This window comes from Mya arenaria, chromosome 7 (genome assembly GCF_026914265.1).
Source record: "Mya arenaria isolate MELC-2E11 chromosome 7, ASM2691426v1".
In the NCBI taxonomy this organism is placed as follows: Eukaryota; Metazoa; Mollusca; class Bivalvia; order Myida; family Myidae; genus Mya; species Mya arenaria.
Genome location: NC_069128.1, coordinates 61,996,353 through 62,068,441, shown reverse-complemented (window position 1 = coordinate 62,068,441; position 72,089 = coordinate 61,996,353). Strand labels below are relative to the sequence as shown.

Below are 72,089 nucleotides of genomic sequence, written 5' to 3'. Positions count from 1 at the left end.
CTATGTTTTAACAAATAGACTTCGTGATTTTTTGTTTTGTGTTCTATGTCTTTGACGTTTACCCTGTACCATTAAACAGGGCGACTGAAAACGGTAGTCTTTAGTTAACATAATCGTAGCCTTATTGAAGACCATTTTAACCAAAGGTTTTAGTACATTTTTCTAGTAACTAAGTTTGAATTCCATTCACTCACTTTATATGACTTAAATTGTAATCACTTATGAGTTTGTAGACCGCGTTTCTTTTGCCAGGACCCTACTCTCATATTTCAATGTATGTGTAGTTACGTCGATTTAAGGTTGTCCTTAATAAAGCTTTTTAGCAATGTTCTAAAATGTTTCTATAAAAAAGATGACTTTTTCTTGTTTGTGATATTTTTGTGTTCTATGTCTTTCGCGTTTACACTGTGCCATTTAACGGGGCTTATGTTTAAACTTGAATTAATAAAAATCGAACAAATTCGATCCGATTGACAAGCACATTTATTGCGTAAACAAACTTCAATAAAATAAGATTGAAATTTTAAAAATGTTTTATTTTGTATCTTAGCGCCTGGATATTTGCTAATAATTGGGCTAACGGAAAGGTAAAAGCCTTCCGAGACGGATTATACCATAGCTTGTATCTATGACTGCAAAGGTACTTTTACTTTATGTGGGATTGCTTAGATACGAGTGGGATTTTGCACATATAGCTTATTACCCCTCCCCCACCCCTCCGTAGTAAATTTACATTTTACTGACCGTTTAAATGCAGAACCAAGCTCTCCTTATTAAATTATAGTCATGACTTATGTCTCTTTATTATTCATTAATGAAGTGGCATCTAGGTCATCACGTTTGTATAAGTTAATTAACATCCAATAACTGTCTAAGAGCATCTAGTTCATCACTTGTGGGTTTCTCCATTAACAACCAGGAACTAGCATCTTGGTCATCTCTTATGTGTCATTTCTGTATTCCATAAACCTTAAAGAACTGTATTCTGGGTCATCACATCTGGCTATCCATAAACACCCAGGAACTAGCTTCTAGATAATCACTTCTCTCAGTCCATAAACATCAATGATTTAGGGTCCGTCAAAGTATTTTGAACTATGTACCATTAAAAAACACACAATTGTTCACACCATTTACAATAACAATGCGTTCCTATAGCATTTGAAAATAAAATGCATACAATGGACTTAGTCTTAAATATTAGTTCATAGTTAAACATTACATATAAGGATAAAATTTAACGCTTTGCCTGGAAATGATTCATTAGGCCCACGTCTTGATCCTATTGTAATATTTAATATCTTCCATGTTAAAAGTTACTCCATATAAAAGGTTAAAAAAAACTCGCTCCTGTCATAATTGACCTGTTTGCCTTTCGCCCGTTGGGTACGTCATTTACCTGCTATTATTCGCAGTAACAAGAGCATACACTGAAATCAAATTACTTGTAATGCCCACACTGATCTGACGAGAATCAAAATATATAGACAAAAGAATATCTCGCAATTTTCGGGCAATTTTCGACCGTAAAAACCCAGATGCTTTCGGATCAATTGATACAAAAATTCAAGTCAGTGTTTCTATAAAAAACAACTACGTGGAACAGCTCGAACATATTCCTTTTCTGAATTTTAAAGTGACACTCGTATTTGAAACACAATACATATACAAGTATAAAATACATAATTGAACTGATAAACCATTAACTACTTACTAAATAAGCCATAATTGACTTTGTTATAAGAAACTCTCGGACAATTCACACAAGAATCATAAAAGCAGTATACCCCACCATTAATTTTCGTCAAATATAAACAAAACGAGGCGCAGTCTTAAATCGTCAGCTGGAACGCGAACCGTCTACAATCGAATTGGTAAACTGTTTTAATCAAACTTTTAATATCTATTTTGTTTCTTTTTGATCTTTCAAATAAGTTATTTAGAAAATGACGATCAGCAGTTTGATCATATGCATATAAGCGCTGTTCAGTTAATTGGTTTTGGTATATTTACTTTTACTATTTGAAATATAAATGCATGTATCAAATTCTGGTCAATGTTTATAAAATGTTTGTACTTCAACATTGCTAAATAATAAACATGAATGCTGAATTATGCCATCGACTATAAAACTGCACGAAAGTGGCGTCCCACGGATGGCCGGATAGCAAACATTTTCCAAAAGGGGGTATATTGAAAAATGAATTAAATATCGAAAATCCCCAGAACACTAACCATAAAAGAACCATATACTATGTTGATTTCAGTGTAAGATCGTATTGTAATTCACTGGTAATCATAGAAAAACTATAATTCCTGTTGTTTAATATCAGTTCATAAAGATAAATGAAAATCATACGACAACATTGGCGGTTTGTATGCGATGTATGCCGCTCAGATTCATGTTCTTAACATGAATTCTATCATGTTTAACCGATCATTTTCGTATCATAATTTTTTAACGTTAAACAGGTGTTATCCATCAGTTGCATACTTAATCGTTATCCATATAGCAGTTGGTATGCTTAGGTTTGTTAGATAGAAGAGTAATAGCTTAAATATAATATACAAAATGTAAAAATGAAAATGAATAACTCTACCTATTCAGGGCTCAAACTGTTTGTACGTGATTGTTTAAAAATAAAAACGACTCTAACTAGGTCTAAGCTCTACTTAAGTACTCATCTTAATAAAAAGAAACAAGACAAAATGCTTTCACCCAACGTGTTATTGTAATACCAGCATGGTCGAGATACAAATAGTATATATACATGTATATATGTGTTATACAGAAATATATATGATCAACAATTGAGCCAGTTACTCTGTGTCATCATGGTAGCCATCTTCTTGGACAAGTCCATAAACCGGCTATTGTCTGCCTCCCCGGAGCGAACTTCCGCCTCTATGGCTTGCTCGATCCGTAGGCCTGAAGATATCATAAACAAATCAAAATCTGCATTTTAATGCTACAAAGCCGAATTTAAGCGGCCTTCCATCAAATATGCCGTTTCTACCTCGGCCTGATGACGTCAAACCTCCGGGCTGAAAAAAACTCAACGCAAGTACGCGCGATCTCGATCACCTGCAAAAAACAAAGGCCAAAAAGGCGCACTTTTCCATATTGGAACCATCAGTGTACATTTACATTTTTCTTTCTCAATTTTTCGAATACATTTGCATATAAATACATTTGCACATTTGCGATAACCAAGCCTAACAAGCGTCTGACAAGGAGCCCAGTGTTTTTTCGTCAGCTATCAAGAAACCAAAGTTTACCAAATCCGAGTGTATATACTCACTAGCCTGCAACGCTCTTACCAACTGTTGTTCACCTCCAAGACCATCTTCTAAAAACATTATTACCTTGTAACCCATGGCTCTCCATTTGCTAACAACAGCTCGCAAACATTAGGAAAAATATACCCAGCTGTGCTCAGTCCGAAAGCTAAGACATTGTAAACAAAGTAACGATCTTTTCCTTGAAAATGCCATGAAAAACCCAGATATCTGCTATGTTCTGTAAAAAATTGGATATGGTGGTAAACCGACTTAAAATCAAAAGTGAAAATAAAATCCCCTTTCTTTTACATCGTTTTAGCAACTTCTTGATTTTCAAAGCAAAATTTGAATTTGTACAAATGCTGATTATTATGTCTACAGTCCAATACAAGACGAGCTTTACCATCTTTTGCCATATGCTACCGTAAGCGCGTTCACCACGTGCGGGACGTCTGTCACTTCACTTATACATTCCTTAGCTTAAAGCTTGCTTATTTCAGAATTAACGAAACTTACGTTGTCCCTGGCAGATTTGTTATTACCCAAAACGACCCAATCTGGAATGTCCTTGAATGGAATCTTATATCCGTTTCGGAAAACATCTAAAACATGATCATTTGCTCCTGCCTGAGCCCAATGTGATTAACAGGATTTTAATCTACCAACTGGAGTTTCAGTACCAGAACTTACTGTTTTGCCTGAGGTTGTTTCACTAATTAGCACGCTTTTACAAGCTAAATCAGTATTTAAACATATATGTTCGCCATCAGCGCTAAGAGAGCAAACCAAAGTGCTACTTATCTGTTTAGTATTATCCGGCACCGCTGCCTGGGCCGCCCCGGAACGAGCCCCGGTGTGGTCGCAACGCCAATGCCCGGGCTTGCCGCACTGGAAAAAACGCCTGGACGCCTGGGAGCCGGAAGTGACTGCGACACTAGCAGAGAAGGAGCCGTGGAATACGGGTTGAAACGCCTAGAACGAACCCGACGCTCCTCTCGGATCTTGCGGTCTGCCTAGAGCTGCGCTTTGTATATTTTCTTTTCGTCGTCAGAATCTTCGGCGAGAGGGTGCACTTCATACTCCTGAACCACTTTCCAGCCATTCTCAGAACTATCAGCCAATTTTACCAACTTTTGCCTATGTTTGAGTAAGTCTATACCTTCTAAAATCTTTTCACGCGCTTTCAGAAATGCCTCTTCCGGTTGGGCTGATGTGACATCTTGTAGACAAGAGCCCGCCTCCTGGAGTTTCTCAAGCACGTGCGCGTTAGCCTTGAACTGAGCCTCATTTCCTTTTTTCTTAAACACATAATTATTGCTGGTTGACAAAGAATTTGCGTACTTAAATCCCTCTGTGTACTATTAATTCTTTGTTCAAAAGACGAAAAATTATCGTCAATTAGTTTTTCAATGCTCGTCAAAAGCACGTTTTCAGAAGCCATGCCGATAACAGTGAAAACATTTGATGTGCACTGTAAGCAATCATCCGGTAGAATGAACAATATCCTATATCTTTCCTGCACGAAAACATCGTGCATACAACTAATCTTTATAATACTGTACCGCATAAGACAATATTTTCTTCGCTATTCTACGAAACGCTTGAAAATTCAAATATTGTCACTGCCATTGTTCGGGGAATTGCTTAACATCAATACGTAATTCAACAAGCAGGAAATTGCGTTCTGACTATATCACATTGTATAATACATAGTACATTAGTAATATTAATTACATTAGTAAACTAGTCTTAAACCATTGCTTGCCAGAAGGACAAAAGTTAAATATAACGTGATATTGTTCTAAAACAAATAAGAATTGGATTACAATTTGTTTAGTTTGTAATACAGGATTTTATTTAAAACTTAGTGTGTCGTTTTCATAAACAACATGAATGCGACAATTTGGCAAAATCTAGTTGATATCGAAAACAAAGAACGGGCCGCTAACAATGTTGGTGTAATTTCTTATATCGTAATTGTGGCTCTAATTGGTATAGTTGGAAACGCTTCGGCAATGATGTTTTACGGCTTAACGAAAACAAAAACTAAAGTTACCATTCCGATGAAACTGTTAACTGTCAATGATCTTTCGGTTTCAATAATTCAACTTGCCAGCATTGCGTTTTCTCTAAAGAGTTTGAATTTCCCCTACATCGGAATATTTCAGATGTACTTCTTCACTACACACACATGTAACATTGGCTCTTTGTTTCTTATATTATTAATAGCAATATACCGCTTTAGACTTGTACGTTTCAAGAAAAACGTTAATAAAAAGAAACTAGCTATCATTGTGACGGGAATGTACATGTATTCACTGGTGAGCGCGAGTAAATACTTCTTTCTTCTTGGCACCATTCCAGTCAACATAACTGTCAACAATATATCTTTTGAGGCCGTAGAAAGTGGATTTGTGAGAAGAAAGAAACCGTTTTGGTATTGGTTTACCTTCGGTATGGATGTACTAACGTTTGTTGTGGTAATAACAGTGTCTGCAGTGTTATATTGGAGGGTATTCAAGAAGCTGCAGGATAGCGCCTATAGGTTGAAGGCCCATTATGTTATGTCCATGCAAACCATTTCTTCCGGAAAAACTATATTTTCCATTGAAAACCCCACATCTACAGATGAAACCATGGTCAAAACCCTTCCACAAAGCGGTAAAAACATATTGGAATTGAATACCTCCACACCGAACAGGAACAAACAGACGCCGGATGAGCCACCATCTCAAAATAAAGACAACAAAGTGGAAGGAAAAACGACCAAAACAAACATGAGCAGGACCATTCAACTGGTTCTTGCAAAAATGACGTGCTGTATAACAATCGCCTCTGTTTTATCCTACCTGCCTTGCATTATTCTCTTGATTACAACAAAGGTTGGACTATCGAATGAGGTACCTGATTGGCAGAGAGTGCTATTTAGGTCGTATATGGTTAATACAAGTATCAACCCTTACATCATGGTATATTTTAATAAGGAATTTAGGCTTTTTCTTAAACAGAAGATATTCCGTTGCTTTTCAAGGTGAAATGCAAACTTTAATACAAACAGACGATACGCGTCTGTTCCTGTGGAGATGTCAGAATCAATGTATTGTTTGTGTATGTTGTAAATAACCTCATGCTTTACAGTTGTTCATAATGTTTGTTTGTTTGTTCGTAGTTTTATATATCTATACTTTGTATTGTTTATATATGTTTATAAGCTCTACTTCTCTTAACATATGGATGATAAACAGAATGAACTACAGAATAAACTATTTTTTTCTGTAACTCTGAAGTCATTTTACATTTTTTTTTGTAATTATATGTACACAATATTAAGGTACGTATTCTTGCGATGTTACATTTTTGTATCATATTCAACATAAACAAAACATCAAGACTATTTTGAACCAGTGCCGAGTTTTCATTCTTCTTTAAGCTCTGAAACCCACGTGTATTTCCTTTTTTAACTTTATGTACAATATTTTATTATGTATTTTGCAATAATTTATTTTTGTATAATATTTTAGTTAAAACAAAAAAAATCACGACAATACCGAGCCGTAACAGGTTTGCATCGTAAAGATATCTTCTTGGCTTTAAACTTGTATAATTGCATAAAATGTGTGTTTTCGGTAACGTGCATTAGTTAGGTATTGCACGTGCCGTTAATGCCCGGTTTCTTGTTTTGCATAAGCACTATCAGGGCCCGCTTCATAACAATGGAGGCTGAGCGACCTGGTTTCTGACCGGATATGGGTCAACGATACCAAACTTTTGCACAAAAACATATTTCAGCATATATAGCTGCATGCAAATATAAAAACATGAATTAAACCACATACAACTTACATATTTTCTTCTGAGTTGTCTTTTCCTGGCAAGCTGAGGTGTGTTTACTAGATAGTATTTTCTGCAGGTCTTTTGACTATTTGTTTGCTTTGAAAGCACTAAATTAAGTCTAAAACGTTTTACTCCTCCTAACTATAGTAATTTATGTCGATTTTATTCAGAACAAACGACTTATATGGACATGATTCCATTACTTCGTATGCAATGAACAAAGTTTTCAAATATTTTTTTCTCTGATGCTGAAGATGCTGTACATTTTATCCAGAACATTAAACCAATATTTTCCCGTTTATATTAGTTGCCAAAACACATACATGTTAATGTAGGAATATATCAGTAATTGTTCGATTACCCGATAGGTATTGTCTGTAAATAATCCAAGTTATCCAGTAAATTTCTAAAAAAACAACAACTTCCCATTCAACTGAACACTTAAAAAATGGCGTCGAAACAAAATTGCAACTGTCGAGTTATGTTGCGGCGCAATTCGAACTTAATGTAAAAAAATGCAATGACATCACTCGTAACGTCACACAAGTACCTGTTATTGAGGTTATTTTGAAATAACTGTTTTTGCATTTTCGTGACTTTTAACAGCTTTTTTTTTAACACAAAAGTTACTCATGGTGTGCAAGTGTGATACATACATATATGTATATACATTAGTCTTAATTACTGGCAAAATCTCAATATGTTTAAGCTGACAGGACTGTGACAAAATGAAAATAAAAATGAATTAAAAACCTTTCTTGTTATATAAAATGTGCAATTTAAATTAGAAAAACTTTGACCAATACCTAGGTAAAATACGGTATTGTTTCACATTAAATATACCTTTGTTATAGAAATATAATGGTATAAGGATAAATAGTTTATATAATAGATATAGATAACTATTTATTACGACCCTCCACATAGATATAGATAACTATTTATTACTACCCTCCACATAGATATAGATAACTATTTATTACTACCTCCACATAGATATAGATAACTATTTATTACTACCCTCCACATAGATATAGATAACTTTTTATTACTACCCTCCACATAGATATAGATAACTATTTATTACTACCCTCCACATAGATATAGATAACTATTCATTACTACCCACCACATAGATATAGATAACTATTCATTACTACCCTCCACATAGATATAGATAACTATTTATTACTACCCTCCATATAGATATAGATAACTATTTATTACTACCCTCCACATAGATATAGATAACTATTTATTACTACCCTCCACATAGATATAGATAACTATTTATTACTACCCTCCACATAGATATAGATAACTATTTATTACTACCCTCCACATAGATATAGATAACTATTTATTACTACCCTCCACATAGATATAGATAACTATTTATTACTACCCTCCACATAGATATAGATAACTATTTATTACTACCCTCCACATAGATATAGATAACTATTTATTACTACCCTCCACATAGATATAGATAACTATTTATTACTACCCTCCACATAGATATAGATAACTATTTATTACTACCCTCCACATAGATATAGATAACTATTTATTACTACCCTCCACATAGATATAGATAACTATTTATTACTACCCTCCACATAGATATAGATAACTATTCATTACTACCCTCCACATAGATATAGATAACTATTCATTACTACCCTCCACATAGATATAGATAACTATTCATTACTACCCTCCACATAGATATAGATAACTATTCATTACTACCCTCCACATAGATATAGATAACTATTCATTACTACCCTCCACATAGATATAGATAACTATTCATTACTACCCTCCACATAGATATAGATAACTATTCATTACTACCCTCCACATAGATATAGATAACTATTTATTACTACCCTCCACATAGATATAGATAACTATTTATTACTACCCTCCACATAGATATAGATAACTATTCATTATTACCCTCCACATAGATATAGATAACTATTTATTACTACCCTCCACATTGTGTTTTGTTTGTATTACTGAATGTTTTATGACTTTGTATATGTATGTGTTTATTTTTGTGTGTATGTACACTAATGTAATTGATTGTATGATGAGGGACTATGTAGTCTTAATAAAAATAAACTTCTGTTCTGTTTCGTTCTGTTCTTGATAACGCACGTTTTATTGAAACAAAATACGCAGGAGAAATACCCATGTTAACAATTGAAACTGTGTAAATAAATGATCTTTATAAAAACACAACACAATTATAAATCTTTTCGGCCAATTTTCACCAGAATGTATTAACCATGTTCTTTTTTATAATCACTGATCACTCAAAGAAGAACCTTTGTGAATTTTGTCAAATGATATATATCTGTTATGTAGCTTCAGGAAAATTGAAAAAAACAATCTCGAAAAATGTCTTCAGATGCATTACATGCACCGTGGGTAGGGAAGTGACAATTATGGTGAAAACAAATTTGTAATGGTTTATATCAATGTTCAATTGTATGAACAAATTATGGTCACATTTAAGTTGACACTCGACGTTCAATATAATATTATCGAACTTTGTTTGTTTAACATGAGCGTTGACTGTCTATGAAAAGACAAAAAGTTATTGTGTCATACTTAAGATAACGAATACCGTTGCATTGGCAAAATATTGACATACACAAATGAATCGCAGTTCTTAAATATTAAAGATGCACTCTTACATTCAAATAATATTTACCACGATTAATATGTTTAAATATACCAATATGGATGAATAAATGTCGAAAATAATGGAGTTTAATTTGAAAGAAAGTTGCAGAAAACACGGTATTTCGTAGATCGCAGTAAATCTTTGAGCACTCACCAATTATTTAATATTTTTGCGATTTCAGCTATTAAATACACGGTTACAATCTTATTATCAGTAATTAATTTTGCTCATAAATGCATTATTCAGGAAGAAGTTGAAAGTTTATCACTCAAAATATATGTTTGCTATACATGTGTATGCATTGATTTTGAATAAGAGTGTCACTTTAAATGTTTTATTTACACTCATGATTCTAATTACAATTATAAGGCTGAACCATTACGCTTCCAAGATTATTGAAAATATAATAAATTCTGCTATTTGAAAAGTATCATCGTCAATGACGTCATCGACGGCACATACATTGTACGGCAATACAACGTCAATATACAAGTCGCAAACGTTGCTTAATTCAGAAATGCCGAGTAGCGATTGTTCGTATTTTCATCTCGTTTTAGCTCCTTAGCATTGGAACATGCTTAAGTCACTGTGAACACCAAAAGAATCCTCAAAGTAAAGAAAGTTCGTATTTTTATAATTATCTAGCTCCTAAGCATAGGGACAAGTTAAAGTTACCGTAATAAATAAGGAATTGCCGACTAGCGATAGTTCGTACCTTCCTCATTATTTAGCTCCCTCACATTGAGACCTGTTTGAGTCATAGTGAACATGATGAGTGATAACCGAGTAGCGATAGTTCGTACCTCCCTCATTATTTAGCTCCCTCACATTGAGACCTGTTTGAGTTATAGTGAACATGATGAGTGATAACCGAGTAGCGATAGTTCGTACCTTCCTCATTATTTTGCTCCCTCACATTGAGACCTGTTTGAGTTATAGTGAACATGATGAGTGATAACCGCGTAGCGATAGTTCGTACCTCCCTCATTATTTAGCTCCCTCACATTGAGACCTGTTTGAGTTATAGTGAACATGATGAGTGATAACCGAGTAGCGATAGTTCGTACCTCCCTCATTATTTAGCTCCCTCACATTGAGACCTGTTTGAGTTATAGTGAACATGATGAGTGATAACCGATTAGCGATAGTTCGTACCTCCCTCATTATTTAGCTCCCTCACATTGAGACCTGTTTGAGTTATAGTGAACATGATGAGTGATAACCGAGTAGCGATAGTTCGTACCTTCCTCATTATTTTGCTCCCTCACATTGAGACCTGTTTGAGTTATAGTGAACATGATGAGTGATAACCGAGTAGCGATAGTTCGTACCTCCCTCATTATTTAGCTCCCTCACATTGAGACCTGTTTGAGTCATAGTGAACATGATGAGTGATAACCGCGTAGCGATAGTTCGTACCTCCCTCATTATTTAGCTCCCTCACATTGAGACCTGTTTGAGTTATAGTGAACATGATGAGTGATAACCGATTAGCGATAGTTCGTACCTCCCTCATTATTTAGCTCCCCAACATTGAGGCCTGTTTGAGTCATAGTGAACATGATGAGGGATAACCGAGTAGCGATAGTTCGTACCTTCCTAATTATTTAGCTCCTTTTCATTAGGTCATGTCTAAATATCGTTTAAACAAACAGTGACAATATTTAAAGTTATATATGATATCGTCTCAGCTTCTCTTGCTACAGCAAGAGTAATTTTAATAGTCATAAAAGTTATACCATTGTCTCTATTCCCAAAGATGAAGACAGGGGGCCACCTATGAACAAATACAAAACAGCATGCATCTATCACCACTAGATCAATAGCTACACATAACAAAGCAAATGTAACATTTTCAGTCATATGTAAAATCGCTTTGCTTATCCGACCACAAATGATCTGATCATATGTGTATTTTTTATCTGATCTTATCCATATTTCTTAGTTGTGCATTTGTACTCATTTACAATATCTTTGTTTGTTTGTTTTTGTTTTCATTGCATTTAAGGTGTTTTAAAAAAGGGAGGGATTAGCAAGGGTGTTTTGCTCATATCTGTAAAAATATTTATTGATATGTGTCTCAGTTGTATTATAAAATTGATACTCTCTTACAACTTTAACTAGGGGGCAATGAACTTGTAAGTATTGTTTGTTAAATGTACTTTTATTCATGAGTGTACAATGCATAGATGAGACTAAAATCAAATAAAAAGATCAACATTTCATAAAGAACAAACGATTTATGATGCGGAGATATTGAGAAATCTAAACAAAAACGAAATTCTAGATGTCGATTTGCATCTTTTTGAAGTAACGAAGAAACTCTGTAGATATTACATTAAAAGCGATTTAGTAAGTACAACTATAGGAAGAATATGTATATGAATATTATGCAATGTTGCAAAAATAAATAAAGCTAGTCGAAATCGAAATTCTAGATTCAATCCGCAATAATATATATATAATATAACAAGTAATGCAAACTGGTTCCTTTATGGTTGCATGACGTTAGTGATGAGACAAACCAAAAAGTAAAAGTTGATTAGAATATTGAAGTACATACAATGCATAACTATTGTTTTCACACAACCTGACTTTTTTAATTATGATGTTTTAATAAATAATACTAAAATATTGTATATGTTTGTCGATAATGTGTTGCAGTTACAACCGGACCGTTGACATAATACTTCTGCATAAGCTAGCAGAATATAGAATATAGTTCGCGAGTGTCAGTGATGATGAAACCGCATTCTCACAATAATACGTGTTTGCTAATTTTAGTTCACGAAACTAATCCGTCTGAAAATTAAAATTGTTCAACTAAAAACTTATAGTATAATCTCCGTCTCCGAAACCTTCAGTAGGGTCGCTGTCGCCATGGCGTCGACCGCCTCCATTCCCAGCGTATCGACGATCGCCTTTGTCGCGCCCATATTGTCGATTGTTCATCCATAAACAGTCGGGACCCCATGGCCTTGCCGGGATGTCGCGTCCAGTCGTAACGTCAAGCCCTGTGGCATCTAAACTACTAGTCAAGGGCCTACAAAAAGACGGATAAGGTTTGACATATAACAATATACTTTGAAATATATTATTTGTTCATAACAGTTTGGTTTCATTTTATTTAGCACATCTGAATAACTATCTTATGATTCCCTGAAAATATAATATGACTAAAGAAAAGCCAGTTATTCCAATTTGTGCAATAATTTAGTTTGGGCAGATTGAACGAATGGTGGATAATAATATATACGGATAAGGGTCATGTTATGTGTTTTATATGATTTCAATTGCAAAGACGAAACGCCAACAATGACGAGAACGCTGCTAAATAGAAGATTGATAAGGCAGTTCTAGGCTAGGTTTCTGAATTAATTTGTTTATTTATTGAGTTTATGAATATGAAACCCATATTGCATTTTAACTATTGTACTTTATTGTAGGAATGTCTCGACGATAGCAAACATGGAAATAATATTAGTATACATAAGTCACTGGAAATGTGAAATTGAAAATAAAATGTTCTTTATATCTGACTATAAGACTATTGTTGATGAATTCATGGTTACGTTATGGCAAACACCATTGCTGTCAAGTCAACAGATTATAAAATGTTCTTTTTCTTATGAGTTTGGGATTTTTACGCAATATTGATCGTAATAATCAGAAATAAATGACTTGAAATTGTAGGCCGTTGCTCTTTTTCTCATGAATTCGGATCTCTCGCACAAGATCTGCTGTCGTGACTGAAAGTGGAATTTTAAAAACAAATTTCAAAAATTGCTTAACAAGTATAGTCATAAAAGTGATGCTATGCATAAAACGTACTTTCGAACCAACTTGACAGGTACATCAAACATTAATATATTGTCCGTACAGGCATTTTTAAACACTAAATGGTTTAAACGGCACATCGATTTCTTTGACAAAATTTAGGAATGTTTAACCCGTGTATTGCGTTATTTATTTAATTGATACAATTATCTAATTAGTATATGGAAATAATATATTCTCCATATAGGATATAATGGTAAACGGAGAAAAGCTGATTTTTTTGTGTTAACATTGCACGTGTACCTAAATACATGTCACCATTGTTCGATTCAATATGTCTACGTAAAATATATGAACCCACATGATGGCATACTTTGACAAAACATACTTTTTTCGGTGTCTCAGTTGAACTGCACAATGGGTAACCTAATTTATCGCTGCTTCCATCATCTTCCTCCTGAAACGATTCAATACCCTTTATAATCTCTTCATGGAATGACTCTTACACTTATGCCCCTTGACGTTTTTAATCAAATGGCGGCTTTTCAAACACCAATTAATACGTATATAAATAAAATGCAATGCCAAAACCATGGATTCAAGCCCACTCACCATGATGTAGCATCAACTTCACGAACTGATTGCTTGTCTACAATTATACTGATTGTTTCTGCATCAAATACGTCCAGTTTGGCTTAAACCAATGTTTTAATGATTATTTTTTGCAAGTTTGGAATGTATAATGAGTCATTAAGTTCAAACATGATGCCATTTAAATGATCCATATACTTCACGAACAATAACATAAACTTCTTTTTTTGGTTTCAAACAATACGGTGTAAGTTAATAAACACAACCTTTAAAACTGACAAAAACAAATATTTACTCCATATAGGATATAATAGTTAACGGTGAAAAGCTGATGTATGTTTGTGTTAACATTGCATGTGTTACTAAATACTTGTCATTATTGTACAGTTCAATATATGTACGTAATATATATGAACATTCATTGTGGGTTAATTTGACGCAGCATTCTCTCTTTGGGTGTTCAGTTAAACTCCTCAGCGGGCAAGTTATTTCTTCGCTGCTTCCATGATTTTCCTCCTGAAACTATTAAATACTCTGAATAATATATAAATGGCAAGTCCAATATACCAATGCTCCCTGAAGTTTCTACTTAAATAGCGGCTTTACCAAACACATTTTAAGTACATAAATCAAACGATTAAATGTAATTCTATACCACAGTTTTAAGTCCCCTCTCCGACGATGCAACATCAACTTCACGAACTGATTCCTTATCCACAAATATACTGACTGTTTCTGTACCATAATCGTTTAGTCGGGCTTGAACGAATGCTTCAATGAGTTCTTTGCGAGTTTAGAATGTCTAATGAGTCACTAGCAGTACATATTTTAAAACATACTAACATTGAAATGATACATGTACTCTACTAACAATATCATTAACTTCCTTTTTGGTTTAAACAATACAACGGACTTTAATACATATTACATTTAAAATCGAACAAAAACACTCTTTTACTCCTTATAGAATATAATATAAACGGTGAAAAGGTGATTTTTGTGTTAACATTGCATGTGGTACTAAACACTCTTTTACTCCTTATAGAATAAAATATGAACGGTGAAAAGGTGATTTTTGTGTTAACATTGCATGTGGTACTAAATACCTGTCGCCATTGTACGATGCAATATGTCTACGCAAAATATATGAACATGCAAAGTGGCATACTTTGATGAAACATACTTCTCCTAGGTTTTCAGGTGGACTCCCAACCGTGAAAGATGAATCTTCGCTGCTTTCATCCTCTTCCTCCTGAAACGATTCAATACTCTCTATAATCTATTTATGGGTTCATGCCCATTCAACGACAATGCAACATCAACTTCACGAACTGATTCCTTATCCACAAATATACTGACAGTTTCTGCAACATATACGTCTAATCGGGCTTAAATTAATGTTTCAATGAGTTCTATGCGAGTTTGGAATGTATAATGAGTCACTAGCAGTACATATTTTAAAACATAACATTGAACTTATACATGTACTTCATTAACAATAGCATTAACTTCCCTTTTGGTTTTAAACAATACAGTGAACTTTAATACACATAACATTTAAAATCTAACAGAAACACTTTTTTTATTTCATATAGGTTATACTAGTAAACGGTGAAATGCTGGTTTTTGTATTAGCATTGCATGTGCTACTAAATACTTGTCGTCTTTGTACGATGCATATATGAATATGCATAGTGGTATTCTTTGACGAAACATACTTTTTTGGGGTTTTCCGTTAAACCCCAAAACGGGTAAGTTATTTCTTCGCTGCTTCCATCATCTTCCACCTGAAACTATTCAATACTCTGTATAACCTCTTGCAATTGGACTATGCAACATCAACTTCACGAACTTATTCCTTATTCACAGATAGAATGACTGTTTCTTCATCATATACGTCTAGTTGGGATTGCACCAATGTTATAAAAAGTTTCTTACACGTTTTCAATATAAATTGAGTCATTAGTAGTTCAGCTTCCCGACCTATCCTTTATTTTCCCTACTAGCCCTAATTTTTATATTGTCATCTGACCTTTCTTATCTGGTCGTTCGTTAACCCAATTTTCTGTAAGTGTGACACCTGTTGCGTTAATAAGACCAAAAAACGCTGGTTTAAAGTGTAGCAATGATATCTGTGATTTGTGATATCACAAATTTAACCCAAAACAAATGCAAATCAAAGGAATTTGAGCAATTTTGGAAGATAACCTTCAGTTGGTGGAACAAATACATAGTTTTGCTTAGTTGTTATCAAGAAAGGGCCTGATTTATGTTTACTATCAACTAAAGATTAAGGTGATAGGAAATTCGCCACGGATGACAGGTCATGAGTATATGAAGATCGATTTTACTTCCCATATAGCGCATATGCATATATTTGTTACATCTTTTTCGGTTTGTCTATTGAGCATGGAAAATGTTTAGAAATTCTAAGTCGGGTATTGCATTATTTAGATTATTGACAAAGAACTCTTGTAATTATCTTGAAAATAAATATTCTATATATAGAATGAAAGTAATCGGTGGAACATTTTATTTTTATGTTAACATTGCATATCTAAATACCGTCGCAATTATGTAATGCAATGTTTCTACTTAAAATATTTGAAAACAAAGTAGTTGCATTCTTTGACGAAGCATACCTTTTGCGGTTTTTGAGTTGAACTCCCCATTGAGTAAGTGGTTCCTTCATCTCTTCCATCTACTTCCTCCTGAACATCACAAACACCGCTCAAATCTTCAGTCAGGTGTTTTAAGGTAACTGAGTTTTCCTTTAAGCAAAACTGTTTAATAGTATGCTTGTATTCAGCTTCTTTCATCTGTCTTTTGACCTCTGAAATTTCTTTGTCAAACATCCGGCTCATAAGAAAAAGGCGACCTGGAAACGAGTTGTTAAAAAACTCGTCGAGTTGACTTTCATGTTCAATAGCCCATGCCATTTTCTCTTCACAAACGGAAGAAATGTATAAAAAGGCGTCTATGTTTTTATTATTAAATTTACGCACTTCCTGTCTGAAATTTCTTATTGAATATTCAACTTTCTGTTTAAGTTTCTTTTTCAAATCATCCAGTTCTCTGTTGCATTTAACCGCATGGGTATATCTTTTTTTTTCTATCAGCTTCTTCCTTCATGCGCTTACTGTCATTCTTGATATCGCTTAAAGTTGTAGACATAACATTAGTTTGGTCGTTATCAATATGACCTGCCTCTTCACTCAAATCAACAATCTCATAACCACATGGGATATGATCCGAAGGGAAACATCGACCGCAGATCACAATTTCATGAGTTTTACAAAACAATAACGTTCTTTCAGTCGGATGGTGTTTACATGTCTCCTCTATGATATCATACATAATACGCCTTGGATTGTACCGATCCTTTCCAAACGTCTTCAGAATGTGGGTTTGGAATGCCCTTCCCGTCTTGTGAATTCCGGAACACGATTCACCAATGTTTCCACATGTATTGCAGCATCCAACTGCCTCTTCCTTACAACACATTTCACACATTACTTGCTTTGATGCCATTTTAACTGTTTATATAACAACTATTTTAAAATCTAAATTTTAAATGTATATACCTATTTTTATAACTCAAATACTGTGGTTTTCAATACCGGCACAAAAATATAATATCTTAACATTCAGCGTTCATTGTATTCACCTGAAAATAACTTCCTTTTCAGGATCGTCTTACAGGTAAAAAGATACAAACCATAGTTTAAATAATAAAGTTTAACCTTAACATAATTTATCATCGTTTGTCTCAATAAATCGTTCGCTCAAAAGTTTTCCTCATTCAAGTGTTTATATAAAAATCCAACAGTTATTACTGTTGAAAAAACATTGCACAAAAGGTCCTGCAATAACGACTGATCTAATGGCAAAGGGAGCAGTCAACAGTTTTGGTAAGAGACATGTCAACTTGCAATTCAACGGGTTTTATCATTAAACGTTAGATTACTGCACTTATTCCTGCAGCTTTTCATATCAATATTCCCAGAATGCACACGATTTAAAAATGATGGAAACCGCTTGATATGAGGTTATACCGGAAAAAAGCTACTTGTCACTTTCTTATTATTGTTTATAATTGAACTTCATAACTTCTTAGTTAGAGTGTTCTTGTTTTAAATATAACCTATTCAATACTCTGTATAATATCTTTATGGAAAGTCCCTAATATCAATGCTCTCAAACATTTCTATTGAAATGGCGGCTTTTCACAAACTAATTAATATGTACATAAATAAAATGCAATTTCAAAACCACGGGTTCAAGCCCCCACCCCAACACTTCAACATCAACTTCACGAAATTTTGCGACGATCACCTGCAGTTTATAGTTAATGTTTACATATGGCGAATAATTGTCTAGCTTGTTTTAATACCGATTCAAATAGGAAACTTTTTTCTGACACCGCATGTCCAAATACCTTCATAGTTGGTGTGTAGTCTTATGTATTGTTTGTTTACATTTTCGCGAACAAAGCGCCAAAATCGCCTCAGTACAATCTGTTTTGGCACCGTGTAATTTTGAAAACTTTTTTTTGTGAACGAATCTTACAGAATTTTCTTTGACTTTAGTACGAATACAAATCGGAACCGTTTGGGCGCTTTAAAAAAAAGAGTGATAGCGTCTGTTGATAATGACTGGGCTGGGAAACGGCTGTCTGTGAGGGCTGAGCGCGCGGTATGCAAATATTTGGAAAACAAAAACAAAACCTCTTATTTTAAATTAATGGACACATTTTTAGTATCAGACAACGCAAAAACATTTTTCGTCAAATGACATTGCGACAGGGAAGCACAAAGATATACTTGTCGCAACAAATTTCAAACAGTATTCCGTAACATCAACCTATACTACCAACCAGGCGTGTTGTTTTTTTGCAAAATACGCGTTGCCACCGCGTCATCGCGGTAAATTGCGGGGACATACACATAGACTTCTCTTAATTTTCGTGCTTGCAGAATGGCTTTCATCTGATTGCAAGGGTTAACAATCTCATCTCACAAACTTGATAATTAGGTTGCTGGAATAGGGTGTGCGAGTAAAAGTATGTTTAATATGTAAATTGATACTAAAGTCTTTGGGAAGAGTTTCTACAAGTATCTCCGATCGTACAGTGTTCTTGTTCATTTTGGATTAGATATATACAATACTCGACATTTGGGTGAAGATTGAGTTATACTATGAATAGAGATGCAGTGATCAATGATAAACGGCGAACGAGTTAACACAGCACACCGCCAGTGGAGATGGTTTCTGTTCCTCGTTTTTTTGCGTGGGTTGAATGCGAATACATGAATGGGAATATTTTAATGGGAAAGCAATTGGGGAAATTATGGATTAATCTGTAAGGTAAGTTTTACTGCCTTGTTTAATAGTTAATACTACACTTTTGATTAAGTGTGTGTTATTTTGTTTTGATTATTTTAGATGTTAGGATATATTGAGATTTTTTTGTTGCATGATCTAAGAATTGTTCGAATTAACCTACATATATTTTCGAGAGTGTCTTTATCTGTTGTTGTCATTAATTGCTTATATTTCTCAACAGTATGTCGGTTATATAATGATGAAGAGATGTATTTAATATTTTGGTTTTTAAGTTGCTAGCAGAATAGTAGTGTGTGAAATTCAAATTTTTGTTTTTAATTGTAGTATTGAAGTTTGCATGCCAGAATTGTTTAAATTGGCCAATTAAAATGTGTCTGATAACATAACGATACCAATTTTAGAGAGTTTGGGACCATACTTATCGTTTTAGAGCGTATAACTATGTTTAGGGAAGTTCTTAAAAGTTCTGAGCTAAGGACAGACACTGGTGTATACCTCCAGGAGTTTTCCAAAAAAAAATCACTATGGACCTTCTCAATAATATCCATTTTTCAAAACCCCAATTTTTTTATCCATTTGTAGGTATTGGTAGACCGGTGCTTTCAAAACCTTTATTTGTATGTCTATTTGAATATCAATTATTAATGACAAAATCTCTTGACACCGATACAAGAGCCCACTCCCGCAAACTAAAACTGGGAACGTCTTAAAAGACAAATGTGAGACCTTATTTCTTATTTCTTTAAACAGGATGGAGCGTGAGGGAGACAGTAGGCCATTTTAGCGGGGTGTCTGTTTTTCAAAAACTGTATCACCGGGGCGCTTGAAAAGTGTATTGCGCTGAGATCAAACTCCCCGGGCGCTTTTATTTTCGTATGTAAACCTTTTCCTATAGCGAGAAATAGATCTGCAATGTTCAGATTCCTTGGACTCTGAGCGTCTAGTATAACTTAATTACATCAGAAACCTTTGTCCATTTATCATCACCAAATTTGGTCAAAATGTGTATCTTGGACAAATTTGATAACCAGCCATAAACATCAAGTCACGCTAGAGTTAATATGACTTTAATCATAGAAGTTTCCAAGAAATGGTCTAGTGCGCTGAATTTGTCCAATCATCACCAAATTTGGTCAGATTGTGTATTGGCAAAATATCACAGACATTTCGAATACCAGCCACATATCTGTAGACACACGATATTATAATATTTACAAAAATAGGTCTTGTCCACTCAATTACTTTAGAAGCCTTTTTCCAATCATCACACATTTGGTCGGAGTGTTCAAGGGTTGAATAGCTTGGTCATGTTTGATAACCAGCCATGTACCAACATTAACTTTAGAGTTATAATTTATAACCATTGAACTGGCAACAACTGTGTTTATAGTATCAGCTTTCTAAACATGGCTTAATGAAAAAAAAACTTATCACCAGGCTCTTTTTTATTTTACTGCTATGGTGTTATTTTTATATAAGGATTATTTTTTTAGCACAATTGCGGATTACTTTATGTCTTAAGATACAATCAACATGTACCCTGAAACTGAAAATATTGTTCATCTCAATTGATGAACCTCAACCTATCAAAGGACGCAATTACATGACAATAAAATTGTTTCTAATCAAAGTTTAAAAATCAAAAAAGCCGATGGGGGGATATAAACATTGACAAGTAAATAAGCCATAGGAATTTTAAAAATGTCGAATGGTCATGATCCAGCTATTAAATGATAAAGTTATTTGAATTGTAAATACATTTGGTGTTCAAAAGTTGACCAATGATGTTGAGCTCGACTATTCAAAAATAAGGAGAGCTATACTACTCAGCTTCGCATTTGCATCACACCTTGATTAAGGTCTTACATGCCAGCATCTTTAAGTCATTGTCTCACAGGAAAGTACATCATGTTTTGTGTTGAAACTTTAGATATGTGTTCCCAACTATCCAACCTAGGATAACGAGTCTTGGAAAATTTGCAAAATCGCGGCCGAGCGTTCATGCCGCAAAAAAATAAGAATCAATACTTATATTTACATTTTCCGTTTATTTTTGCTTTTTATTCGACCTTATAGTGTTTGAGAACAAGTCTTTAATTACAACAAAGGGAAACAAAATGTGTAGAGCGAATGTAAATAATAAGAGCACTAGTCGCCCTTGTTGTTTTAACAGGGCGTTTTTTTCTATCCTCCGCATAATAAATAGTCCATAAGTAATTTGCAGAAAAAAAGCTAAATATTCAAAGATTTTTTAATCATTTGGTAGTTTCTGTAAAAAATGTGGAGGTAGTAACGATTTTTGAGAGCTTCGATACATTTTAACTCGTGTTTTACATACGCATTCCCCGATATGAGAGGGCATAAAAAATGTGGTCACCGTGATTTTACTCTCAGTTCAAGGTAATTATAACGTTATAATTTCATTCTTAGTTGTCTTTTAACTATTGAAAAGATATTTAAGTGTTTTGATGTGCTAGTCTTCTCGAGTTGTCAATATTTAGACGTTTCTTTGAACTCGCGAAAATACATGACACGTTGACAGTCTCCAATCATTTTATGTATTCAAATGTAGTGTTGTTGTTTTTAAAATACGTTATATGATTTTAAAATGTTCTTAAATATAGGGGTACGCTTACTTACTTTTTACTCTTCAAGTCTTCTGATGATAAGGAAATGTATTTTATTCATTGTGTCAAAAGTTTAAACTGGACACATTTATTTCATTTTCATCAGTTGTTAATGTTCAAAAACTTTAATTTTTTAGACGTCAGCTACCAGCTAGTTCTGCTACTAAGGCAAGACGACTCAAGGCTAAGGCAGAACGAAGTTTCTCGTTTAAGTCCGCAGTTTTGAAATATTTTGTTTATAAGATATCATATTTATTTCGCATCTAAACTTGAAAAAAATGGTTACATTTTATTTCAATATTTTAATTTAAATCAAAACGATCATTTGTGATCAATAACATGTAACATTTAAGCTCTGTTGAGATAATTAAGCATTGATGGCCATAGCTTTGCGTCTGACAACAAATTATCAATGTAATGCACACAGTAATATATATTGTTTAGTGTTTACTTAAATTGTTTTAAAGCTGAACTCTCACAGATATTTTCAGATATATATGCCAAAATTGTTGTTTTTAAGACAGAATTTGTCAAAATGGTCAATATGTGAGAGTGCAGCCTCAATCACACTTCAATAGCACTACAGTAAATTATTTATGTTCATTTAAGTATAAGATGAAACGATAGCAAACTGTCATGAACGTATTTGTTTCAACTTTTGCAACTAATAAAGCAGAAAACTGCCTTGAAACAAACACGAACATGTGTAAATGTACATTGTAGATCAGATATTGTAAATGTACTTCTGTGATTTAATATTGATGGTGCAGTTGTGGCAGCTCTAAAAAATCGGCATGACTTATATTTTGTTCATTGCATTGTCGAATCATCTGTGAGGAAGGAGGCATCTAATCATCAACAAGACTCATGTGAGATTGCTTAAAAGGCTGCAGAGCTGTCAATTGTCCTGGAAGATTGGACTTAGATGCTCCCTCGGTGAGTGCTGCCAGAGTGTTGCTTATTGCTTTTTTTCTTGGATGTGCTACAACCGCTGTTGAACGACCTTATTGAAGCTTCATTCCTGTGGCCACTCATGAACATTATGTGCCAAGCTTCGTACCCCCGCATCATTCATGGCTTGAATGGCTGTGGCGCTTACGTTGTCATGTCCTTTTTGCCATGGGCTTCTCAGTGTACCAAATATTAAATTGAGATGGATTTGCAAGTGCATGATTGCCCATTTGGTTAAAGAGCATCTTGGCATTGATATTTCGTTTTCTGATAAACAACCTGAGAACTTTCAAAGGACATTGAGCCTCTCCTGTTGCATACATTCTCTTTTCAGAGAGGGGGCTATTTTTGTTTGTGCCACTTTGTTCTTTTATTTGGTTTCTTGGTTCAGGATCAAGAATTCCCAATCGGCATCCTCACGAACTCAATGCTGTTCTTCCGAAGCTGGTAATGGAACTCCGTGCCTCTTGTGACAAAATTGATAGCTATAACTTATAGTATAAGGAACCATGCGGCCTCTCTCAGAATGATTGAAGAGTTTTCATAGCCTTTCAAGTAATCAGAAATTTTCTTCAGATCATCACATGAGACGATTTCCTTATTCTGGGTTGGACGAGATATTCCGGATTCCATCCTACTTTTTAGATGTTCATCAAAGGTGCGATTAGATTTTGTGAACTCTGTGTCACGCACACTATCAATATTCCTGTCAATATCCTTAAGAAATCTACTCGCACTTCAAATGTTGGTCATTGTGTTGCGATGGTACTCATTGGCTTGATGGGCTGGTAGAACATTTTCACGGTGACTGTTTTGCTTCGGAGTACCTTCGCAGTAAAACCTTATTTTTTCGGCGAGATTGTCCTTAGTGACTGTGTCAAAATATAATTCGTGTTTTAAAACTTCCTTGTGCCATTCTGAAAAGAAAAGATGTTATTTAATGGTGGATATTTCTTTTTGTGTATCCCTATAAAACATATTAAACATGTTCAAAACCTATCACCAAAACTTGAAAATGACCCGGCAATTTTTCTTTAAAAATGAAAAAAACACCTACCGCCCTGTGTGTTTTTTTTAAACTACGGATGATAAGGTACATTTTTCTCTGGCTTAAATTTAAACAAGGTTTTTTTTTCAAAAGGTGCTGTATATTTTTTTTTGATAATTGGTAGAGAATTTAGCATTATAGTAATAAATAGACTATCTACTGTGTTGTTATAGTTTTGAAATATGGTGTTACAATAATTGAATATTCATTTACTAGTATATATGGTTTATTTTGTCTACTCTTTTTTATTGAGTAGAAATTTTGATTTATATATTGGTGCATAGAAACACCTCGTTTGGATTATAATATTGACTTGGGAGTGGGTACTATTTTCTGGTAAGTGATTTAGCTTTGTAAAAGAAGCTCTTTATTCAAAGCTATTTTTTGTATCATTTGATACCTTATTTTATTGGATGCGATTGATAATTTTTGTGTTTTCATGCAACATTATTGCATGGTGAAGGCTTTAAAAATTTCCCAAGAAACACTAGTGTGCTTCATGAATAAGAGTAAACACTTTTTCTCGAACACTTTTAGGTTATAAAAATAAAGGAATAAAGCGCGAAAATGTTAATATAAGTATTGAGTTGTTTTTTTCGTGCGTTCAAGCAGTATGAACGCTCGGCTGCGATTTGCAAATTCGCAGCTGAGCGTTCATACTGCATGAACGCATGAAAAATAAGAATCAATTCTTAATTGATTAATGTAAAGTAAGAGAAATTGGAAAGGACTTTTATTTTAGAAAATTGTTACCTTTTACTTCATTATTTTAAAAAGGGATTTAATAATATATTTCATATCCTGCCCCATTGGGTGCTTTTCTTTGTGGAGGTTAATTGATGTTTTCCCTAAATGTTGTTAATTTCATCATCTGTTACTGCCATAAACCGTTTTGGTTTCGGTTCTGATGTCCCTTCCATTGCCAGTGCCACTGGTGTTGTCTCACTTGAAAGTATATTATTACTGACTTTTTCAAATGACTGGACAAAGATATTGCATAATTCTATCTTTGAAAGGTATTCATTGTCTGAATCCGATAATGGACCATACATTTGTCCTAGAAAGAAATCGCCGAACTCAGAATCATCAGCCATGTTTGTTTTGACAGTTGCTGCATACAAACTGTAGTAAAAAAATGCCAAAATCAATTTTTATTTGATTTTTTTATTTGTTAAATGCATTTTCTTTGTTATCACAAGCAAAATCAAACATTGTTCAAATTGAATTTCGTAAAATTAATGTCTTTCATTTAAATTCGTTGTAAAACATCAAAAGTAACAGCTAAACAAGCATTCAACATAACATGTGTCCTGCTTTAGTGAGCCATACAGTAGATCGTATTAAGATCACTACGCGCGGTGATTCACCAGCGCCCAATCAGAGCTTTATTGCCGAACTCCGCCTACAAAGGTCACGAAAGGTCGACCGGTTCATTCAAAATGAACTCAATTTTTATCGTTCAGAAAATCAAGTACGGATGTAAATATTTATGATTGTTGGGATAAGAGTGAGGTTTGTGCACGTCAACTGGTTTAAACCCCCAGTAAATTTACATTTTACTGACCGTTCCAAGGCGGTACCTAACAATGCTCGATAAGCATACCTAGTTTTTTTATAAATAGTATGTATGCGTTGTGTTGTTTGTGGAGTTTTGTGCTGTTCTTTAATGTTTCTTGTTTGTGATTTTTTGTTCTTGTGTTCTACGTCTTTGGCGTTTACCTAGTGTCATTAAACCGAGTTTATGTTTAAACTTTTTGCTACTGTGCTTGTCACGGATAGAAATTACTTTGCGCATGCGCATAGAGCAGGGCGATCAAAAAAATAGACGCATTTACGAAGTAAATCAAATTTGCTCTATAAAAACTAACCGTCAACTCCGCTTTATATAATATGGACTTACAGTAATAGGAATAAAGCCTTAATTGTCATTGGCCCACAAATAAGTGCGAATACCAAGAATACATTCAGGATTTGTCTGATCATTGCTTCATGAATTCATAACACATATTGACCGTTTGTATTTGTCGCTGTCCATGGGATTATCGAAAACATTTTTAAGAATAAATGCATGAACACAACAGAAAGTTAAATATTTCGCAAATAACTGCCTTTGTCACGTAAGCCATATTTAAGTTTCACCGAACTGGTAGTCATTGCGATTTGAACATCGACTGAGTAATAACTATGGAAAGTGTCATATATGTTTTATGAGTGAATCCAGTTTGAAAATGGTTCAATTCGGCCGGCAGGGGAGTGTTTTCCGGTCAGTCTCGTATACATGATAGTTGTTGAAATTACCACTCCCAATGACATGGCGCTGAAATGATTTTTTTTAGCTCGTCAGATTTGTATGCTTTTCTACTTTCGAAGACAGCTTCATTGATTTGTTATTTTCAACCTTCCTATGCACTCGCTTCTGACCATGGGGGTCCAAGATCGATTCCCAGCAAATTTGTCAACATATCTAACTAAGACATCCCGGATTTGATTCCCAGAAAGTAATCACAAACTATCTACGCACTCGCTCCACACGAAGGTGTCACGGGTTTGATTCCCAGCGAGTAATCACAAACTATCTACGCACTCGCTCCACACGAAGGTGTCACGGGTTTGATTCCCAGCGGGTAATCATAAACTATCTACACACACGCTCAACACCATGGTGCCACGGGTTTGATTCCCAGCGAGTAATCATAAACTATCTATGCACTCGCTCCACACCAAAGTGTCACGGGGTTGATTCCCAGCGAGTAATCACAAATTATCTACGCACCCGCTCCACACCAAGGTGTCACGGCTTTTGCTCCCTGCTGATATTGATAATTTATCAAAGCTTGTTTTGTATTACACATGTGTACTACTACAAACTACCTGAATATTTTATTAAACCGGAGACAATGTTGTAACCCATGAATTGTAATCTTGTAATTATCACAATCTGCATAACGTATACATTGGTGTATCCCATTGTTATTACTCGTTGTGTCATAGCTTTCGTTACTGTGTTCGTGAGAAGAAAACTTCATATACTAGATTAATGATTTTATCAAAATTAGTTTCATATAGATGTTTTATATGCATATCCAAATATGGAACAAGGTTCCCCAAACAAATTATAATGTTTCTGTTATTAAATACACTTCTTCTTCTAAATAAACAATAAGACATATGTCACAATCATTAATCATTAAAGTAATAATATAATCCTTAATATATCATCATGTTGAATGTATAATCAGTGATTATATATATGGTTACAGTTCTCTGTCTAAATAAACAAAATATGCACATATGTCAAATCAATAACCATTAATATAATAATGATATCTCATCTCATATGATCAGTAAATAAACAAAAAACACTTATTTCACAATCAGTAATCATAAATATAATAATACTATATCATTAATATATCGCCATGTTGAAGGTATAATCAATGAATATGTTTATATATAAGAACACTTCTCTGTCTCAATAAACAACAAGCTAACATTTCACAATCAATAATCATTAATTTAATAATAGTATCATTATTATAGCATCATGTTAAAGGTACAATCAGGGATTTTCTTATATAATTACATTTCTCCGTTTAGATAAATAATAAGCACATATTTCACAATCAATAATCATTAATTTAATGAAAATATTACTTTTATTATATCATAATTTTAAAGGTATAATCAGTGATCTTTTTATATAAGTACACTTCTCTGTTTAAATAAACAATAAGCACATACTCCACAATCAATAATCATTAATATAATAATAGTATCATTATTATAGCATCATGTTAAAGGTATAATCAGTGATCTTCTTATATAAATACACTTCTCTGTTTAAATAAACAAAAAGCACATACTCCACAATCAATAATCATTAATATAATAATAGTATCATTAATATATCATAAAGGTGAAGATATAATCAGTGAAATTACTTTTATATTTATAAGTACAGTTCACTGTCTAAATATGTCACAATTAATAATCATTAATTATAATAATACAATCATTAGTATATCATTTCGTTGGAGGTATAATCAGTGAATATATATATATGAACATAATTTAAGAATGTTTAAGGTTTTGGAATATTTAAGCTATATACCTTACTTGGTTATATCACGTGATAGCATCGACTAGCCAATCACGCATTAGGAATGGATTCTACTAGGTAGACATACTAGTAACTTTTTTTTAATGGAAAAAATACGACAAAACTGCGAAAACAAATTAATTTAAAACTATGTGGTACTTCAGTTAGGAAGTTTCAATGCATTGTGCACATCGATACCAAGTTTATGTCAGCTTTCGACAATATTTTTTTCGCTAATTCTATATACTGAGTAAAGCCCCTTAAAAATATCTCAAAATCTTTTTAATACTTTTTCTCTGTGTTTCGGCATCTTCTAGAATTTTTGCTTAACTTATCATCGATATAAGGGATCTCAGATTGTTTAAATGCTTTTCTTGTAAAGCTTTTTCAATGAAGCTGCGGTGTTTAAACGGCGCGATTTTGACCGTGGGGGTATCCCGTGTCTACTTTCATTTGCACCTTGTCTGTAGGTGTAAATTCTAGATTTTTCACTATTATCGATTGCATATGTTTGCATGCTTAATAGTTATCAGATTATTGGTCGATTATTCTGTATGGTTTACTTTATATTACCTAAATTACATAGACATGACATTATATTTCCTCAGTTCCTCATCGTCCCTAAATCCTTATATATCTTAAAGCATTTTTACTAACTGGCAAGTAGGGCTTAGACCTGATGATAAAATGTAATCTACTGGCAGTCCTTTTTCACTTTCCTCGGCTTTCCTTCAGGTCGGCAGTTCCGTTTTGATGACAGCGTCGTGAAGAGTAATACACATAAGCATTGGTAAACAAACATATTTTATGACTTTCAACAAGTTTATAGTAATAGCTTCCTGCTACTGATCCGCGATCCGTCGTTTGGTTCTTAAGTAGGAGTGGTCAATGGCTAGTTGAATTCATATCGATGTATAGGTGTTTTCCTCTTTATTGGTCCAATTCCTGCATAAAAACAAACATATTAATGTTTTCTGGTTCTATTTTTGTTCCCTTGTTTCAGACAAATCATGGTCACTCTGCATCTGTTCACGGTCTCCAACCTTATGGAATTTCATTTGCATCTCTTTTTGCAATTTTCCTGAACTTAATATTGCAATCTGTATGTTAGCGATTTTCATAATGTATACTTAATATCCCATAGTCATTACTCGCAAGCTCGTAGATCTCATGACTGGGTTCAACACTACTCGTATACTAGATTAACGATATTATTATAGCCTTCTCCAGTATGGTGGCTTCATATGCATATCCACACATTACACTAGGTTCCAATAACTTTAAATACAAATTTGACGTTCTTGTACGAATTTTTCTAGCACACCGGCATTTCCGGTGAATTCAGCCGTGCTGGAAAACTCCATCATCCCCCCATGCCAGATGAGTCACGCGCTGTGACGTAATACTTTCAATATCTTTAATTAAACACTTAATGTAACAATAGTTATGAGATTTCAATAGATGAGTTCCATTAAAATTAATTTTACAAAAATATTCCTTAAAAACAAAACAAAATAACCCTTAAAAGACGTGATAGCGAAGGAACTTATTGACGTATGCAGTGAATACAAATTACTGCGCGTCAGGACGTCAGTAAACATCACCGCACGCGCTTTTTGGTGAAATGTACAAAAACGCGCTTTTTTATGTATTTTCCTCACAAAAAATGTAATTTAAGGTATGTTAAAAAATATCTATCATGTGTGTCCGTTCCAGATAAAAAAATCCGACCCTCGGGCACACGCTGCGTAGCCGGTAACTCGGCAAGCCTCGTTACCTGGCAACGCAGGTGCCCTCGGGTCGGATTTTTCTATCCAGAACGGGAACACATGACAGATATTATTAATCTGGCAAACAAAACACAATTTCTTTCCGAGTTTTTTTGGCAAGCCCGGCAAAATATCCAGTTATTTAAAGTTAATTGAACACTTTCGATAAGCTATCCAAAATCAGGCTGCACCGACTGCAAAAATGAAGCGGTATTTTTATTTACTAGCAAGTTACGTACGATGAAGTCGATGAAGTATAAATTTTGATTTTTTATAAATTTGTCTCTTTCTTTTTCATAAATAACCGGTAACAGCGCACCTGCATCAACTTTGCTTTCTTAATAAATCATGAGATCTCTGCCTTGGAACGGTCAATGAAATGTGAGTACATTGGAACGTAAATTTACAACATTCAACCTAGTTCATTATATCATGCACATAAACCTACACTTATCTCAACATGCATCCGTGTATAAGACAAAACATTGTCACTCTGCACCAGAGCACGGTCTGCAACCGAATGGAATTATGGATGGGAGTACAATTCAGTCATATTGTCAGTTTCACTATTGGGTTTGCACAGCCGGCATGCGATCTGCCTTATTATTCTAGTTCTTTATTGAATTGTTATCACAGAGTATTCATGTTTATGAATACTGACCATTCTGCTGGATATTTAATTTTGCTAAGATTTGCAAATCATGCACTACTGACAAGAGTTCAAGTTTAAGTCTGTATGTCTCATCTTTTTGGCTGATGTTCAAATTTAGGTTGAATAGTGTTCACATTTTACTTATAAAGGTTTACAGTGCATCAAGACAATGTATTTAGCAAAAAGGTATATAAACCGATAAAGTAAGTCTATTACATTTAATATGAAATGTAAAAACAAATACAAAAGACACACCATTGCCTCAGCCCTATACGGTTCTAGACACCATTTTCCCTCAATGATAGATATATGCATACTTGTTATAGCGATTATTAATCAAGCTTTTAAAAACAAACAAAGGTATCGGATTATCAAATAAGCTTCAATAATAACAATAAAGTGCCACCAATTAAAGCATACACATAAACTATTATACTGCTAAATATATTCCGTTGTCAATTCGTGTAATGTATACGTACATGTTTACTACGTAATTGAGTAAAGTTAACTTAAATCTAACCCGTACTGAACCTGGAAAGCAATCAAAGCATATAAATATATTTATACATATTTTATAAATATACTTTGTTCTGAGAATACAGGCATTTGTCAAACTTCAACAAACTCTGCAATTTTTCACACAATGATCCAATTGTACAAATGTAAATGTAATGTTGGGAGGTCCAGTCGACACAGAGCAAAACACACTAACGCAGTTATACCGGAAACAGAGCGTACCTGCATCCACTTTGCTTTCTTAATAAATTACGAGATTTCCGCTTTGGAATGGCCAATGAAATGCAAGTACACTGAATCATGAATTAACAAAGATTCAAACTAGTCCATATTATTATGCACATAGCCCTAGACTTATCTAAACATGCATCCGTGTATAAGACAACACATTGTCACTCTGCACCAGAGCACGGTCTGCAACCGAATGGAATTATGGATGGCAGTACAATTCAGTCATATTGTCAGTTTCACTATTGAGTTTGCACAGACGGCATGCGATCTGCCTTATTATCGTAGTTCTTTACTGAATTGTTATCACAAAGTATTCACGTTTATGAATCCTGACCATTCTGCTGGATATTTAATTTTGCTAAGATTTGCAAATCATGTACTACTGACAAGTGTTCAAGTTTAAGCCTGTGTGTCTCATCTCTTCGGCTGATGTTCAAATTTAGGTTGAATAGTGTTCACTTTTTACTTATAAAGGTTAACAGTGCATCAAGACAAGGTATTTAACAAAAGGTATATACACCGATAAAGTAAGTCTATTACATTTTATATGCAATGTAAAAACAAGTACAAAAGACACACCATTGCCTCAGCCCTATACGGTTCTAGACACCTTTTACCCTCAATGATAGACATATGCATACTTGTTATAACGATTAATAATCAAGCTTTTAAAAACAAACAAAGGTATCGGATTATCAAATAAGCTTCAATAATAACAATAAAGTGCCACCAATTAAAGCATACACATAAACTATTATACTGCTAAATATATTCCGTTGTCAATTCGTGTAATGTATACGTACATGTTTACTACGTAATTGAGTAAAGTTAACTTAAATCTAACCCGTACTGAACCTGGAAAGCAATCAAAGCATATAAATATATTTATACATATTTTATAAATATACTTTGTTCTGAGAATACAGGCATTTGTCAAACTTCAACAAACTCTGCAATTTTTCACACAATGATCCAATTGTACAAATGTAAATGTAATGTTGGGAGGTCCAGTCGACACAGAGCAAAACACACTAACGCAGTTATACCGGAAACAGAGCGTACCTGCATCCACTTTGCTTTCTTAATAAATTACGAGATTTCCGCTTTGGAATGGCCAATGAAATGCAAGTACACTGAATCATGAATTAACAAAGATTCAAACTAGTCCATATTATTATGCACATAGCCCTAGACTTATCTAAACATGCATCCGTGTATAAGACAACACATTGTCACTCTGCACCAGAGCACGGTCTGCAACCGAATGGAATTATGGATGGCAGTACAATTCAGTCATATTGTCAGTTTCACTATTGAGTTTGCACAGACGGCATGCGATCTGCCTTATTATCGTAGTTCTTTACTGAATTGTTATCACAAAGTATTCACGTTTATGAATCCTGACCATTCTGCTGGATATTTAATTTTGCTAAGATTTGCAAATCATGTACTACTGACAAGTGTTCAAGTTTAAGCCTGTGTGTCTCATCTCTTCGGCTGATGTTCAAATTTAGGTTGAATAGTGTTCACTTTTTACTTATAAAGGTTAACAGTGCATCAAGACAAGGTATTTAACAAAAGGTATATACACCGATAAAGTAAGTCTATTACATTTTATATGCAATGTAAAAACAAGTACAAAAGACACACCATTGCCTCAGCCCTATACGGTTCTAGACACCTTTTACCCTCAATGATAGACATATGCATACTTGTTATAACGATTAATAATCAAGCTTTTAAAAACAAACAAAGGTATCGGATTATCAAATAAGCTTCAATAATAACAATATTGTGCCACCAATTAAAGCATACACATAAACTATTATACTGCTAAATATATTTCGTTGTCAATTCATGTAATGTATACGTACATGTTTACTACGTAATTGAGTAAAGTTAACTTACATAGTTAAGGGTACTCCCCCATACTGAGGCTGGAAAGCAATCATAGCATATAAATATATTTATACATATTTTATAAATCTTCTTTGTTCTGAGCATACAGGCATTTGTCAAACTTCAACAAACTCTGCAATTTTTAACACAATGATCCAATTGTAAATGTAATGTTGGGAGGTCCAGTCGACACAGAGCAAAATACACTAACGCAGTTATACCGGAAACAGAGCGTACCTGCATCCACTTTGCTTTCTTAATAAATTATGAGATTTCCGCTTTGAAATGGCCAATGAAATGCAAGTACACTGGATCATGAATTAATAAAGATTCAAACTAGTCCATATTATTATGCACATAGCCCTAGACTTATTTAAACATGCATCCGTGTTTAATACAAATCATTGTCACTCTGCACCAGAGCATGGTCTGCAACCCTATGGAATTATGGATGGCAGCACACTTCAGTCATATTATCAGTTTCACTATTGTTTTTTGTTTAGTCGGCCTACGATCTGCTTTAATCTTGTATTTCATTTTTAAATTGATACCCCAAAGTATTCACTTTTATGAATACTGACCATTCGGCTGGATATTTAATTTTGCTAAGATTTGCATATCATGCACTACTGACAAGTGTTCAAGTTTAAGCCTGTATGTCTCATCTTTTTGGCTGATGTTCAAATTTAGGTTGAATAGTGTTCACTTTGTACTTATAAAGGTTAAAAGTGCATCAATACAAGGTATTTAACAAACAGGTATATACACCGATAAAGTAAGTCTGTTACATTTTCTATGAAATGTAAAAACAAATTCATAATACACACCATTGTCTGAGCCCTATACGGTTCTAGACACCATTTTCCCTCAATGACAGATATATGCATACTTGTTATAGCGATTATTGATGAAGGTTTTAAAATACAAACATGTGTATCCGATAATTAAATATACTTTAACAATAACAATCATGTGCAACTAATTTAAGCATAAACACAAACTATTTTAATGCTAAATATAATTCGTTGTTAATTCATGTAATGTATGTGTACATGTTTATTACAAAATTGAATAAAGTGAACTTACATATGCCGCGACTTGGGTCTGGAAAGCAATCATAGCATGTTAATACGTTCGTATATATTTTATATACTTTGCTTTATCTTTAAAGACATTTGTCAATCTTTAACAAACTCTCATTTTTTTCACACAATGACAATTACTTGAACGATCCAATTGTACAAATGTAAATGTAATGTTGAGAGACGTTCAATCGACACATAGAGAAAGACACTAACGCACTTATACCCAAACCAGAGCACACTGGAACATCATCGTACAGAGCATTCAAACAAGTCTCAACATGCATCGGTAATTACAAAAAAATAAAGAAATAATTATGTGCCTTATTAGATTGAAATATAATAACACCAACAAAACAGTCATTTCTAACGTTTTTTTAAAGTTATTTACGTACATTTTAAAGCTGCTCTCTCACAGATAGGCAGTATTGACAACTTTGTTACCTTTTGTCTTGTAAGGAGCCAATTTATGCGAAAATGCATGAACATCAGTCATATAAGACTACTGACAAAAAGTAGATCGCAGCTTTTTTATTTAAGTTCAAAAATTGATGTTTAATACATTTTTTCTTAAACCGTTAGTAACGCTTTAAGCCATAAAACATTAATTTTCGAACGGAAATATTAATACCTGCGATATGATTTTTTTGTTAGCAGTCTTGTATCATTGGTTTGCAGATAATAACGCAAAAATGTGCTCATTCCAAGATATTTTTTTTTTAAAGTTGTAAAAACGTTATCTGTGAAAATGCAACTTTAACTCATCATCAACGTTTTACCACACAAAGATAAACATGATTGAATGTTCTTCAATATTTCAATGACGTCATTTTCCAAATGACGTTACATGCGCACATAAATCGGCACGTGTTTAAAGATGGTATACTGCAATGACTTAATGCACCAATTTAGGCAAATATTTTTTTTATTTTTTTTTATTTATCTCAGTTTGAGGAAGCAAATATATTTTACCACGTGAACACTAACAGTAAATATTTTACAATGTGTATTTTGGTGCTTACTCGGTTAAATTTATTACGATCTTACTATGCACCAAACCATTATCCACTGTATTATACAAGACGTAATGGTTGCATTTCTCCTAAACATTGTGTAACACGGGGTCAAATGTCTTGTTTATTCATCTCTATAAATTTAAAACTCATCTTAAACACATCTGGCTTCGTATCAATCTTGTTTAAAATCGTCAAGTATAAGTTATTAAATGATATGTACATACGGTGAGTTTTGAAATAAATCACTTATCATGTGTTATCATATATTGAGATCATAAGGGAGAGAGATTGTAAAGCATTCAATAGCAACACATAACACGATTTTAGGCATTTTCTTCAAGTTATGCATCTTAAGTGTAAACAAAATTTATGAAAATGTAAAATTGCTCACCTGGTGTTGGTTTTGCTGCAGCAAAACAAGCAGTTCCTTCCTGGTCTGAAAACATTTAAGAGTTTTGTTACATAAGTTATCTGTATAAGTGGCAATCATTCTCATTATTCCCGTGTATTATAGAGAGTCGTTATGTGAAATAAAAACAAAAATATTCAACTGTGTCATAAATGGCAAACATCGATTTGAAATGAAGTTACGTTCGCATACACTTTGTTGCACTTTTCATAAAGATTACAAATAAACGTCAATTTGAAATGACGTTATGTTCGCTTACACTTTAGTGCACTTTTTATAAAAAACTGCAACTAAATGCCTTTTTATTTTATTTTAAGGCATAAAATAAAATACAAATATATTGGTTTCAGTGTCAGATTGCAATATATTACACATCGAAAACTTCAAACATTTAAAAAAATATAGCTTCTGGTGGTGAGCACTTGGTGATGTATACTGAGATCTTTCCCTGTTAAAAACACTTACATTTTGAATTTGAGTTAATGCTAAAGAATGAAAATAATAATTCCTTAACAAGAACATTGATGGTTAATATCTTCTTTCATAACACATTTTTCAAATTCAAGAATATCGTTCACCAATAACCACCAATGATGTAAAATGTGTAAAAAATGCTTTTAAGATCAGTATAAATCAGCAATGGTTTTTACATTAATTTATTAATCCCTGATGAGTGTTTTGTGTTATAACTGCAATAACAACACAATACACTATACCAGGATGTCGCTCAGTTATGTGCAAAGCGTTTCTCATTTATCTAAAACTTGAATTACCTGAATCAAAATTGCATCCTCCAGCAGTTTCTGGAGTCATACATAAAGTTGCATAACATATTAAAGATTTTTTGCTTCAGTGTAAGTCCGAAATAGCACCAAATTATAGTTCACAAGTGCTTCAAAAAGGCTTAACTGAGTTAGTTAGAAACAGAATTGCATTTATAATGTTAAGAAACGACACAAACCTTTTGTATAACTGCAGGTGGTACATAAAAACTGGGGGCAAGTACCCCGGTGCTTCCAATAAATATTTGTTTTATCTGACAAACTTCCGCCAAGTCATCAAGCACGCATTTCATAATACATTCATTTTCTTGAACGTCAAACGCTTTAAACGTAAGTGTTTTCTTGCTCTCTTGGAGTTGGGAGTTAACATTCGAAATATCCTTTTCAAAACTTCTATTCATTAGGTACAAGTATCCAGCCATGTTATTCTTAACATACTCATCAATCATTTTTTCTTCGTTGTCACACCACGTAGTTGTATCATTACAAGCCGATGTGATACGGGAATGCGTGTTAACATTTTCGCAGTCTATCGTATTGATTTTATCCCGGATGCCGTCTGCAAGTTTTTTTACATGCTGTGTAATGTTTTGTTCTAATGCTCCAATTTTTTGGATGCATTTATCAGCAGTGTCCTTGCTGGTCTGCTTGTTAGTCTGAGCTTCATCTTTTAAAAGCTGAATTTCAGCCTTTGTTTCGTTCAAAGCTGCTTTCATGTTGCTGACTCCATCATAATCCATGTTCTCGACTTTTTCAAGCATATCAAAGACCTTCGATGCACATGAAAGATGTCCTGAATGAAGGCAACGGCCACAAATCATAGCATCATGAATTTCGCAAAGGAATGTAGTTTTCTCTTTTGGATGCTGTTTACACATTTGCTCTGTAATATCATGGTGGGTCGAAACGTTTTTTGTTCCGTTTTTTTTGCATCGTACAATTTTATCATATGTTTTTCGAAGATTTTACTTATCCTATGGTGATAATAACATGCATTACAAATGTGTCCATTGCATGTCTCGCAAAATCCAATAGCACTTTTCTCTAAGCAAATATCACAAACTGGTTGAAGCAAAGCCATGGTTTATTTGCAAATGAATTCAATTTGAAAATTTTGATAGATAACACTGGTACAGTGACACTTATTTGGCTGTTATCAGAATTTCATACCCTTGGTTTCAGATACGGATAGTATTAACACTAGCTTATATAATGTACCTGCGCTCATATGATTATCAAAGTAAACACCGAAATAATGTACATGCGTCTTATCGAAGGTATATGTAGATATAGATGTTGATACCGATGAATAAATGAAGAAAGCGCAAAATTTATATCATAGACGGCGATATAAACGCAATTTTGTTTGCTAAAGTATGCATGGTGTACGAAGGACATATCCGAAAATGTTGTGTTAGCAATAGCCGAAAGATCGTTCATTTAAAGAATGGACGTTGATATGTAAATATGAGAAATTAAATATTGCAAGTAATTTGTTTCTTAAATGTTAGTATATTATATTAGCGTATAATTAATCAGTAAGACGTATCCTTTAAAGTGTTATTGAACGAAGACTGCATTGATAATGACGACGATGACGACGCTGACGACGCTGAGGATGATTAAGGTGATGATGATGATGATGATGATGATGATGATGATGATGATGATGATGATGATGATGATGATGATGATGATGATGATGATGATGATGATGACAATCTAAACAAACACAATACTCTCTTGAGATGTTATAATGTCTACTTTTCTCTATCATTAAGCTACGGAATCATGCCATACAATTTCTAGATTTCTTTTCGAATCAAACACTTTTTAAAACTTTTTATATGGCAAGCATAAATGTTGAAGAGAACTAAACATGTACATAAATACCTTCTTTGATTCACCGTCATGGCCTCTACCATTTTATACATTGACACTCATAAGTAAAACCATTGACAGTTTTACCCGTCTACCATTATATGACCAAATTTTTCTTCTCGCCACCATTCCAACTCGTTTAAACCAAGTACTTTTGATTTGATGGTTTCTACAAGTAGTTTGCTCCTTAAACAAAACTGATATATAACATTTAATTGTTTTTGCAAGCCAACAACAGTATCTGATATCAAAGCAAAATCATCAACAAACAAAAGCAAACATATTTCAACAATATCCGGAAATATTTAAATCCCTCTGATATTATTTTTACATAACATTGAATACAATTCCTTTTTGAACATTCCAAATAGAACGGGGCTTATGCTTCAGCCCTGACGTAAACTAACTGGCAATTAAATATGTCTGATACACCCTCGTTGATACATACACATGCTTTTACTGATGAATAAATACTTTGTATTGACTTGTATTAGTAGTCCCTTACCCACTTTCGTTTTAATACCGATCAACTGAATCACATGCTTTTTGAAAGCCTAAAAAGCTTAATATACAGGTTTCGCTTTCTTACATAAATATTTAATAACAATGGAGTATAAAACTAAAGCATTATCAACTGTAGTATATCCCGCCCTAAATCCTGATTTGGGTTCTGAGAGTTTGTTGTATGCCTCAACATAAAAGGTAAGTCTCTTCGTTATTGTTGATAAATATACTTTACTTAAAACATTCTGTAATGCCAAACCCCTGCAGTTATCATGGACTACTATAACTACCTTTTTTGTGCAGTGGTATAATGACTGGTTTTGCCCAGTTATCTTGAAATTCACCTCTAGAAAACAATCGATTAAAAAAGTTAAACGGTAACAATACATGCACACCATATAATAACTGCTGGACTTCCTCCAGACGCTTTATTTATATTCAATGTTTTTACACTATGTAGTATTTCTTCATCAGTAATCTCAGAGTTAAAAATTAACTGTTCAATATCATCGAAATTTATCTATATTAACAGTGACATATATATTTTTACATTCATGGTTATTTCCTTCAGTATTCGAAAACTGATTACTGTCTGTTAGGTGATCATTCCATTTGTCCAATGCTATCATATTTTCTGTTTTAGGTTTATTTAATACTCTTTTAATTTTACTCCAGAATATTCGGGAGTTACTTACAGAGGACTCGACTTTATTTAAGTATTTTCTGTTGAACAATATTCGTTTAAGTCTACATACATTTTAATATCTATATATACTTTGTACATAAGCATTCAAATTTTCATCATACCGGCGTTTTCTTAACCCTTTCAAAAGCTGTCTAGTAGTGCGTTTTGCCTGTGTACATCCGTTATCAAACCACACAGTGCATTTCATTGGTTTACCTTTCCTTCTAATCTTTTGAAAACTTTAACTACTGTTACATATAACAGATTCAAATTACTGAATAACTGAATTTGTATGTATTTCAACATCTGAAAACATCTAGATTTGTAAGTTATATCACTTTGATCTATCTTCAAAGTCAAAGATAAGGAAACATGGCTTCTTTCAGTGCACGATTTGATCTCAAACAATGTTATTATTTCAAACAAAGTTTTTGTCACAATATAAAAATCTATGACACTTCATCCGTTTTGATTAATAAAAGTGAAGCCATCACCTCCATCAAATCTACCAAAGCGACCATTCACAATAAAACATGAGAGCACTTTACAAAACTCTTAACAACTCACGCCCATATTTATTAGATTTGGTGTCACATGATATCCTTTCAATACCAATATCACTGTCAATTATATTGCTGAACTCTTTTTAACTCCGGAATATTGTCCGGACATAATGTGTAAACAGGAGGACTGGCACTTAAGTCACCACATACAAGTAGAGAGTTTTCTAAAAAGTTATAACTTTTTATATGGTATTCCAGTTCTTGCAACGCAGATATGACAGAATCATTATAAACCATAATCCATATTCTATAACGAATGGTTTCTAAAGGGCATTAAATATCTTGAACATATATTTGACTATATAACAAACACTTTTTATGACTTCAATCAAATGAGGTACCTTTACGATATAAATGGTAATGATTTCATAAAATATCAAACTCTTATTCGTTCAGTGCCACAACATATAAAGATGCAATTAATCAAAGACGGCATCACCCTTACATAAAACATAATACTTAAAGAAAAAGTTAAAAAATTAGTACAAACAAACAAATTTCTTTAATCAATACTGACCAAAATATCTATCCGTCCAACCTCTGAATTGAAATGGACCGAACACATGGAAATCGAAAATGAACAATTAGATTGGAACAAAATAAACGGTAATATATACAAATCAACAATAGATACAATTGCGTAGTTTTCATTATACATTTCTTATAATACCCACCAACAAATTACTCTATAAATTAAAACTTGTCGATTGCAGTCTATGCACATTATGTTACTCGAATGTAGAGTCAATTGAACATTTATATTGGGAATATAGTAAAGTACAAGAATTATGGAACAAATTGTGTAAATGTTTTGAATCAACGACAATAAATATAAATAAATATAATCATACACTCAGCAAAATATAACAATAGAATATTGTCGTTTGATGCATACTTGATGTACCTGAAGCTAAGAATAAAAATAGAAGAACAAATAGCATTTAATCATGACAAATATGAGACTCACAAACAAAAATGGAGAGTACTTGATATCTTATATGATTAATTAAAAAAAATGACATAAGAAGTCACAGCAAACAATTAAGAATAACCTTTTATAAAAATATAAAAATAATTTTCATGAAAAAAGAGACATCACTCTGTGGGTGTGTGAATGCGTGTGCATGATGTTTGTGTGGGCGTGTGTGTGTGTGTGTGTGTGTGTGTGTGTGTGTGTGTACAGAGTGTGGCTTAACAACACTAGTACTTATCCCCTACGCGGTGATCTCCCATGGGAATTCGACAAATTAAGAGAAAGTCCAAACATAGATAAGATACCCCATCCAAAATACAATCAGAAGGTTTGTTCTTTTAGATCAAGCCAGAACATAGTGAAAGGAGATATAACCAAGTTGAGAAAATGGTAACGGTCAGATGAAAATGGCCATTGGTGATATGGGTTAGGAGTAAAATTAAGGGTGGGTCTGGACATTTCAAACAAACATTTTTTTTTGTTACGCATTATGGCCGTTTCGGGGATGTCATATATCGTGTGTCAAGAGAAGACTTTGAACCCTAGCCCTCGTGAACCAGAAGGAAAACAGACAAGCAGAATCAGGGCTTTATAATTGTACAATAACTTTGACAGTTCTGCTTCCGTTGACATTTGTTCCACTGAATATATCAGTCTTTGTTCATTTCTATAGTTTCATTAAATAGAAAATAAAAAAAGTATATTCCTTTATCGTTCGATCTTGTGCTCATGAGTTTTTATAGTGACAAATCATAAGAAGTGTTAAAGCTAATATTTTGATGGCTGTTAACATTCAACACATATTGATGTGTGCTTGAATATTGTCTTTGAAGTCCACACATTTGAAATGCGTTAATAACACTTATTAACAAAAGGCTGTACAATTATAATTTGATTGGCATTATCACGTGATGCTACCAATATTGTCAATAAAAGTTTAAATGTCCATCACCATAATATGCGTCCCTTTGGGGGAGTGGATTAGCGATTGGTTTTCTATTTATTTCTATACTGTTCCGGCGTTGGTGAGCTCCCCGCTTTCACCAGGTGTTTCATATTTATGTATTTGTACTTCAATTTCGGTGTCAAATACAAAAATATAATATAAATATTTTCAGTTGCATTGCGGGAAATTATTTTAGGTACCAAACATGAGCGAGTCCCTTTAAACGGTAAAGTTTTGGCAGCTTCCCAGTTGATCAGAACTTTGCAAATCATAGCATAAAACGTTGTATACAGAGTACATTTCAATTTCACATACAACTGTTTATTTTGATGCCATGAAACCCCTTTAACTGTAAAGTGAAATGATGACTCCACAATCAGCTAGCAAGTACCAGGAGCGGATCCAGGAATGGACGTTATGGTGGTTTAACTCAAGGGGCACACACTTTTGAAAGTTTTGTTCAAAATGGTGCAAACAGCTTATTAACTTGTTTCCTATATTATAAAGTAAATTTAGACAATTTAAGGATGTATAGGGAAGGGGCACGTGCTGGGTGCTCAATCTCCGAATCCAATATTAAGTACATGCACTTATACCCTCTCTAGGCCTAAGAGGATGGTGGTGGGCCGCGAAATACAGAATGACGTTAAAAAGTGGTACACATAGCTCCCTTGCCTGGCGCTCGGCTTTTAAAGGGTAGTGGTTGAAATATTTAACACAACGTGGTTTTGTTTGGTTCTGAAAAAAGAAGTTTAAAAAAAATAGTTTTACATGTTCTTATCACATATTTTGTTTCAAAACAAAGAAAAAAGGCGTTTGTTCAAATGTGTTCCAAATGTTCATTTATGTTTTTACTTATTCAACGACTTCGAAATGTTTAAAGTACATGGTACATTCGCAAAGAATATGGGATCTCGGGTATAATAGCCTTCCTAAAATTAAAATATAGTCTTCTGTTAAATGTGTTTGTGAATTATTAACCGTCAGAAAAAAAAATCCAAATAAAAAACATATTCAAGACCACATGCCGTGACACTTTGTAACGTCTAAAACATACACAACATCAGCAAGTCTGCATGTATTATCCATCAAGATAACGGATTCGTTTTTACAGTTTTAGACCTTTTATTTAAGGCAGACTGTGTGTGATGATAATAGTTTCAAACAATGACTGCATCGTATCTTTGAAAATATTTTGCATTTTGTGCTCTGAATTGTATTTCTCCGTCTGCAGATAGAGTTAGGATCTCTAATCATAGAAGTACTTGGGGGTTATCTATAAGTTAATTATTATTTGTATTGTTAATTTTCCCCAAGTAGATGCATACTTTGAAAATATTTACCTTTTGTGCTTTTTATTTTATTTGGGAATGTGTTACCGTGTAAGAACACTTCTACTGTAGGCTGGTTACTATTTCTTTTCAATATTGTGCAAACTGTGGTGCCAGGAGCTTTTCTCCCGAATCGGACTTGTGCATATTTTGAGATCTGATTGCATAGCAAGTACATTTCGGTGCTTACACACCCCGTAAGAACATTCTCACGCATGCAAGCATAACTGTTATGCATAGTACCTATGCCGGAATACAACAAAACTGATAAGCTCTTCTTAAAAAGGAAAAATGCACATATTTATAAAAGTGGTGGCGCTGTTGCCCTAGTGGTGGCGCTGTCGATTAGGGGTGGCACTACCACTGCGGTTGCTGCTGCTGCTGATGATGATGATGGTGATGATGATGATGATGGTGATGATGATGATTATGATGGTGATGATTATGATGATGATGATGAAAATGATGATGATGATGATGATGATGATGATGATGATGATGATGATGATGATGATGATGATGATAACAATATTATACTGTTGTTGTAACGCTAACATATTAAAATGCCCTTTGAAATATCTTCCTGTAATTGAATATTATAAGTGTATGTGAAGGGATTTGGAAGTGAAACCCACTTAGCAGAGGACAGAATTGAAAATTCAAAGCCAGAACCTTACTGCAGGTTTCCTTTTTTTTCGTCTGAACTAACTTGATGTAAAAATCTATAAAGAGTATTTGATTTAATTTACCAAATATATTTAACAATTCTTCAATGTTTAGTAAATATTGTCACATATGTATTTTTGAGTCGTTACAAAACATGGCTTTGTGAGTTCTAAAATTACTTTTAATCTCTATATAAAAGATCTGATAGCATGTTTGGAATGTTATTCGCGCAGGGAAAGATATGTTACCGAAGTTACTGGCTAGAAGTAATGCATTGATATTCGCCGACGATGATTTTAGCTTTGCTGACACAGTTTATTATCTGCAAAACAATATAATTGATTGATTGAAAGGCGACGAAACACGAATGAAAATATATCGTCATTAAGTACAAAGTATACACATATCAAATAAAGTAACATTTATACATAAACATTTGCTATATATTGTAGTTCTATTTCCTAAGTAATAAAACAATAATTGGGTCTATTTTACAGTTTTACATATATTGCTGTTCAGCATCTACAGCGCAAAATATATGTTAATTTATTTACATCACATTATATATTGTGCATGCTTTACATAAAATACGGTACACATCACTCTTTGAACATATTAAACTTGTACTTTGGGCCGTTGGCCTTATGTATTATAAATAAATCACTATGTTATTGTATTGTATTCTAAAAGTCAGTAGCATATTTACGTTTCATAACGGTTACCGTAAATTACGCAAAGGATGTTTTACCTCCTTGCCAATAATAATTGAGTTCATGGATTGATTTTGAAATTGGTATTATGCATTTCATGTTTAATTGTTGCAACAAAGCCATAATGTATATAATCATTTAATATCTTGATTAAAGATATAATATTTATGTACTACAAGCTTGACATATCAGTTCACCATGACTTTTGGTTGATAATTGCCCAAGTGGAGGGAATATTTGCCCGAGGGCTTTATTTTCACTGGGGCAATTATCAACTAAAAGCCATGGTCAACCATGTATTATCCTGTATAATACATATGTTTTGTCATTTGTCAACGGTTTTAAATGGATTTAAAAATATGATTTTGTGCAATAATGAAGGATATGTCATATAAATCTCATTAAGCCTGGAAGTCTTAAAAATGAGAAATAACAACAATGGTTTTGAATGGCATTAGCTAAGAAAAATAACGAGCGACTAGAAATAAAAAAGCAAACCTTTTCGTACGTGTTTTCAGAATAAGCCTGAAAACTTTCCATTCTACAAATATTTCCTGTTTTACATAAGCTAATTGTGATGTTCAATTCAATAGGTGAGCACAGCTAGGGTCGATCAAGCCTAGGAGTAGTTTCATAAGAATCTCGGCTTGAATGCCCCTAGCCATTTCGCTAGAATAATTAACATTTCTCAGCGAATAAAGTAAAACAAAACGTTTCAACAAAACATTTCCTTGTCTCACTGCTTTATGACCTTTACCGAATGTAAACATCCGGTACGGTTTTGGGTAGTACTCGTTACTGAAACACGGAAGGTGTCATTATTGGTAAAACTAATTCCATTATTCTTGTACAGATAGTTCCAATTTAATCCCTTTAAAGCTTTTTATGTTTAAATGTTTGCCTACCAAGTATACGGCGGCCATTTGTATTTTGAGAAAATCCCGTAAGTGTGCACGTTCTCGTTTTCGTTAGGCAATTATGCCATAATCGCCCTGACGTGACTTGATAATATCACGGGCGGAGGAAATAATCATTATTGCGGGAAAGAATTTCTATACTAAAATGTTACTATTTATTGTAGCATGTGTATTATACATTAATATAAAGGGTTACTGACACAGGTGGTTGTTCTTAAGCATCATAATGCTATTTGTAAGAAGGACCAAAGACGACGAAAAGTATTCCGCTGCAATGCATAATTCTCACACATAGCTTCTTTGAAAGATAAATTTAATTGTATGACTGTTGACAAAATGTGGGAGTCGTTAAAGATTGTTAAATACACCTACTAAATCAAGAGTACATACTTGACATTTCACATCAATTAGCCATTGTTCAATATCGTTTCATAATTTCCGTAATGAATGACCTCTCAAGCAATATCTTCTGTAAAGTTAATTCAATAATTACGTATTAACTGCATTGTTTTTATTATAAAGTAATAACCTTTATTTCTGTGTTTGGAATATGACGTCGGTAGTTTCATGGAGTACCGTAAATTGTTTGAGTCAAAACATAAGTTATTCAGGAAAGTACGTATGTTGCAAGCACGCATAAAATGGCCGCTTGGGAACATAACGCCTCGTGAATTTCATACATAATTAGACAAGGGTCATGACAAGTGGTTCTTACTGTTTATGAGTCATTCTTCATGTGACACTGACACTTACGTTCATTTCTTACCAAACATGTTGACTGCTACTTCAGTTATTTCAACTGAATGAGCTGTCTAATGTTATACAATAATAATTACTGAAGAATGTTTTGCTTGTGCGAATTTTAATAAAGAAGAGTTTTGCGTGTGCTCACATTGTGGATAAAAACGTTCTAAAGTAATGATAAATAAAGCATGAGGGTAATAGCAATGTTATTATATCATTCTACCTGTAAGACATCGAAATATTGAATACAATGTAAGATGGTTGTACTATGGTTTTAGTGATTACATTTTAATACCAATTTGAAATCCACGCGATTTTGTGGATATAAACTGAAGTGGATATAAACTAATATTTACATTTCAACTTCGGTTTTAGAAAACACTTTATGTTAACATTTAATATGTCATCAAATAAAGTTCAGTGCGACATGTGCTGTAAGGAACAGGCAGTTGGATACTGCAACACATGTGGAAACATTGGTGAAACGTGTGTCGGAATTCACAACACAGGAAAGATATTCCAAACCCACATTCTGAACATCTATGTAAATGATGAAAACAATCGAATGCATATTATGTTTGATATCACAGGAGAGAAATGTAAACACCACCTAACTGAAAATACGTCATTATACTGTAGAGTTCATGGAGTAATGATCTGTGGTCAATGTTTTCGTTTGGATCATTGTTCATGTGGTCATGAGGTTGTTGATTTGTATCAAGAGGCAGGGCGTTTTGATAAAGACCAGTATAATGCTATGTTTGCAACTTTAAATGAGATACAATCTGAAGCTCAGCGCGTGAAGGAAGAAGTTGATAGTAAAAAAGAAAGAAGTAATAATCGTGCGGTTGAATGCAATAAAGAATTGGATGATTTTGAAAATAAACTTAAACGGAAAGTGGAAGATTCCATAAGCAGTTTTAGACAGGAAGTGAGTAATTTAAACGACGAAATCATAGAAGCCTGTTCATGCATTTCATCCATTTGTGAGGAGAAAGTTGCATGGGCTATCAAAGAGAAAAGTCAACTCAATGAGATTGTGAAAAACTCGTTTTCAGGTCGCTTTTACCTAATGAACCAAAATTTTGAAAAGGAAATTTCGGAGGTAAAGAGACAGATCAAAGAAGTTGAATACAAGCGTACGGTTAGACTCTTCCACTTAACGGAAAATACGACTGCCTTTAAATGCTTCATAGAAGACTTAAAGGATGTTTGTCAACTTCAGGAGGAAGTAGTTGGAAGCGACGAAGGAAACACATACACAATGGGGAAAGCAACTCAAGAAAATCAAGAAGTATGCCTTTATGTTTTCTTTTTCTTTTTTGTGTATCGTTTTTACGTAAACACAATGCATCCCATTTTGACGATATGTATAAAGATATACATGCAATAATAACGCAAAAAAATACATCGTTTCAACTATCAAAGAAAAATGCATTTCATAGATTAATAAATATTAAAATGTACACAACACCCGGAAAGCATTAGCAAAATTTGTCTGCATGCTCTTGAAACAAACTCGAAACTCTATCGTAACATAAACAAAACTGTTCAACATCAATGTAGCTCTTCTTTACGATCACGAAACAAAACTTCATGCATGAACAAATAGCAAACTCCGTTGCAAATAACTATGTGTGACATGGGTGTTTTTAGCCATATGATTCTTATATAGTTTGTGTAGGTAAGTACAATTTAATAGTAAAATGTCCTGTGAATTCCTCGATTCACATGTTATTGATTAAATGATAAACAAATAGTGATTTACGATTATGCAATAATTTCTGTTTCGTTACGTACTGACTGATAGGGTGTACTCGTATGAATACTTATGTGAAAGGCTACAGAAACACACTCAGTAGCAAAATATAAAACTTAATCCCCGTTTAATTGCACGGGGTAAACGCCAAATACATCTAATACAAAAACAAACAAAATATCACAAACCAGAAACATGGAACAACCGTACAGAACTCCACAAACAGCACAGTGCATATATGCCATATTAAAAAAAACTAGGTATGTTTATCAAGGATTGTTAAGTACCACCTTGGAACGGTCAGTATAATGTAAATTTACTGGGAGTTTTAACCCGGTTGTGTGCACAACCTCATCCTTATCCCAACAATACTGAATAAATCAATAATTTAAACGGTTGAACGTCATCATATTTCTAGGTATTTATTAAACATTTGCCTCTCTAGTTATTGCCACAATCTCGTTTAAATCAGTATATCATATATACAATTGCAAGGTGTGTTCATATAGGATTGTTAGGTAGCGTCTTGGAAGACAAATACGTTCAGACATTTTAGTATCACATTGGAAGACAAATACGTTCAGATATGTTAGTATCGCCTTGGAAGACAAATACGTTCAGATATGTTAGTATCGCCTTGGAAGACAAATACGTTCAGACATGTTAGTATCGCGTTGGACAACAAATACGTTCAGACATGTTAGTATCGCCTTGGCAGACAAATACGTTCAGACATGTTAGTATCGCCTTGGAAGACAAATACGTTCAGACATGTTAGTATCGCCTTGAGGTACCAAATGACCTTATCATAGTATTGAGCCACTCGACTACAGTGGGGTCGTTTCATGAAAACGATTTAGTGTTCTTAAGTAATTTTTAAGTGGATGACGTCATTACAGTCCTTAAAAAGTGAGTCACGCGATGTGAGAAATGTATTGGCGAAATTAAGTATAGATACTTCTTAAGTATGACGTTTTCTGAAACATCCAATGACGTCCAACGTATCACACCTTATTAAGAAGGCATTTTATTTTAATAATTACTGAACGTCAGGTACTAACGGGCACTATATCAACAATCAACTTAAATGCGGTATTAAGAAAGTTTCAATACTTGTTAAATGTTGGTGGTGTTTTAGACAGTATAATTTCAGTTAATTTTAATTCTAATCTTGTTGGGTTAAGACTCCTGCTAAGTGATTATTTAGTATACGCTATTTATTACTATACTCTGTACAGCACTCAAATATTCTTAAACTATACTCTTGAATCGTGATGTATTTATGTTCCTCACTCAAATATAGACATGGTGTATTTGTACACTACACTCATGATTCCCATGAATAATTGAAGTATTTACACATTTTGAATCGTGTTTAAGGTCAATTAAATGATGCAGTAGCTATTAATTGGAAATCATTTTCAATAAGTGTATATCACTTTATTATTCCTTCTTACGGAGAACATTCAATTGAAACACAACCAGAACGGATATATACCTAAGTATGTCCTTGATTTTAAAAATAAGCGATGATGCTGTAAATTGGCGAAACACTTACTGGAACAACAACGGATGAGTTAATCTTAAAAGAAACCGTAACATGAAAAGAGAACAAGCGAATAGTTTTCCAGGGACTCTGAAGCATAACAACAAAAAGGAAAGTTATTGTTGTTATCATGTTTCAAACTGGTAGTGTTTATAGTAGCTGATATTTTGTAAAAAAAAATAAGATTAATTTTTAACTTGATCCAACTAGAACTGCGTGCCACTTATATAAATTTCTTTTTAAAATGATGATATATTTATATTCGAGACAATCAAATCTGCATCGCTATACGTACAAAAAGTTTAATAACAAAGCGAAAAGAAAAAAAACAACAAAGCAAAAATATCGACTTTTTATTGTAGGACAATTTTTAAAACTTCAATTTCGTTATCAAATATCTTGACTTCAATCTGGAATTACTGTATTTGATGTAGGGATTAATACAAAGCCATTTTATGTTTAAAACAGAAAAACGGGAATGTTCGGGAAGTTCGACACACACACGCGCATGCGCAGTCTTTAAGACATCGATATGCAGTGACAGATAACTTACCCAATTTGACCAATTCAGTTGTTTTTTTACTAAAAAGGAAATGCAATTATAATGAAACCTGTAATTAGCTTTAAGAACATACACATAATAAAGGTAAAGCTATTCTTCTACTATTTTGCCTAAATAATTATTACATTATTTTTGTCAAAGCGAAGTTTAATTATAGTGAATATTATGTTTGTTACAGTTTCAAATAATTAGCTCAATTGTATGGAGGGACTCAAAATGCATCGGATTCAAGGTCAAACAAGCTTTGCTCATTTTCACAAAATCTTCAATTTCCATAGTCTCTAGTTTTTAAGCATATCTAATTTGACTTTAGTTATTTTTGAAAGTTTTGGTGTCTTAAAATGTAATACAATAATTATTATAGTTTTGAAGAACATCAAAGTTTACATTGTACTTATTTTGGTATTATTTTTGTTTCAATACATACAGTACTTATTTTTCACTCTTACCATATACTCGGGGTATATCCAGGGTGAGGCTAATGTTGTTATCCATGCCGATCTAGCTGGTGATACTGCGTATGTTGAGTCGCTCCTGTAATATAATGTGTTTTAACGTCAATAGTTCAAAATTGGTCAACATTGGAAATAACATATGACGACGATGCCTTATGATAGCGTTGACACACAAACTATCCTTGACTTTTTTATGCAGCGTAATTTCAAATATGAGTTTACTTCGATTTGAGTACATTCGAAATTTCGATAACGTTGCCGTTCTGACAGTATATATCCATCCATGTAATCAAACGATCGATGTCGTCGATACTTAATATTGAAGAAGGCTTATCAGATGAATGTGGGTCGGATAACACAAGCGAGGATTAAGCAGTGTGTCCTCCGGTCTGTTTTCATAAGCCCCGCATTAAATGTGAAATGGTTCTGAAGTGACCATATTCATAACAATAGTGCAGTTTGTAGCTAAATTGTACCGGTCTTTTACTGGTCTATTTTATAAACATTCAAGAAACATCTGATATCACATAATCGTACAACGGGTACCTTAAGTTAAAATTGAATTAATAAATAATAAAAAAAGTCAAACCATGAAACTGACTAGGGTATTTCGGCCTTAGATTTATTTGGTTGGGAGATCTCGACTGTTTATTAACATAATATCTCACTTCGAAACAGCGCCATTAAGTCTGGATTGTACGCAACAAGAGTCCCCTACAAGACAAAACAGTAAGACGTATTAAGAAAACAACCTAAAAGATGTGCCCAAAATGAGGAAGAACGAAAACGACAAGGAAAAATGTCAAGTGGCAATAGAGAAAATCGTCTTGAAAAAATAGTGTAGGTCGACAAACCGAAAACAAATATTGAGTTTTGTAACGCTTCACTGGTATCGTAAATACATTTCGATTAATTTAAAGGCCGAAGGGATTTTGATTATAGTGTATATTAAGTGTGCACGTTCATTTAACTGTTATCATGTCTTACACTTTGAATTGGTTATAACACAATTTTACATTTCTAGACTCGTAAGGATCTGATGGAAGCATTGATCATATCAAAAGCTGTAAGTATATTCAACTGAGCTTTTTTCTGTAGATTTTCGCTAGACGTAGATAAAGCAGAAACTTTAAGTATATTCAACTGAGCTTGTTTTCGTAGTTGTTCGCATAAATATCAAAGATAGTGCGCCAACTAAGGAGTGAGTTTCATTTCCACGCATTATATTGTTACACTTACGGTTTAATATAACTTGATCATTAAACTACAAACACATTGTCTGAAATGCTCACACAAAAGTGTTCTATATATTTAACAGGCGTTGAACAATTAACGGTCAAGTGCATTATCACATTGTTTGCTATATATTTTCGATAGGTTATCTTTGTTTTAAAAGCATGGACAAATTAACCTTTCTAACCATGACAGATCATGTCATAACTTTAATATGTCATTGCTTAAAATGAAAATTAATAAAAAAAAGTCAAACCATGAAACTGACTAGGGTATTTCGGCCTTAGATTTATTTGGTTGGGAGATCTCGACTGCTTATTAACATAATATCTCACTTCGAAACAGCGCCATTAAGTCTGGATTGTACGCAACAAGAGTCCCCTACAAGACAAAACAGTAAGACGTATTAAGAAAACAACCTAAAAGATTTGCCCAAAATGAGGAAGAACGAAAACGATAAGGAAAAATGTCAAGTGGCAATAAAGAAAATCGTGTTGAAAAAATAGTGTAGGTCGACAAACCGAAAACAAATATTGAGTTTTGTAACGCTTCACTGGTATCGTAAATAAATTTCGATTAATTTAAAGGCCGAAGGGATTTTGATTATAGTGTATATTAAGTATGCACGTTCATTTAACTGTTATCATGTCTTACACTTTGAATTGGTTATAACACAATTTTACATTTCTAGACTCGTAAGGATCTGATGGAAGCATTGATCATATCGAAGCTGGACGTAAATACAGCAGAAGCTGTAAGTATATTCAACTGAGCTTTTTTCTGTAGATTTTCGCTAGACGTAGATAAAGCAGAAACTTTAAGTATATTCAACTGAGCTTGTTTTCGTAGTTTTTCGCATAAATATCAAAGATAGTGCGCCAACTAAGGAGTGAGTTTCAATTCCACGCATTATATTGTTACACTTACGGTTTAATATAACTTGATCATTAAACTACAAACACATTGTCTTAAATGCTCCACCAAAGTGTCCTTTATATTTAACAGGCGTTGAACAATTAACTGCATTACGTACATTATCACATTGTTTGCTATATATTTTCGATAGGTTATCTTTGTTTTAAAAGCATGGACAAATTAACCTTTCTAACCATGACAGATCATGTCATAACTTTAATATGTCATTGCTTAAAATGATGTTATTTTTATTTATAAGTGTAAGTGAATTATCGATACATTTTATATATTCGTAATGAAAGAGTATAAAAAATACAAGTATTTAATATAACTTTTCAACGAGATATTTTCTTTAAAAAAACACAAAAACATATGTCAATAGTGAGGGCAGGCAAACTGATGAGTTTTTTATTTGTTAATATTAATTGCAGAAGGACTAGAACAAAAAGTTTGAAACAAAATGGTATATGATCATGTCTTTCCTCTAAATATAGAATATATTCAAAATAAACGGTCTTTGTTTAGGCACGGCTGAAAGCAGAGGAGGAGTTAAAACGCACGGAAGAAGACTTGGCTTACTTTATACAGGTAGATCATGTCATAACTTTTAAATGTCATTGTTTAAAAAGAAGTTATTTTCATTAACGTACAAGTGTAAGTGAATTATTGATACATTTTATATGTTCGTTATGACAGAATATCAAAAAATCTCGATATTTAATATAACTTTTCAACGAGATATTGTCTTTGAAATTAAAAAAAAAACGTCAATAGTGAGGGCAGGCTAAATGATGAGTTTTTCATTTGTTAATATTAATTGCAGAAGGACTAAAACAAAAAGACGTTTGAAACAAAATAGTATATGATAATGTTTATCCTCTAAATATAGAGTATATTCAAAATAAACGGTCTTTGTTTAGGCACGGCTGAAAGCAGAGGAGGAGTTAAAACGCACGGAAGAAGACTTGGCTTACTTTAAACGGGTAGGATGAATTGGCTGTCTTTAAGTAATGACCATTATTTGTAAAAAGCAGCGTTTGTTAAAGATTGACTAATTTCTGAAGAAAGAAAACTAAGTCTATTGATAAAATATATGAAAACATTTATATGCTCTTTTTGTTTTATATCGCGCCAATTAGAGTGTAATTTTTCATAATGAATTCCCAATACTAGCAATCGGTATCATTTTGTTTTCTTAGAATTATTTCTAAATTTAAGCATGAGGTCTAAAAAAACAGAAGTACATTTCTCCCACCTCAGATTAGTAGATCCAAAATATTGGCCATGCTGGAAACTCTTATCTTGCCCACGGGTAAGATAAAACAAATTCCCGTATGGAAATCCCTTTGTATTGTCATCACACAATTACCTCCCTTGTTGAAGACCGTCGTCTGTAGCATAATGAAAACCCTGTTTTGTGGCAATTTTTGTAAATCCAAAATTAATTATATTTCGCTTCAAATTTCACGCTGCTTCCAAGAAATATTTCTACACTCCCTCAGAACTATTTAAAGAACGATTTGACTATTAATATAATTGGAATCTCTGCGCGCATATCCATGACAACAACAAATTATCAACTATCTATACGCAAACTATTTTCACTACGCACAAAAGTGTTCCAGCAAAAAATACATTTTAACTTTTTTTGTATTCCTGAGGTGGGAGAATAGGCAGTAACAATCGTCGCTGGTTTAAGAAAGGTTCATCCAAACCTTCGCGCAGGGTATTCTGCGGAAACTCGTTTCCGCAAAACACCGTACGCTCGGGTTGGAATGAACCTATCTCGCACTTTCGGCCAACAAAGATACTTATAATCTTTGCACAAATGCGAGTTATATCAAACATCCGGCTCCGTGAATTTTATAAACCAAACTTATGAAGTCTTTCTTACAAAAAGGTATATGCTCATGGTTATTTCTGATGTTATAAAGTATATCTAAATGTGCTAGTTTGTGTATGCAGGACGAAACGTTGCGGGGGAGTTAAAACTATGGAAAGGATATTTGGATACTTCGAAGAAAAAGGAGGAATCTTTGTCGTAATCATTGTGTAAAAAAGCAGGGTTTGTTTAATGCTGACAATTGACAAAACCACGTATATCGATATACTAAATGAAAACTTTGATATGCCCTGCTTGAATGATAGTGTGTATTGTTATCGAAACAACGTATACTTTACAACAAAATTCTTCCCTTTGATATTGTTTTCTTTGTTTTAAAGGAATGCGGCATGGTCCAAAAGCAGTATCGACAGGCCCAGAAATGCATTTACTGTATGTTTACACAATGACCAACTATACATGTATATTTATGCCAATAAATTGACACATAATCATATTATCATTATTATATTATTAACTTTGAACTAATAATAAATGATTGTTTTAGTCTAAAAAATGTTACTTAATACGATGTTTTTAGTAAAGAAATCAATGTTTAAAACAGTAGTGGTACAGGTTATCGATCGATATGGCTGCTTTGATTTGATGGTGTTGCTCTATTAGCAAAAGAATGCAAACGCACCTAATTATGTTATCAGTTAAATATCATATATTTTAGGGAAACAGCCCACTGGATCATTGAAGGTCGAGGTCAGCCAGGAACAACGGTTTCCTATCGGTATTTCATTCACATTCATGGATGGCCTTCAGACGGTAATCACTTTGTTTAAATATATTTGCTATGTCAAAAAGTATTTTGACATTCTGTATACATTGACCATGACTGTTACAATACAAAAGCTCTGATATATAATATACAACACAACATCATTTAACTCAAGTTAGATTCAGTGATTGTTATCTTGTGATTAAAATATCAACTTATTACAGACGAAAAACTCTTGCAAATATGTTTCTGGCAATACATTTTTAGTCTTTTTTCCCAACGTCGTTTGTTTAAAACTCAGAAAACTGCGAACGAGGCGTGATTCTTAAACACACGACGAACACTTACACAGTATCATGTGTATATAAATGCACTCAGTATAGGTATCGGGAAGTCAGACAATTGAACGTTTGAAATAAGTCACCGATGTTAAATCATATAATATTGTAAACCTTAGAATATTGGTCATCAATAACAAAACATAACGAAACAAGATTTATTGTTATACAAGGTCTCCAGCCATACTACAAAAACATCGCATACATAATGCGATGTTTAGTAAAGGTTTAGTTATATATATACAATATGTCTTGTACAATTAATTTAAATTATTATTTGGTACAAACCCAGTTAATCCTACTGATGTAATAAGACATTTAAATGTTGTTATTTAACTTAAGTGCTATATAAGCCAGCAAAACAGTCCAGAATTTGAAATTGATAAGGCGACATGTTTCTTGGTCATCGTATTGTAGTGTTGACCAGTGAGAGGAACATCACAATGCTCGCAAACATAATTATTCCAACATGTTGTTCAAACTGTGTCCTAATATGTAGACGCTATAAAAAGTTTCTAAACTATGTTTCAAACAAAAGCTTGGTTTTCTACTTAATCCGAATGAAAGTCACATGGATACCAACTATCATACACCTTAAGCTATATTTATCCGATGTGTAACTTCCCTTATGAGTAAACATAGCCAACAGAAAAGTACGACTTGCTAGTTTTAAATCCTAGCGGCAACATGTTTAAGAGTTACATCCTGACCACGACAGCAGTTAGCAGAAATGTTTGTAACACTTATGCCTCATTACAATATGCAATAAAAAATAATCCTGAAAATCACATAGAAACGCATTTTTTAACAATCTTACAATGTCATCATTTGAATTTATTTTTGTTACGTTTTAGCAGTGAATTATAAAACTTTGACGCCAAATGTGTAGATCAGCATATGACGTTTAAAAATCATGACCATAACAAATTTGTCTTGAATGTATAATTTCTGTTCTAAGAAAGTACTGTTGGTACCAATTGGTTTTAAAGATTGCAATGTGATTTTGATTTCACTGATAATTTTCTATAAATCACTTTATATATTAAAATACCACAAATATAGTATGATATGTTATATCTTTTGCTTTTAAAACCTTCACCGACGGCACTTATATTTTAGACTCTTATATTTCCACTTTAATTACTTTCAGCGATACCAGCCGTTCCCTGGGCAACCGTATAAAGGCAGCACGTTCGAAGGACGTTTGAAAAACGACAGTGAGGGTGTGACAGTATGTGGGATGTTGAAGACGGCGTTCAAAAGAGGGCAGATGTTTACTATTGGGAAGGACGGGAGTGTTGGACTGGATGGCATCTCAATGTTTGATAGTCCATTGTAAGTATAATAAGGGCTTGCTTGTATGTAGGATGTACATTTCAAAGTTCAAGAGAGGTATTAATTTTACTGTTGGTAAAGGCTAGAGAGATGTCCTAGGTGGCGTCATACCGATTGATAGTGACGTCTTACTGGTAGATAGTGATGTCTCACTGATGGTACTACCCGTACTACGTGGGAAGAATAGTTGATCATTTTTAGAAATGGGCAAAAGGTCTGAAGCATGTTAAAGGCGGAATAACGCGGGCACTTAGGAAGATTGATTGGCATCTCAATGTACGTATATACACTCTGTCTATAAATATGTAAGTATACAATTATTTTTAGGTTGGCGAAAGTAAGTCGTTCGCGCTATGTTAAATACATAGAGAAGGTGAAAGCAGAGATGAAAGCCAAAGGCATCACAGAGGCGAACATAGATGAGACAGAGAAGTTGGAAGAAACTTTCAGTGTCGCTGGTCCGTAGCTTTCATCGGGTTTCTGTTGGCGATATTCTCTCAGTCAGTCGAAATCAGTTTTAAAATCTGCTTGCTAGTTAGGTTATGTGATTATTAACCAGTTAACGAAATAAATTATAATGTAAGATTGAAAAAGAATGTAAACGCGACGGAACAAGCCCTGTAAATAATAACGTTTACCGATGTAGATAAATAATATAGGGATCATCGGTTAGAAAACAGACGCAAGCATATCAACAAATATTAATATGAACTAGGGAATACTATATACTCTGTACTTTATTTTATTTTACTAAAGTTTGTTAGGTAATCATCACGTGTTTATCGTCAATTACGGACATAACATAATATTTTGTACTTGTAAATGTGGTACTTTTTACGTGGTGCTACCGTGAACATTGTACATGAATGTTGCTACGTAGAAAGCGAGTCTTAGTTAGAGTACATAATTAAAGTGAAATTTCGCAAAGGACTTTTCCTCTCAAACCCCACTTATCTTAAACATGTAATACACGCAATGTTATGCAACCACTTTGTCATTATAATAAAAGTTAACTTTTCAATGTGTTTTAGTTGAATGTGTTCATTCCTTGAATGTTGAAATTGGCATACATAGTTGGTTGGAATGAAATGTATTTTGAAACTGTTTCGTATCATGTTTGTGTTCTAAATTAGCATTCTAATCGAAACATAAAGACAAATGTGCTTGTCATGTAGGCGGAGCTGTACAGTGCAAAGTGTAACGTAGATAAAAAAACACAGCATTTAACCCATAAGCATTTAGCCAATCAAAAAGGTAGTTGCATTTAGTTTTGAAGTATTTTGAAAGTATTGCACTCATCGAAATATAGATGGAACTAAAATAATATCAGTTCATCCTTTCAAGCACAAAAAAGAGTAAATGTATTCTTGTTTATAATTGAATGGCTTATTTAATCAGTGCTTCTAAGTGCAACAAATACCAGTTCTAAAAGAGAGCATATTATCATAATTATACATTCAGCGTGTTGCCTTCATGGTAACCATAGTAATAGACTTCGGTTAGGAATATGGTACATGTAATCATATGATGATATATTGGTATTGGTATTAACTATCAAAGATGCACTCTTACTTCCAACCAAGATTTACCACAATTTATACAAGTGTTCAAATATGACCAAAGGGATGAATGAATGTTTAAAGTAATGTTTCTTATGAAGGATACCGAGTTTAATTTAAATGAAAGGTGCTGACAAAACGGTATTTCTACCTTATTAGACTATAATTAATCACAGTCACCAAACGCTGTTGGTGACCTTATAAACATATGACTTTGCTGTGCTATTACCAATACGTTAGTGAATATTGTTAAGATCATACAATAAATAGTAAAGGAACAAACTGTTATAATCCAAATATATGCCTTGTTTTGAGGCACAGGGTTACGGCCCATCACACTGAACAAGATGTCTGATTCCAATACAATGAATGGTATTTTAGATGATTATATATTTAATATGCATATACAAAAGCATAAACACATACACATACACATATAAACACACATATACTTATGCTGGAAATTATGCAATAATTCTAAGTTCAAAAGGCATTGTATAAAAACATACTCATTTGATCAACGCAAGTCATTAATACATACTATTATGTTGTCTATAATACCTAGGTATAAATCTCATTGTTAGTTCATTGAAAAATGTGCACATGTTCAAATGTTTTGCGGAAGCCAGTAATGAGGCTTGCCGATTTCCGGCCACGCAGCATGCCCAAGTGTCGAATTTATGTCACCTAACTGTATAAAAGTGAACAATGTATATTTTTGTTTTATTGACATGTTTGTTAACTCAAAAGAAGGTACAACTACGTATACAGAACATGCAAAGTAACATTCATTCGTACATAAAAGCATTCTACTGTATCGTTTAAAACACTGTACAAATATCCCTCATTTTAAATTAAGAAAAAAGAAAGTAAAAATACAGGCAATTATATCACATATTGGCAATGTACGATAAATATTGAAAAACTATTCTAATATAGTTTTATTGAATACAATAGAAAACGTTCTTCAATTGAGAAAATATTTTCTTCTCAGGTATGTGTTTAAGGACTTGAACTACGTTTGCCATTAATAACTGATAGTAAAGTATAGTGGGCATTGAGCTTTAACCGGTAAAAAAAATCTAGGTTTAACTGACGTTAACAAAACTACAGAAATGACAAACGAAACTCTTTATAAAGTCTCAGTGTCCGCAGCCGATTCACAATGATTTTGAGATCGCCATATCTGATAATCAAGTCTAGCTCATTTTATTTGCGGAGAGTAGTATTACTTAAACTACTATTTAATGATACGGAGTTGATCTTACCTTTCAAATGAGAACGGTCAAAGTTTGTGTTTTTGGGACTCTCTTTGTAGGAACATATCATAATTGCACATTATATTTGACTTTACATGTATTTTAAGGTAAAAATCAGCTTGTACAATTCAAAGTGGTGTATATAAACATGTGAAATATACCAAAATATAATAACCAGGCATGTTATGGATATACATGAAAATATACAACACGCTATGAATCGATTGTATGCCTATGCACGAAACGAAAAGGGAGTAACAAATACAGTGAGTTGATTTAAACTATAATACTGCTATTTGTAAGTAGTATAAAAGACGAAACAATATTGATAAAGGAGGGCAAAGACTTAGCAAATCATGTTTACAGTTTTACTAATATTTATCTCTATACTCAGACAACTACCTATTTTAATTTAAGACTTTTTCGTAACTTCCATATTGAATACCTACTTAATATGTGTATATCCTCTATTTTGTATAAATAATACTCACGAATGCAACTGCAGGTGGAGCCGAGTGTTACTATAAAGCAGTGACATGAAATGGTTGAAAGCAAACATATTATGGCCACCTGGAAACACAACGCCTTTTGGTTTTATTTCATTAATCGAAGTTCCACTTTGATTAAGTTGTCGCAGTCCATATATTGAAATCATGGTAATGTGACAAATTATTGGCGTTTCAGATACATAACACAAGTCAAGTCAAGTTCGAAGAATGTTGTACAAAAGGCCTCTAGCCCATACACAACCCTAAGAGCCTACATAAATTATACAAACGTGATGGAATGATATGTAATGATTTCAAAACTAAACTACCATAACGAAAGTGGCTCTACGAATGCGAAATATATAAACATACAAGTTATGTATAATCAAAGTAATTTAACTGAATATAAAACTATTGATCTATAGTAAGGCATTCTCGAAAGTGTTTGCAATGTAAACATTCCTTATATCATTCTATAAAGGACCTATCAACCAAAAAATCGTATTCATCTTAAAAAACAACATACGCATAATAGGCAAGTGCATTAAATCTTTGTTTTCCATTTTGTCTACCAGTTTCAATATAAGGATAGGTACAAATCATCTAAATGGCGCATAAAATAACGAAAGTTAGCTACAGCTAAAACATTTAGATATGGTTTAATAATAATTGTCTATTATATATACATCTGGCTCCCAACGTTTTAAAAACTCACCCTGTAACCTTTTAGAATACTAATAACAGTAGTAAGGGCATGAATAATTTGGAGTATTACAAAAACAAGTAAGTGTATTGAATAAACGTTTTTATAAATATATATACATAGGAAAACGTCCTTTATTACCTAGACCCACATCAAAACAAGCATTTTGTTGATAATTTAATAACCCTATTACATCCAAACATTATGATGTACATTTTCAATTAAAACCATATTTTTCAGAGCCAAAAACTGTTACCATTATAACATAAGTGTCCATCAGCAATTATGAAAAAATGTTTTATATGGAACATAACAATAAATTCTGAAATGAACTAAGAACATGCAAAGAAACTGATTTTGTTTTAATTGACATTTGTTTGGCCATTTTATACAAATATAATCTATTTAAGGAATGTACGCCAACATGCCAACATGAGGTTATTAGTTAGTACTTTAATATCATATAATGGAAAATTGTATTCAAACTGAAGCATAATGTAAGTAAAATTGGTCATATAAGCTCATTGATACTGTTTGTTCCATTCCTAAATGAATTTCTTTCATGTTGTTAGTCAATCATTTCTGGTGCGCCTTTGAGATAATATCATTTTCTTATGACACTGCTGACTTGTATTGCAACACCAAACTAAGCCCATTACAACATCAACACACTGTAGTTATGCCTTTTTAGAGTAGGTATTCATGGAGAGCGTCGCGAAACATTATTTTAATCGTCTGTGTAACGTGAATATGACATCTAATATCGTCTCTAACCCAAACTGTTGAATGCTCCCTTAGTACTTTACGGTATTTGTTTATATTAGATGAGTGTTTTCTTATGACAATATTTTTCCTTTGCGAATTTAATCAAAGGTATGTGTGGGTGTGCCCACTTTTTGGATTAAACCATTATAAATAAAGCATTGTCAATGTTTAGGCTTATTGTTTCGTATTATCTGGTATTTAAATACATAACTAGGTCATGTTCAATCACAAATGGAAGTTTGTGATATTTTTGTTTATAACATAACTTACGGCGCAGGAGTGATATAACCCCATGCAATATTTTTCATATATAGCTAGTGTAATAACTATGCAAATTAGGTAACCGAATCACAAAATAATGTATTCATACGCGCTGTCAAAACGTAAACAAACATAAGAAACAATGTTTCAAAATGAATCCTGTCGGTCTCAACAAACTCAGCTCATCGATGTAACGAATAGTGAAGAAGGCTGGGCTCCAGCCAAACAAATGACCTTCTGATCACAGCGCCAGAAAATACCTTGTCCAGGAATTGAAACGTCAATGACAGCAATGATCCTGCGAACCAGATTTATGCAAAAATCGGGACATAAGAACATTGCATCTTTAAACAACCATAGCCACATAAATCCAAATCAACACAAGGAAATATCAAACATCCTGTACTCCAGTGAAAATACATGCACAATGCTCAGTCTATGCACAAAGTTCGCAAGCAATGCTCAAGTTCACACAGTCACTGATTCCACATAAAATCTCTCATAAAATCACATAAAATTAGCAGGAGATGGACAGCAGGTGATTATCATGCCAAACATTCCTTAAGATAGGCCTTTAACTCGTTGACTCCTATGTCTAAGTAGTTTAATTATAAAAATGTATGATATAACCATTAAACGTCATTGGTCTATATTCACTTACAGTACCATTGAAACTGAATTGTTCGCCTCTGTGCTTTCAGGCTTCAAAATCGTTCGACTATGAGCAACTGCAGCCAAAGAGGGACTATTACGAATATTTGAATGTAAGATAAATTGTAAAAAATACTATATAGTATGGCACAAATTATGTTTGCCAGCCAAAATGTTTGTATACATTTGAAATATTCCTTATCGTTATTATTCGCTAGACGTCTATAGTAACTTATCATAAATTGTATTAACATTTTTTTCTATCTCAAATTATTATCAGAATATATTGAGAGTTATTTGTTGCCTTGTGGTGTAAAATATCAATTTATTTCACCGAGTATTAATAGTAAGCAATATCTTCACGAGTGATATAACTTTTAAAATAATGAAAAAAAAATGAAACAATAATAAGAAATTCGTGTGATGAACATAATGTCGTGATATCATTTTGGCTACGCAATTTCAAACATTTCAACCCGGCATAGTAAACAAAATTTGTTAGGACTCTTAGTGTATGATATCGTCGAGATTATTTTAAATTATTTATTTTACAACAATTGTGAAACAAGCTTCTACAACTTATATTAATCACTCTCGTTGGCACGATGTTGCGCGAGAGTGTGGTCTTGTGTTTTGGGGGAAACTTAAGTCCCCGGAGGAAACCCACTTGAAAGACTTGGTGACCACAAACCAAACTCACATGCACCCAGGCCGGGAATCGAACCTAGGTGAAAAGCGAATGCACTAATCACTGCGCTTACCGGACAATCAAATGACCACCATGACCATTGTCGAGATTATGTAAATATATTTGCAATTTTGATTATAACTTCATTTAGGTGTATCTTTGAGTTGGCTAATAATACTGTCCTTTCAATCAATATTGAAGTCATCAATTCATTATTATCCATATTAAAATACGATCAGTATAATTCAAAATTAGGTTAACAAAATAAACATGTTCATTCCCTTTGATATTAAAGCGGTTTGGTTGGTGTTTATTCGAGTTGGCGCCAATAATTCGTGTCCGATTTCTAGGCTTAAGGTCACAGGCCATTATGATTTATGATCGCATATCGAAATCAGGTATCGTCGTTTCTACTTTGGACATGACATATTAAAATTAATGCATCGAGGTATTAATATGGGACGTATGTTTTTATGCAGTTTAGAAAAAGTGCGAACTAAATGACGTTGATTTGTATTTAAATGGCAGCAGAAAATAACTTGAATAAATATTGGCGAAGAACCAAGGGGAACAGTAAATAACGCAGAAAATAAAATGTTTTGACTATAAGTCTCTGCCAAACTTTACCCTCAACAAATAGTTAAAACGCCCTCACCCATTATCTGGTTTTATCAATTTAACTTTACACTAGCAATACGCTTGCGAGATGAAGGTAATGCTTATATATCTCAGTAAGACATATAGGTTCATCAGTCACTGTTATGGAACTAGCTTATTTTATTAACAAGTCATAAATTTGCATTAACTATTCTTAGGTAATGACTGGCGCTTCTAGGTTGCAGTTTGGCCATCAGAATATGTTTTAGATTCGATTTTGAATTGCTTGAGAACAGAATAAACAGTAAAAGGAGGAAATCACGCTTGTCGAGTCTACAGCCTTTAAAAGCTTTCAGCGCTTTCATTGGCTGTTTACTGTTTAAAATATATTGGCAGATGAATTTATCATATTATGTCATACTAGGGCCCGCAAGACAAAAGTTGAGGTCAAAGTTAAGGTCATTGCTCAAAATTAGTTATATTTTTGCTGTCATGTTGTAAATAGCCATATATCGGGATATTTAAAACTATGTTTGCATATGTTTTCACCATGATCAGCTGGCGTGTCGTTGGCAGGCCACATCTGAAGACCATAGTGAAAGGTCAAATACGCATCAAAGGGTCATTTGTCAATTTTCGTGGTATTGTCAACCATAAAGGTGTCTAGACATTTTTTGACTCAAATATTAACCATGAAAACCGGCGTTTCTTGTGAAAGACCCATGTTAAAAGGTCAAAGGTCAAGGTCCCAATCCAATGTTAATTGGTAGAAATTCCTTGTGCAATGACTTGTCATGGCTGTAGGTTGTCAACATATCCGCTTCGAAACAGAAATAATTATGTCACCATACCTAGACGTATTTACTCGAAATCAACAATCCCATCTTCCATAGATTTGTGGAACCGGCTTGATGTTCACTTTCGTAACAGTAACCCGCTTAATGCATTTAAGGCACGTTTAAAAGATAGATACAAAGGCTCAATTGTTCCGAAATATTATTTTGTCGGGGACAAACTTTCAAATATCCACCATACAAGAATCAGAAATGCTTGTAGCAACCTTAATGCACATTTCATCATAAACTTTCTTCGTGATAATCCTATTTGTGACTGTGGACAAGGCACAGAAGATGCAGAACATTATTTCTTTAAATGTAGTAAATACGGCGAAGAACGCGTGTTATTTTTTCGAAATACTCGAATATTTCATCCTTTAAGAACATCAATGTTTTTATCTAAGTTCTTAAGTTCATAAAATTTACGAAACGTTTCTTTTGATATCACCCTCAATCACGATATAAATGGTCTGAGATGTTATTACATTGTATTTTTTTCTTTTGGTGGCAACCAATTCTTTTTTATCTCTAAAGTAATTAACATTTTCTATTCTTCTAGTTACGTTTAATCATATATTTTAACGACATTGACGCTATATTGGCGCATGGGAAGGGCTGAAACTAATGTTGTAATAACTTGTAACCGAACCCATTTGTTCTTTTTGTTTTATTTGATTGTAAGTGTACGTGTAAATTGTATGCAAAATAATTCTGTTTACAAAAGAGCAATAAAATATGATTAAAGTTGTCAACACATTGGATATTTTTTTTTAAATCATTTAAAACAAATGCCCAAAATACCAAGCTGGTGTGTTGAGTGCGAGGTCAATGTTTTACTTATTTGGTCTGGTCATTTGTCAAACATTATAGACGTTGTATCTACCCGTATTCGTGGGTAACAGGCCAAGGTCTTATTTAGGGGGAAATAGGACAGTTTGTTTCGTATTTTCGTTGGTTTGACATGCCAACGATAAATAAAAAAATCAATATGGCAATATGACTCCCCTATTCATTTAAATCAGCAACCTTGATCAGAACTGTTTTATCACTGATCCATTTAGCAGCGTGCTTGACATTGTTGTCGTTTCGTCTTCATATATAGAAACATTTATAGCACATAAAAATAACTTTATCCACAATTTGCCAAAACTTTAAAATTGCTCAAATTGAAAACCTGGCTTCGCCGCCTTAAATTTTAGATCATAAGGTCATGATTTAGGAAAGATATAAACATTTAAACTTAAATGAAATGTAAACAGGAATATCTCTTAAAATATAAAGTATGTTCAAACATGTCGGTATTTGTTTAGGAACAAACAAGGGTCGACGAGGGGTTAAATTATATGGATGTGCGCTCGGGTCTTCCTAGAGAGGTAAGAATGATCTTATTAGTAACCATACTACGAAATATACATGTTGTATAGACAAACTACGCCTATCAAAAACTATAATTATTAACACATGTATATGCTTTGTTTGTTTCATAGTGTGTCCTTTTTCGAAATGAGTTGAATACACCAACCATTCATATTTCTCCTCATTAATATGGTTTGCTTTAAAGGTATGGGCGCAAATTCGGGGAGATTGTGCATTCTACAATACACTTAACTGTAAGTTCCCCTTACACAATTACATAGCATTGATGTAGATATTCCTTTAATAAATTGACAACAAATACTTAGTATCATTCATACTATATATTAATGCTTGAAATGTGAATAGCTACGTTTTGCTTTTCACGTGAGGATTGATACGAAACCGTAAACAAATAAAAGTTGTACATGCTATCGTTCGTGATGGCTGTTAAATAAATTGATTTGTTGCACTTTTAACAAAGGGATCTAAAACACCAACATGTCTGTATGCTTAAATCAATATCTCAAAGTTCACGTATTAATATATAAGTCATTTTGTTTTAAGGGACACAGCCTATTGGGACAATAGAGGTCAGGGTTTGCAAGATACCATGTGATATGCCTATCAAGTTGAAGTTTACATTCCCGGAAGGTATTCAGATGGTAATAACTATATATGATTTCTTACTTTGTAAATCACAAGTTTTGATCTGACATTATAGCGCAAACAGCATTTTGATTTCCCATGAATCATGTAGTTAACGTGCCGTAGCAATTTAAAGGCAGTGGGACATGTTAACCAAAATCGTCTTGATTTGTGATTATAAACAACCTTTCGCATACAGACTGCCTTAACGGAAGAAGTTTTTTTTTGCCAACATAATAAGTATTGTATTTTCCCAAGTTATATCATCAAATTAACGTTATCATTTAAGTATAAGCAAACAGAGATTGTATTCTATTTTTTATGTTCAGGATCTAGGCACGATCAACTCTGACACAGTATAATGTGTTATATGTCATTATATGTCTTAATGAATTGTTTCATCATAGTTCTCGGAAAGTCAGTTATTGAAAACACCTTGAAAGAAGTCACTGATATTAAACGTTACCATAAGTCTTAGGATTACTATCAAAGTTAGCAACAGCGGTAGGCCATTGCAATGCGTTGTCTATTTTTAACACTACATTTAATTATAACTTCACAAAGAGTCATGCAATACAAAAGGAACTTATAAGCCGTGAAATACATATGTATGCTAATCATTTTGATCGCAAAAGTATTTGTGACCCCAGCTTTCGGCTACGTATTTTATAGTCAATATGGCGTAAGTAAAATTGGATGATATGGAGTCATTTAACCTTACTTTGTGATGGTCATGAACAACTGTAAAGTATTAAAGGAAATGAATGAAAGGTTTCTGTTAAGTGCAATTTTCTCTAAAACTTAAACTAGACGCTAACGCCGGCGCGAGGGCGAGTAGTATAACCTTCCTTGGAAATAAAAGAATGGTATACTGGACATCCATGGAGTCGCGTCACTGTTGGTCTCGCTGTATTTTTGTAATTAATTTTACATTGCAAGGTCATTTACTTACTTTGCATTATTTTGTTGAAAAAAAAACACAACTATTATGCTTTGGATTATGATTAATATCTTTAAAAGTTATTGACCAAATATATTCAAATCCTTGTACCTGTATATTTTTTATGTAAAATCTCTCAAAAATGTATGACCTTGAAAATAGTTTCTAATGTTTACATACTCGTATAATCGTCTAGGTTTGATCCCATTAAGATCCTACAAAGAATTGTTAGGTTAACTCCTGCTCTTTATTTCTTTGGTTATACTCTATTAATATATATGTTTTTCATAACAAGCTAAGCTCTACGAACGTAACTCTGATAGGGAGAATCATAAAAGGGCCTATCGAGTCACAGGAAACTTTACCGCTGACTAAAAGAAACTACAGTTCTGATCAAAGCCATTCAAATGGACTGTTTTAAATATAAATGCAGTATTAATTTCTATGGCACGTGTATGTGCCAGATTTGATCTCCGAGTATCGCAACAGGAGGAAAATAAAGCGACGGCTTGCAGTTTCGGTCGAGTTTCTTACGCGTGTGGATGCCGACGACTTACCATTAAACTATACTTTATTTACACATGAAACTTGGCTTCATTAACCTATGGACTTAAAGCGTCATTGTCAGAAACATGTAATCAATACATCAAGTTTAACATTGCGCGTATGATTCAAAATGAAGAATTGTTTTATAATATAACCAAGATCCTTGTAGGAAATTGTCAGAGGCAAATTAAAAAAAAAAATCGTACGGACATGCATCAACATTTGCAATGAGCGCTTAGGTACCAACAATTAGAAAATCTAATATGCATGTTTTATGCAATTTAAAAATATACATGTAGCATTGACCCTGTGCCATTCAATGGTGTTTATGTTAAAATTTCAACTAATGTACTTGTTTCTGTAGTTTTGCATATAAATGTGTACATATAAACTTGAAAGTCTTGTTGACAGGCAATAACTTAAGATACTTTATTTATTGTACTGTATGTTCTTTTAACACTTCGATTTAATATTGTTTGCAATATTCGGCCACATGGGTCTATGACATTCTGTTCTGCTCAATGATCTTACAATGGATTTATTTCGATTGACCTGAAATAACTAACGAATATGCCCATAGTTGCGAAATATGTTTCATTGAACTTCGTATACGAGTATAATCTCCCCTTAATCATTTAGCAGCTGCGCCATCCATCCCCGGGAAAGCCGTATGAAAGCGCCAAGTTCACAGTACATTTGAAGACAGACCGTGAGAGTCTGCTAGTGTGTAGGATGTTGAAAGCAGCGTTCGAAAGAGGGCAGATGTTTGTCATTGGGCAGGATGGGAAAGTTGGGCTGGATGGCATCTCATTGCGTCATGATACCTGGTAAGTACAGTTAGGGCCAGCTGGCCTATAGGACGCCGACGGCGGCGTTCATAAGAGGATTGGTGTTTACTGTTTGGAAAAGACTGGACAGTTGTCCTAAATGGCGTCTAACTGTATAAAGTGGTGTCTCCTAGATGGATAGAACAACCCGTACTTCATGGTAAAATTAGTTGAACAGTAGTAGTAAGAGTTCGCAGGTAGGTAGGAGGTCAGTGGCGGCGCTCAGCAGTGGTCTGATGTTCACCGTATGGTTTAACTAGAGGGTAGTAAAGAATGGCGTCTCAATGAATCATAGTCAATGGTCTCAACACAATGATTGAAGGTTAGTTATATTGGTAGTGAATAATCATAATAGTAAGCATAATTATATATAGTCTTTTTAACGCGATAAGGAGACGCCATTCTGACTATTAATTGGTAGTCCAGTGGAGGAGTTCAATGCGGGTAAGGTTATTTACTGGATGCAAAACAAAGTATGTTTGTATTTTGTGTAGTTTGTACCAGCTGTAACAGTTGACGCACATTTATTGATTGAGAGTGAAGTACTGGTTGTTGTGTCATGGTTTGATGAGATAAAGTATTGGAAAACTGTGATTTATTGGAGGATAATAACTACGGTGACAAGTATTATTTCAAAAATATAATGAATTTGATTAGTAAAGCATAACATTCAGTAGTGATGCTACTCCTAACGTAAATAATCTTAATTAGTTTTACATCGACTATTACTGTTTTATATTTGCTTTAACATAAAACTGTCTAATTAAATTAGCTTATCTGAAATTAAATCGGATGAAATCAACTTAGATGAATAAATTACACATTCATTTGTGTTTTTATATCGACTGATATATTTAAAATTAGGATAAAAGTTATGAAAATAGATCAATCGTGAACCAAGTAATGCAGTGAATATTACCATAAAGACGAATTGGTTTATAAATTTTACTTATTCTTAGACCCTTCATATAACAATAGATTTAACAAGCTTGTATATGTATAACATTAAAGTAGTTTGTCACAGAGAAAATACAGTAACGAGAATGTAGAATAAAGTGAGGAGAATTGAATAAATACTGTGAACATAGGAATCAGTTTTCTTTTTCTCAAACTTTTTAACACTGAAGTTTAACTTCTCATAGAATGCATTATAATTATTAGTAACTAGTTTAACTTTAAAAACTGAACGATAATTGAACAACAAACATGGCAATTCAGACCTAAATAATGCGGACACTTGCAAAAATTGATGTATATCTTACTGTTCATGAACATATTTTGTCTGTTTTGCTGTAGTTTGTACTATTATTGTTAGCCAGATGCTGCTACCTTATATGTCATACGAGGAGAACATACAGCAGGTTAAAGCGGAGCTGGAAGCAAAAGGCATCACAGGGGCAATCATAGATCTGACCGAGGAGCTGGAAGAGGAATTTACTTACTATGGTGTATAACTTTCATCGGTGACCGTCTTAAATACTTAATAATTCATACGAAAGTACTACAATGAACAATAGCGTTACTAGAGCTTAAGCCATGTTTTTAAAAAAGCACAGAGTGCTACAGAAAAAGGATATGGTGCAAAGAGTTAATAAGCACACATTGAATCGGGCTTTGAGGAATTTAAATACTGTGAACTTGACACAACATGTTAGAAATGAGTTTAATTAACGTAGATTTAGTTTTCAACTGCAAGAAGTTTGTGTGTTTGTTTTGATAATAAAGTGTTTTTAACAAAACAAAGATATGTTTGATTATCTAAATCATTAATTCTAGAAATTAGAAAAGTGCAACCTAAAACGGCATGGTGCAATACCCTCCTTTATTTTAAATTAAGCCCTTCGCTACATACTGTTAGCTTGTAAATGATTGCAAATACAAATGTAACGAGACAATCTCCGTAACATATATTGTATTGAGATTGAGTTAAATCAAGGTATAGGTAAAGCTAGAAAATCTGAAAACATTATACAACACACCATTTACATGAATTAAGGAATACAACAATACTTCAAAACAAACTATTTACATGAAGTAAGGAATAAAAACATTACAATAAAACACACCATTTACATGAAGTAAGGAGTACTTTTTACTTTAAGTTGCGAAATCCCATCTGTACGGGTAACGTTTCGTGTGGGCTATTTTTGTGCACTTTGTCATCAAAGTATTTGAACATTGTAAACGTTAAGAATGCACGAGGAAACAATTTATGCAAGTTTCAGTTAGCCAAATTTACAGCTAAGTACCGCAAATGATTTATATACTCCAATGTATCTGTTTATGGACACAGCTCTACGTACATGTACACGTACAAGATATGTTATGCAATTATTTTATTAGTTTTCAATTTATCAAATCGTGTTACTATACATTCATGGAATGTAATTATTGTCACACAAAGTTGGCAACTTCATGTGAATTGTGAACATGATTGCACAGAATTTCTAGTTTCAAATGCAATTTAACGTCTAGGTCATACTATGAAGGCGAACATGCTAACCATGGAAGCGAGGCTGGACCTTGCAATACGCAGTGTAGATAAATAACAGCATTTTTAACCTTAACGCACGCTAGTTGTTTTAAGTTGCCCTTGTCAACCTCGTCAACCTTGATGCAGCTTACTTTATAGGTTAAAACGTTGCAAAAGGACAGGAAATACCCATTATATATTCAAAATATAA

General features: G+C 33.4%; 4 protein-coding genes and 1 long non-coding RNA gene across 9 annotated transcripts; 3 read left to right on the top strand and 2 right to left on the bottom strand.

Annotated features, from left to right (window-relative positions):
- Positions 1 to 11,984: 11,984 nt before the first annotated feature.
- On the bottom strand, positions 11,985 to 18,039 carry LOC128241418 (uncharacterized). Of its 5 annotated transcripts, XR_008262357.1 has the most exons (6): positions 16,828 to 18,039; positions 15,904 to 15,978; positions 15,369 to 15,437; positions 13,983 to 14,707; positions 13,499 to 13,566; positions 11,985 to 12,860 (listed from the first exon to the last, which is right to left on the bottom strand). XR_008262357.1 is itself a non-coding variant. In XM_052958337.1 (4 exons), the coding sequence occupies exons 1-4, from the start codon at positions 17,122 to 17,124 to the stop codon at positions 14,477 to 14,479; spliced, it is 672 nt and encodes a 223-aa protein (XP_052814297.1). In that variant the 5' UTR covers positions 17,125 to 18,039; the 3' UTR covers positions 13,573 to 14,476. The 5 variants fall into 5 exon arrangements, 3 of the variants coding, with proteins under 3 accessions (XP_052814298.1, XP_052814299.1, XP_052814297.1); XR_008262356.1 differs by having other exon boundaries at positions 11,985 to 13,566; XM_052958337.1 differs by lacking the exons at positions 11,985 to 12,860; positions 13,499 to 13,566 and having other exon boundaries at positions 13,573 to 14,707.
- A 16,374-nt stretch (positions 18,040 to 34,413) lies between these two features.
- On the bottom strand, positions 34,414 to 36,979 carry LOC128240283 (uncharacterized). The gene is made up of 3 exons (XR_008262109.1): positions 36,792 to 36,979; positions 35,813 to 35,857; positions 34,414 to 34,427 (listed from the first exon to the last, which is right to left on the bottom strand). It is a non-coding gene; the product is annotated as an uncharacterized LOC128240283 (long non-coding RNA).
- A 9,625-nt stretch (positions 36,980 to 46,604) lies between these two features.
- On the top strand, positions 46,605 to 55,047 carry LOC128241318 (uncharacterized). Its single transcript, XM_052958250.1, has 7 exons — positions 46,605 to 47,826; positions 51,879 to 51,920; positions 52,779 to 52,841; positions 53,528 to 53,590; positions 53,923 to 53,985; positions 54,263 to 54,314; positions 54,968 to 55,047. The coding sequence occupies exons 1-7, from the start codon at positions 46,918 to 46,920 to the stop codon at positions 55,045 to 55,047; spliced, it is 1,272 nt and encodes a 423-aa protein (XP_052814210.1). The 5' UTR covers positions 46,605 to 46,917.
- LOC128241851 (uncharacterized) lies at positions 53,914 to 58,287 on the top strand. The gene is made up of 5 exons (XM_052958958.1): positions 53,914 to 53,985; positions 55,226 to 55,277; positions 55,564 to 55,658; positions 57,100 to 57,284; positions 57,612 to 58,287. Exons 2-5 carry the CDS (start codon positions 55,235 to 55,237, stop codon positions 57,748 to 57,750), a joined length of 462 nt encoding a protein of 153 aa, XP_052814918.1. The 5' UTR covers positions 53,914 to 53,985; positions 55,226 to 55,234; the 3' UTR covers positions 57,751 to 58,287.
- A 4,763-nt stretch (positions 58,288 to 63,050) lies between these two features.
- LOC128241850 (uncharacterized) lies at positions 63,051 to 71,047 on the top strand. Its single transcript, XM_052958957.1, has 6 exons — positions 63,051 to 63,083; positions 66,402 to 66,464; positions 66,653 to 66,701; positions 67,012 to 67,109; positions 69,218 to 69,405; positions 70,721 to 71,047. Exons 2-6 carry the CDS (start codon positions 66,435 to 66,437, stop codon positions 70,857 to 70,859), a joined length of 504 nt encoding a protein of 167 aa, XP_052814917.1. The 5' UTR covers positions 63,051 to 63,083; positions 66,402 to 66,434; the 3' UTR covers positions 70,860 to 71,047.
- The last annotated feature ends 1,042 nt before the right edge of the window (positions 71,048 to 72,089 follow it).

What these genes read in the sequence shown, in the direction of transcription:
- LOC128241418 (XM_052958337.1), bottom strand. Translation starts at nt 17,124, where the DNA reads ATGGCATGGGCTATTGAACATGAAAGTCAACTCGACGAGTTTTTTAAC. An exon ending in TAACGGAAAACCCCAAAAAA is followed by an intron (nt 15,438 to 15,903) that starts GTATGTTTCGTC and finishes GAATCGTTTCAG; the next exon opens with GAGGAAGAGGATGAAAGCAG. An exon ending in CACCTGAAAACCTAGGAGAA is followed by an intron (nt 14,708 to 15,368) that starts GTATGTTTCATC and finishes AGTATTTAATAG; the next exon opens with TTTCAGGAGGAAAATCATGG.
- LOC128241318 (XM_052958250.1), top strand. Translation starts at nt 46,918, where the DNA reads ATGTTAACATTTAATATGTCATCAAATAAAGTTCAGTGCGACATGTGC. An exon ending in ACTTGGCTTACTTTAAACGG is followed by an intron (nt 53,986 to 54,262) that starts GTAGGATGAATT and finishes CTCCCACCTCAG; the next exon opens with ATTAGTAGATCCAAAATATT. An exon ending in AACTCTTATCTTGCCCACGG is followed by an intron (nt 54,315 to 54,967) that starts GTAAGATAAAAC and finishes TTGTGTATGCAG; the next exon opens with GACGAAACGTTGCGGGGGAG.
- LOC128241851 (XM_052958958.1), top strand. Translation starts at nt 55,235, where the DNA reads ATGGTCCAAAAGCAGTATCGACAGGCCCAGAAATGCATTTACT. An exon ending in GGCCCAGAAATGCATTTACT is followed by an intron (nt 55,278 to 55,563) that starts GTATGTTTACAC and finishes CATATATTTTAG; the next exon opens with GGAAACAGCCCACTGGATCA. An exon ending in TCATGGATGGCCTTCAGACG is followed by an intron (nt 55,659 to 57,099) that starts GTAATCACTTTG and finishes AATTACTTTCAG; the next exon opens with CGATACCAGCCGTTCCCTGG.
- LOC128241850 (XM_052958957.1), top strand. Translation starts at nt 66,435, where the DNA reads ATGGATGTGCGCTCGGGTCTTCCTAGAGAG. An exon ending in GCTCGGGTCTTCCTAGAGAG is followed by an intron (nt 66,465 to 66,652) that starts GTAAGAATGATC and finishes TTTGCTTTAAAG; the next exon opens with GTATGGGCGCAAATTCGGGG. An exon ending in TCATTGCGTCATGATACCTG is followed by an intron (nt 69,406 to 70,720) that starts GTAAGTACAGTT and finishes TATTATTGTTAG; the next exon opens with CCAGATGCTGCTACCTTATA.